The following is a 72,089-nucleotide window of genomic DNA, read 5'->3' as shown; positions in this document are numbered from 1 at the left end:
ATAAAGTGGTGAACCTAACTGACCTAAGATAGGGAATTTTTACTAGGATTAAATGTCAGGAATTGTGAAAAACTGAGATCAAATGTATTTGACTAAAGTGTGTGTAAACTTCCGACTTCAACTGTAGATGCTCTTTGTCCATATCCAAGGGTATTACATAAGACACAAGGTCCCACAAGGTCTCAGACTTCAGGATGGGAAAATGCTTACAAAAAAGAAGCAGATGAAGACAGAGACGTTGTCGATTTCCATCAGTACTTGTAATGTTAAAAGGGGAAGAAAAAGACAATACCGTTTTCTCTGAATTAGCTACCTATCTATGCTGCACACTATACTATAGGCTGCAGATTTGAGTCACCACTAAAATAGTTATTTTATGTTATTGATTAGGCCTATATCTTTGTATAATCTATTTCATCAAATTATTAATCCAACAATAAAAATCATTATTTTGAAATAGGTGTAAAGTATTTTTACATGTTGCAATAAAGTTGACTAAATTGGAAGCTCATCCTTTTTGGTATGTATTTTCACTTGGTAATGAGGAGTAAGTGCAGTGCATTCAGAAAACATTCAGACCTCTTGACTTTTTGCACATTTTGTTACGTTACGGTCTTATTCTAAAAATTGATTAAATTGTTTCCCCCCCTCCTCAATCAACACACAATACCCCACAATGAAAAGGCAAAAACAGGTTTTAATTTTTTTTGTCCATTTATTAAAAATCAAAAACAGAAATATCTTACTTACATAAGTTTCAGACCCTTTGCTATGAGACTCGAAATTGAGCTCAGGTGCATCCTGTTTCCATGCCTCATCCTTGAGATGTTTCTACAACTTGATTGGAGTCTACCTGTGGTAAATTCAATTGATTGGACATGATTTGGAAAGGCACACAGCTGTCTATATAAGGTCCCACAGTTGACAGTGCATGTCAGAGCAAAAACCAAGCCATAAGGTCAAAATAATTGTCCGTAGAGCTCCGAGACAGGATTGTGTCGAGGCACAGATCTCGGGAAGGGTACCAAACAATTTCTGCAGCATTGAATGTCCCCAAGAACACAGTGGCCTCTATCATTCTTAAATGGAAGAAGTTTGGAACCACCAAGACTCTTTCTAGAGCCAAACTGAGCAACCAGGGGAGAAGGGCCTTGGTTAGGGAGTTGACCAAGAACCCAATGGTCACTTTGACAGAGCTCCAGAGTTCCTCTGTGGAGATGGGACAACCTTCCAGAAGGACAACCATCGCTGCAGCACTCCACCAATCAGGCCTTTATGGTAGAGCGGCCAGACGGAAGACACTCCTCAGTAAAAGGTACATGACAGCCCGCTTGGAGTTTGCCAAAAGGCACCTAAAGGTCTCTCAGACCATGAGAAACAAGATTCTCTGGTCCGATGAAACCAATATTTTACTCTTTGGCCTGAATGCCAAGCTTCATGTCTGGAGGAAAACTGGCACCATCCCTACAGTGAAGCATGGTGGTGGCAGTATCATGCTGTGGGGATGTTTTTCAGCGGCAGGGACTGGGAGACAAGTCAGGATCGAGGGAAAGATGAACGGAGCAAAGTACAGAGAGATCCTTGATGAAACCCTGCTCCAGAGCGCTCAGGACCTCAGACTGGGTGAAGGTTCACCTTACAACAGGACAATGACCCTAAGCACACAGCCAAGACAATGCAGGAATGGCTTTGGGATAAGTCTCTGAATGTCCTTGAGTGGCCCAGCCAAAGCCCGGACATCAACCAGAACAAACATCTCTGAAGAGACCTGAAAATAGCTGTTAAACGACGCTCCCCATCCAACCTGACAGAACTTGAGAGAATCTGCAGAGAAGAAAGGGAGAAACTCCCCAAATACAGGTGTGTCAAGCTTGTAGCGTCATACCCAACAAGACTCAAGGCTGTAATCTCTGCCAAAGGTGCTTCAACAAAGTACTGAGTAAAGGGTCGGAATATTTGTGTAAATGTGATATTTCAGTTTTTTGTTATACATTTGCATATGTTTCTAAAAACCTGTTTTTGCTTTGTAATGATGGGGTATTGTGTGTAGGTTGATGAGGGGGAAAAATTATTTTATACATTTTAGAATAAGCCTGTAATGTAACAAAATGTGGAAAAAGTCAAGGGGTCTGAATACTTTTTGAATGCACTGTATATGGTAATTTCTCATAGGTAACTATATAACGCATTATGTAGGTACACATTAATTACAAGTAAGTACCCCTTAAGATACACTTCATTTGAACTAGTTAAATCCTGTGTAACACCAAGTAATTACATTGCACGGATATTACATGTACTCTGTGGTGTACTAAACTCAGCAAAAAAAGAAACGTCCCTTTTTCAGGACCCTGTCTTTCAAAGATAAATCGTAAAAATCCAAATAACTTCATTGATCTTCATTGTAAAGGGTTTAAACACTGTTTCCCATGCTTGTTCAATTAACCATAAACAATTAATGAACATGCACCTGTGGAGCGGTCGTTAAAACACTAACAGCTTACAGACAATAGGCAATTAAGGTCACAGTTATGAAAACTTAGGACACTAAAGAGGCCTTTCTACTGACTCTGAAAAACACCAAAAGAAACATGCCCAGGGTCCCTGCTCATCTGCGTGAATGTGCCTTAGGCATGCTTCAGGGAGACATGAGCACTGCAGATGTGGCCAGGGCAATACATTTCAATGTCCGTACAGTGAGACGCCTGAGACAGAGCTACAGGGAGACAGGACGGACAGCTGATCATCCTCGCAGTGGCAGATCATGTGTAACAACACCTGCACAGGATCAGTACATCCGAACATAACACCTGCGGGACAGGTACAGGATGGCAACAACAACTGCCCGAGTTACACCAGGAAAGCACAATCCCTCCATCAGTGCTCAGACTGTCCATAATAGGCTGAGAGAGGCTGGACTGAGTGCTTGTAGGCCTTTTGTAAGGCAGGTCCTCACCAGAAATCACCGGCAGCAATGTCGCCTATGGGCACAAACCTGTGACTTTTGTATGTTTAACCTCCCACTTGGATGGCAAGGAGGTTCAGGTTGTCATAATGGGTAATGTACACATTAATTCTAAATACATCTTTAAATGATCATCTGGGATGACACCCGTATGCCAGGCCCCAGTCAGTGAGGTTGACCTATATCTGATCTGTTTCTGTAAACTCAACCAAGTGAACCCAGATTATACACTTTTTGGGGTCAAGTGCTAGCAACAACAAGATTTTGAAGAGTGCATTCACCAGTAGGTAATTAGAGCCTCCAACATTTGTAATCTCGGACACCCAGCGCATCTGTCCAACACAACCTTGTGACAGTTGTTACTGAATCGGATGCAGCTGAGAAGAAACAAAATACTAAATTGGAGAATTTAGTAGAAACTTGCACATTTGTAACAAGCATGTGAACAAGTATTCGTTGTTACACTTCTGTAATTACAGACTACCACCTGTTACAAGCTTTTATTACAGTGTAATCTTTGAGTTATTACAATTAGCTACAATACTTGTTACAGGACCCCCTTAAAATAAAGTGTTAGCAATTTTTCATTAGCTCAGACAGCTATGGGAGTCTGGTCTGGATGACAAATGAGCTCAGCATGAAGAACGAGAGTGTCTAAAAAGCAGACATAAGGTAACAGAATCTAAATCCATTTTCACACAGAAGCACTGTATTTTACCTTTAAAAAAAATAAGTACATTTCTATATGGCCCCCGTTAGAAAAGCTCCTTATTTACAAAACAAATTCAGGTATACCCCCACCCAGATGTGAACTTTTCATGGCATCAAACCTTCCTATTAACCTGATCTTGTTCATAATATCTTGCAGCAAAACCTATATCTTGCTGCACACAATATGTCTAGCTTTATTTCATCGAGTTGACTGACAGCACACTCTCAATTACTGTACAATAACGGCCAGGAGAAGAGCTGCAGTCGAGAGGTGTGGGGTTGAAATGAGAGAATTGGAAGCAGTGGGTTTGGTGAGGTGGACATGGTAGTATACCTGTAAATGGGAAAACTATGGGAAGAGCAGAAGGATTTGTGATACATTTGCACAAGTAGGAAGTCTGAAGCTAAAAAGTTATCATCTGCCCAAATAAATAAATATCAGCCCCAAGAAACAAATATAATCTCTCAAGAGAAGACCTTAGGACTGAATATGAATCATCATGATTCATAATAGAGGATGGGAGACGAGAGAGAGAGAGAGAGAGAGAGAGAGAGAGAGAGAGAGAGAGCAGCTCTAAGGTTTTGAAATCCACAGCAAATAAAACGCTCTAATTTGACAGTAGCTCCAAATAGCATCTAAATACTGCAAATGAAAAGCCAGAATGACACCCAATCTTTTCTAATGTCCCTTTGTAATAGAATAAAAAAGCAAACATGATAGGCATCAGCCAAACGAGAAACACCAACACAATGTGATGTGCATCCCTGAATGCAATAAAACAACTGTGCTGGCTGAAATGGCCAATGGGAAAATGGGAATGTTTAACCCATATCAAATATTTGTATGAGTCTACTGTCCAGAAAAGTTGTTATTGATGACATACAAACACTCTGGATATATTTCTTGTTGCATCCTGAAAGTCATTATTGAACATCCCCCAAAATACTATTTTATTAGATGGATTATGTAATACGTTAGAGTGGTTAAAGTGGGACATAATCTTCTCTTTGTATGGGTTCTGAGAAATAAGTGGCCTTGTTTTCAGGATACGTTCCTTTGAGAACCTAGGGAGGTGGAATATAGCAGGGAGCACCAGAGGGATAAACAAGATTTTAGGTCAAATCCTATGAATCCCTGTTGTGTAAAAAAAAAAAAAAAAAGGATTCGTAGAGTGTGCTCCAACCAGTGTTCAATGTCAGTAACATGCAATGATAAAAACAACAACCTTTGAAACTAAAAGAGAAAAGGCACCATTAGTAGACATTTTAGTAGAAATAAACCTACAGTCAGTTATCATGATGATCTGGTGAGGCATCACCCCTGGCAGTAACAGCAGCATCGCATCACGGCAGAGGAAACGAGAGAAGAGTTTTTCTGCTGCTGGCGCTGTAGGGGAAGAGAAAAAAAGAAGGAAAAAGCTAGAGACAATCTTGCGGGGGAAAAAAAATGCCCAGAGTTTTGCAATGGGAAAAGGAATGCATGAACTGTTGTCAGTGAGTGCTTCTTTTACCCAGCTTGTTTATCAATGACACTGTATTTCTAGCAATGTGGCCTCGACCTAGTTGCTTACTATACAGTTCTAACTTACATCCTTTTATTTTCTTCGTAATAGGTGGATATGGCATTGTCATCTAAATGCACCCCCTTACAATCTAACCAACGTAAAATAAAGTCCACTAGCTACCGCAAGAGTGGAGAGCGGTAGTGAAGGGGAGTGGAGAGACGGGCTCCATTTTGGTTTCTAATTGAGGCAGTACATCTGCAGTTATTGTCATGGGCAATTATTTCCTGAGGGCCTGTCTTTATCTTCCTATTAATTCCCCCATAGAGCTCTAATTAGTCCATGTACCTCCAGAGCCTCTGTGAGCTGCAGGTGAGTTAGTATGGAGAACAAAGTAATGGGAAGGATGGCAGTGAAGCTAACAGTCTCTCTGACAGTTACCAGTGAACAATAGGCATTTTAACGATGGACTGTGGTGAGCGGGCAGTGATGTACAATGTCATTTCAAGCCGTTCCCGGAAACCATTTATCTCGAGACACACTTCAACTGACAGAAAATTTGTCAACTGACAGAAACTTTGAGAAATCAAGTTTTGGGTTTGCTTTTTAATGAGAACTAATCCACTCTTGAGAAACCAGGAGTTTTCAACCAAGTAACTTTAATTGACCAGTTGAGTGGTAAGGAAAAGAAACACCATCAGTATGACATCAAGGGCTGGACTTGGGCATGACTAATAATGTATTTCTTGAAATCCGGGCCTTAGACATTTCGGTGTTGAACATGTGGCTGTTGAATGAGGCGTGAATGCTGAGCGGTCCATTACCCTCTTCTCTGTGCTTCTATTATCTTCCCCTCAGAGAGGAGTGTTAGGGCCATAAGAAACAGGGTCCTTCTGTATAGTCCTACTATTCAACTTATAGAATAAATATTGTAGCCCAGATCAACCAATCAACATTGTAAGACGGGAGGTGGGAGGAAGAGGGAGAGCAAATCTACAGCACAGTCAATGCATGCTCGGGCTTCGAAAACTCACACACACATACACACGCAAGTACACACATACTGCAGATCCGGGAAGCATTATTCACTGTGCAGAGCACAAGGACTGCAAAGCACAAGGATGGAGGAGAGGATCATACATCTTTAATTCAACTCCAGAATAGAGATAAAAGTTGCATTCTTGCTGCAAATCCTAGAAGTGTAATTGTAAGCATATTAGTTTATCTTGCCTGCAAAATATCCCATTACAGACACAGTTAGACTCAGCATGTTTATCTATCGTTATTTAGAGATGGCAGATCACAGGGATCCAACTTTGGAGGGATTATGACTAGAATCTCAGAGCCTGCAGCTACCATCTGGAGGCAGGGCTCTAAAGTGTGACCATTTTGGTCGCATGTGCTCCTAAATACAGTATTTTTTTTGTACGACCTGGAATTCATTTTTTGGAGCACCATTGCGGAATTGAATAACCCTGGTGTAGGGTTTTAATCCTTATTTGCATATTTCCCAGGGTGCTTTTCAAATGAATTTTAGAGTTACCAGTACCACCCATGAGTGTGTTTGCTAGTGGCAGAGACATCATTGTTGCATTACTAAATGTTTTTCCTTGTTGCCTTCCCCAAGTAAGATCTTTGGTGAATATGATGTCATTAAAATAACATTGTTTAAAATAATACAATAATATTTTATAAGGCCTGATTTTGAGGGCCTTGTTTTACCCTACTACACTTGCCTGAATCTCATAGCTAACATGCCACATCAAGTCACATTATGCTGGCTTGCAAAGTGATGTGTAATTCTGAATTGTTATTCATCCGCATCCTGCATTCAGAACGAGTGCCAGGGTTATGAAGATGACGATATGAGACTACCTTAAAGGGATACTTCAGGATTTTGGCAATGAGGCCCTTTAGCTACTTCCCCAGAGTCAGATTGAACTTGTGGATACCATTTCTATTTCTCTGTATCCAGTATGAAGGAAGTTAGAAGTAGTTTTGCAAGCCAATGCTAACTAGCGTTAGCGCAATGACTGGAAGTATATATCCACTAGCATGCTAGTAAGCAATTGTGTTTGCGCTAGTTAGCCAAAATCCCAAAGTATCCCTTTAAACATCGAAACTGTAATAACTATTTCAGTAACAGGTGCAATAAGTTCAAGTAACAGATTTGAATAGTTTAGAAAAAAATGTATGTTATTTGTATTTCAGTAGCATAAAATTAATTAATCAATAAATGTACATGTAAAAACATAAATATTGAAATAAACTATTCAAAAAAATCTACCTGCAGTAGAGCGGGCTGGGAAATATGATAATGATGGGTGTGGTTTTGGTTCAACACCAACACTGGGGTTCATTTACACTACCAAGTGTTAATTTAACTCTTTACAGTGTTCATTTAACTACTGAATCAATACTAGAAATGTTACATTGAGAAATCAACGTTAGTTAACACAGGCTAATTTGTTGTGTGCTATGAAAAGAACACACCTGCAGGCTTCCATACATTTCAAGAACCTTTTAGAATTCTGAAAAACTGTACAGTAGAACCCCACATTTAACTAAAAGGTTCTTTATCATGCAATAGTTCTCCAGGGAAACTTAAGAGCTGAGGAAGAACCATTAAAGAAAGGCGTGTTTCTAGCACTACCAGCTCAACATTGATTTTACATACTACATGTGCAATGTTTGAATGTCAAATGCAGAATGACGAGACCGCAATTTAAAATAATGAACAATGTCGTGGGCTGTTTGTCACGAGAATTTTATCCCAATGTTCTAACCAAACTATTTTATAGCTTTGACCAATTCACCCGAGGTTGTAAATCCCGGGTTCAAAATAAGAATTAGGCAAAGTCTCAGATACTGCAAAAGGTTCGTAGTTTATTCAGAGAACGTTCTGAAGTCAAAAATACATACACAGTCCTTTTATAACTTTCACCCCCACCTACGCACACACACACACACACACACACACACACACACACACACACACACACACACACACACACACACACACACACACACACACACACACACACACACACACACCGTTTATCACTTTTCTACCTGCCTGGCAGTTCCTAACCGTGTCTCTCCTCTCTAGATTAGAGGGGTCTTGGAAGGGGCCTCTTTCCTGTTGTCCTTTGTTGTCTCAACTCTCACATTACTACATAGTAACACAATGGTCAAGTCACACACACATTATGGAATTATGACTCTAACACATTTCATACAATTTGATGATTTCAGGGTGGAATCCTTTAGTCATTACTTTAAACATATAAATTCCTTTATCACCGTTCTAAAACAAACTTTACCAGCATATCCAAACATATGGGGGCAAAGAAAGAAAGGAGGGGTAGCTTCTTCAGGATAGTTTCTTCAGGAGATCAATGATCATAGCAATGAATGAATCACAGATCTCTTGCATGTCTTCATCACAAACCTGATGTTTTTAAAGAGACAGTGTACAATTTTCACTGTAATGCATCGTAATAGGAAAATAGTGCTTTAACACAATGTAGAAACCTAATATTCCACAAATGACTTTGTAATTTCAATGACAGGTGTTTGTATCAACATTTTAGCATAATTTTAGGCGGAGTGAACAAATTTTAAAGCAAGTTTTCTGCAACTCTGCACATTTTGCCATGGGGCGTAAATAACATTTTGTTCAGTTTAACATCCAATTTTCTGCAATTCCAGAAGATTTTCCATGACTTATGCCATGTTAATATGATAGCTGAGTGAGAGTGACTAACAAAATCAATGGGGGCATGGGCCCTGAGCACAGGCCCTGCGTGCCCGGTCGGTATTCGGCCATGATTACTTAAATAGCTGGCTAGACTCATTTACCTATCTAAAAATTGTTAGCTGACATTGAGTGGGTGTCAGTGAACGACATAACAAGAGAAAACTGCTGAGGCACAACCAAATTTTGAAATGTTATTCTACTATTCTAACTCTTAACAGAAAGTTGAGGCCCAATATAAATCTCAATCAATTAAAAAAAATCTTACTTCATGGTGCTCCTAAATTTTATGTGGTGCTCCTAACTTTTTAAGTTGGGACCACCAGTGCTACCAATGAGTCTGGAGTATAGCTCTGCTACCCGACCCGAGCCTGATGGGCCTTGACATTTTACATTGGGTTAGGGCCGGGTAAGACCTGTTTTTTAATCAATAATTAGGGTGCGGGCAGGCTTAGGTATCACTAAATTGATGACTAACATTTTGAAGCTGAGCCATTTGCACATGCTCTGCTGCGCATTATAGTCATATCTGACTAAGATCATAACATGGTGTCAGAAGTGCTTTAATCTCGTCAAATACACTGAGTGTACAAAACATTAAGACCACTTTTCTAATATTGAGTTGCACCCCCCTTTGCCCTCAGAACAGCCTCAATTTGTCGGGGCATGGACTACAAGATGTCGAAAGTGTTCCACAGGGATGCTGTCCCATGTTGACTCCAATGCTTCCCACAGTTGTGTCAAGTTTCAAAGGCACTTCAATATTTTGTCTTGCCCATTCACCCACTAAATGGCACACATACACAATCCATGTCTCGATTATCTCAAGACTTAAAAATCATTCTTTGACCTGTCTCCTCCCCTTCATCTACAGTGATTTGAAGTGGATTTAACAGGCGACATCAATAAGAGATTGTAGCTTTCACCTGGATTCATGGAAATAGCAGGTGTTCCTAATGTTTTGTACACTCAGTGTATAAAACAGGTGAGATTATTTCATAGAAAATAATAATGTTCCTTGAGTTTTGTCGGAATTTAGAGTGATGAAAATTAGTTTGCAGCTAATTGCTGTCTCATGTCTCTTCATTGAGCAGAGAAGCCCAAGCAGAGCCTTTGCTATGGAAACTAACAGACTCAGAGCCACCATGAGCAGAGTATATGCAGAGCTAGCAGCACACGGGGAGCAAGTGACAGACAGAGAGGAGCAGCTAATTGATTTACTAACGGTGGATGTTATTTCTGATTTGGGGCTCTAGTCATCAGATGCTAACCAGCTAATTAGCATGGCTGTGCAGGGCTCTACTCATCAGATGCTAACCAGCTAATTAGCTACTAGCTATTTAGTCATTGTTAGCCACTGCGAGCGGCCTTTACCTTTAGCTCAGACACCAGACACTTTTAGCCTAGATAATACCCGCCAGTCTGCACAGCGCGATATCAACCCTGAGCATACCGGACTGCTATTCTCCACTACATCACCAGATTCCTGCCATAAGCTCTGGACCATTACTCCAGATCATTGCAGCTAGCTAGCTGCTACCGAGTGGCCCAGCCTCGAAGCTAGCCTTGAGCCAGGCCCATCTCCTGGCCTGCTCAGTGGACCCTATGATCACTCAGCTACACAGCTGATGCCTCCCGGACTGTTCACTAACACAACTAGAAGCCACTACATCACCGGATTCCTGCCGTAAGCTCTGGACCTTTGCATCAGAACATCGCAGCTAGCTAGCTGCTACCGAGTGGCAATAGTGGCTAACGCCCTTGTCCCGAGCTAGCACCAGTTAGCCTCGAGCCAGGCGCATCTCCCGACTAGCAAACGAAATTACTCCAGCTACAATACCTCTTTTGCCAATTGGCCTGGACCCTTTGTCGACATGGAGCCCCGTTTGCCGACATAAATCCAGCCAATGTACCCTCAACCGGCCTTTGCTGGACGTCGGTGAAGACGCTTCTGCTAGCCCCGGCCTAATAACTTTATGAACGCCGTGTCTCCCGCTTGTTAGCGTAGTAACGACTACCTAACGGCTTCCCTGTTTCATCTGTTGCTGTTCACTGGACCCTATGATCACTTGGCTACATAGCTGATGCCTGCTGGACTGTTCATTAATCACGGTACTCCATTTTGTTTATTTTGTTTATCTGTTGGCCCCAGTCTCGAACTCAGGCCCTGTGCGTAGTTATCTGACCCTCTCTGCCCATTCATTGCCATTTTACCTGTTGTTGTCTTAGCTGATTAGCTGTTGTTGTCTTACCCTTTGTTGTCTTAGCTAGCTCTCCCAATCAACACCTGTGGTTGCTTTATGCCTCACTTTATGTCTCTCTCTAATTTCAATATGCCTTGTATACTGTTGTTTAGGGTAGTTATCATTGTTTTATTTTACTGCGGAGCCCCTATCCCCCCTCAACTTGCCTCAGATACCTCTTTGTCCCACATCCCATACATGCGGTGACCTCACCTAGCATAACTAGTGCATCCAGAGATGAAACCTCTCTTATCGTCCCTCAATGTCTAGGTTTACCTCCACTTTACACCCTACCATACCCCTGTTTGTACATTATGCCCTGAATCTATTCTACCACGCCCAGAAATCTGCTCCTTTTATTCTCTGTCCCCAACGCACTAGACGACCAGTTTTGAGAGCCTTTAGCCATACCCTCATCCTACTCCTTGTTACGTCCTGACCAGTAAAGGGGTCTTTTGTCATAGTATGGTCAGGGCGTGGCAGGGGGTGATTGTTTTGTTTTTTGGGTTTTTTTGTCTAGGGGATTTTGGGTTCTAGTTTTCATTTTCTATGTTCCGTTTTCTAGGTTTGGCCGAGTGTGGTTTCCAATCAGAGGCAGGTGTCTTTCGTTGTCTCTGATTGGAAGCCATACTTAGGCAGCCTGTTTTCCTTTGGGTTTGTGTGTGGTTGTTTTTCGTATAGTGTTTGTGTCCTTACGGAACTGTTTGGTGTTCGTTTATATTTTGTTTAAGTGTTCTCTTATACTATAAATAAAGAAGATGAGCATGATACCCGCTGCGCCTTGGTCTAGCTTTTACGTCGCACCTGACAGAACCACCCACCTAAAGAAGACCAAGCAGCGGGGTAAGGAGCAGGAGAAGAGTGGAGAAAAATGGACTTGGGAGGCGAAACGGCGATTCTGGGAGGAGAAGTTAAGGGAGCTACAGGAGCCTGAGAGGCAGCCCCAAAAAATGTTTTGGGGGCGGCACACGGGGAGTTGGGCAGAGTCAGGGTGGAGTCCTGAGCCAACTCCCCGTGCTTACCGTGGGAAGCGGTTGACGAGGAGACCACGACTGTGCAGGCGTGCGGAGGTGCGAGCAATGCATTACGGTGTGATGCGCACTATCTCGCCCATCCGCACGCACAGTCCGGTGCGGTCGGTACGGGCTCCGCAGCATTGTTGTGCTAGAGTTGGCACTCAGCCAGGGAGAAGTGCGCCGGCGCAGCGCATCTGGCCACCAGTGCGGCTCCTCGCTCCAGCTTACCCTGTGCCTGTTCTACGCACGGAAGCCCTGAACTCTCCAGCACAGCCCAGTTCGCCCTGTGCCAGCACTTCGCCCGTGCCGGGCTACAGTGACAACTCAGCCAGGACGGGTTGTGCAGGCCGTGCGCTCCAGACCTCCAGTGCGTCTCCAAGACCCGGTCTATCCTGTGCCTGCTCCCAGAGCCAGGCCTCCAGCATGTCTCCCCAGCCTGGGGAGTCCTGTGCCTGCTCCCAGAGCCAGGCCTCCTGCAAGTCTCCCCAGCCTGGTGAGTCCTGTGCCTGCTCCCAGAGCCAGGCCTCCTGCATGTCTCCCCAGCCTGGTGAATCCTGTGCCTGCGCCCAGAGCCAGGCCTCCTGCAAGTCTCCCCAGCCTGGTGAGTCCTGTGCCAGAGTCGCCCGCCAGTCCGGAGCTGCCAGAGTCGCCCGCCAGTCCGGAGCTGCCAGAGTCGCCCGCCAGTCCGGAGATGCCAGTGTCGCCCTCCAGTCCAGAACTGCCACAGTCTGCTGAACGGGAGCTAGGGCCAGAGCCAGAGCCACCTCCGTAGTGGGAGGATTGGGAAGGGGGTGTAGCACAGCAACCGTCGTTGACGGTGGCCACCCTCCCTTCCCTCCCTTTAAGTTTGGGGTTGTTTTTGTGGGTTTTGTTTTGAGGTGCATTCGGGGTCTAAAGAAGATGAGCATGATACCCGCTGCGCCTTGGTCTAGCTTTTACGACGCACCTGACACTCCTCCTCTGTTCCTTGGGTGATGTAGAGGTTAACCCAGGCCCAGTGTGTCCCCAGGCGCTCTCATTTGTTGACTTCTGGAACCATAAAAGCCTTGGTTTCATGCATGTTAACATCAGAAGCCTCCTCCCTAAGTTTGTTTTGCTCACCAACCCTGATGTCCTTGCCGTATCTTAATCCTGGCTTAGGAAGGCCACCAAGAATTCTGAGATTTCCATCCCCAACTACAACATTATCCATCAAGATAGAACTGCCAAAGGGGGAGGAGTTGCAATCTACTGCAGAGATAACCTGCAATGTTCTGTCATACTTTCCAGGTCAAACTTCTAATTAAAAAAATTAATCTCTATAGAAATAAGTATCTCACTGTTGCCGCCTGCTGTGCCCTGGACACCATGTGTGAATTGATTGCCCCCATCTATCTTCAGATAGAAAACCACAGTCAGTTAGGAAAGCAAAGGCTAGCTTTTTCAAACAGAAATTTGCATCCTATAGTTCTAACTCCAAAAGGTTCTGGGATACTGTAAAGCCCATGGAGAATAAGAGCACCTCCTCCCAACTGTCCACTGCACTGAGGCTAGGAAATGCTGTCACCACCGATAAATCCACGATAATCGAGAATTTCAATAAGCATTTCTCTACGGCTGGCCATGCTTTTCTCGTGACTACCCCAACCCCGGCCAATAGCTCCACACCCCCGCAGCTACTTGCCCAAGCCTCCCCAGCTTCTCCTTCACCCAAATCCAGACAGCAGATGTTCTGAAAGAGCTGCAAAAACTGGACCCGTACAAATCAGCTGGGCTAGACTATCTGGACCCTCTCTTTTTAAAATTATCCGGCAAAATTGTTGCAACCCCTATTACTAGTCTGTTCCATGTCTCTTTCGTATCGTCCGAGATTCCTAAAGATTGGAAAGCTGCCGCGGTCATCCCCCTCTTCAAAGGGGGTGACACTCTAGACCCAAACTGTTACAGACCTATATCCATCCTGCCCTGCTTTTCTAAAGTCTTCGAAAGCCAAGTTAACAAACAGATCACCGACCATTTCGAATCCCACCGTAACTTCTCCACTAAGCAATCTGGTTTCCGAGCTGGTCATGGGTGCACCTCAGCCATGCTCAAGTACTAAACGATATCATAACCGCCATCGATTAAAGACAGTACTGTGCAGCCGTCTTCGTCGACCTGGCCAAGGCTTTCGACTCTGTCAATCATCGTATTCTTATCGGCAGACTCAACAGCCTTCGTTTCTCAAATGACTGCCTCGCCTGGTTCACCAACTACTTCTCAGATAGAGTTCAGTGTGTCAAATCGGAAGGCCTGTTGTCCGGACCTCTGGCAGTCTCTATGGGGGTACCACAGGGTTCAATTCTCGGGGCGACTCTTTTCTCTGTATATATCAATGATGTCGTTCTTGCTGCGGGTGATTCCTTGATCCACCTCTACGCAGACGACACCATTCTGTATACATCTGGCCTTTCTTTGGACACTTTTTTAATAAACCTCCAAACGAGCTTACAACACTCCTTCTGTGGCCTCCAACTGCTCTTAAACGCTAGTAAAACTAAATGCATGCTTTTCAACCGATCGCTGCCCTCACACGCCCGCCCGACTAGCATCACTACTCTGGACGGTTCTGACATAGAATATGTGGACAATTACAAATACCTAGTTGTCTGGCTAGACTGTAAACTCTCCTTCCAGACTCATATTATGCATCTCCAATCCAAAATTAAATCTAGAATCGGCTTCCTATTTCGCAACAAAGCCTACTTCACTCACGCTGCCAAACATAGCCTCGTAAAACTGACTGTCCTACCGATCCTCGACTTCAGCGATGTCATTTACAAAATAGCCTCCAACACTCTACTCAGCGAACTGGATGCAGTCTATCACAGTGCCATCCATTTGGTCACCAAAGCCCCATTTACCACCCACCACTGCGACCTGTATGCTCTCGTTGGCTGGCCCTCGCTCCAGGTCATCTATAAGTCTTTGCTAGGTAAAGCTCCGCCTTATCTCAAGCTCATTGGTCACCGTAACAACACCCACCCGTAGCATGCGCTCCAGCAGGCATATCTCACTGGTCATCCCCAAAGCCAACACCTCTTTGGCCACCTTTCCTTCCAGTTCTCTGCTGCCAATGACTGGAATGAATTGCAAAAGTCGCTGAAGTTGGAGACTTATATCTCCCTCACTAACTTTAAGCATCAGCTATCTGAGCAGCTTACTGATTGCTGCAACTGTACACAACCATCTGTAAATAACCCGTCCAACTACCTACCTCATCCCCATATTGTTTTTATTTACTTTTTTTGCTCTTTTGCACACCAGTATTTCTACTTGCACATCATCATCTGCACATCTATCACTCCAGTGTTACTTTGCTAAATTGTAACTCCTTCGCTATTATGGCCTTTTTATTGCCTTACCTCCTTACTCCATTTGCAAACACTGTATATAGATTTTTCTATTGTGTTATTGACTGTACTTTTATTTATCCCATGTATAACTCTGTGTTGTTGTTTTTTGTCGCACTGCTTTGCTTTATCTTGGCCAGGTCACAGTTGTAAATGAGAACTTGTTCTCAACTGGCCTACCTGGTTAAATAAAGGTGAAATTTAAAAATATAAAAATTGTCTGGAGTAGCCAGCAGATTCTGACCCTTCCGTTACATTTGTTTACACTGAGCTGCACTGGGGTTGGAACGCAATCCTGGTTACATTAATAAAATTTTACTGCAGTGGGCTAAATTTAGGTCACACAGAGTGTTTCTTGGTAGTCTTAAAGAAATCTGCTTTGAAACAAAAGTATACACCTCACACACATAGTTATGGGCTTAACAAAATACACCTGTACCATGTCAGATATAGAGTTGAAATGTATTCAATTTTGAGTATGCACACCAATATTACACTTTATATACATGACAGAAGACTGAACTATAACAAAATCGTTTGACCTAGAAACACTATTTTCTGCAGTTTTTTTTAAGAAAGTTTATTAATTATTAAATTATTAAAAATATTAAAAACATTCCATCCATGAGGCCACTAGGTCATTTGACTGGAGGAAAGGGCTATGACACCGTGGAGATGGCGAGAGATATGGGTCAGAAAACGTACCTCAATGCAGGGATGGGATATGCCACTGTACTCCAAATGGTACCTTTATTCACACTGATACATCAAGATGCACTGCCCTTTTTGTCCTCATGCTGCCTAGCAGTAGCCGCAGCAGCCATCCCTGCATTGAGGTATGTTTTTTGACCCATAGTCTTAATGGAACCATGATTGCGTTCTGACCCCAGTGCATAATAGTAGGATTGGAATCTGATGGCTATATCTGAAGGTGAGGGAAGTAAGGGGTACAATTCTCTACTAAACACATAAATATGTTATAACTCGTGTGTAACTAATGGCCCTCCAAAGTATGAGAACTGGAGAAAAAAGCGATGAAACGAATGAAAACCATTTTGAACTGTTTTGTAGATCTTGCAAAGCCTATAAAGGTTACTGTCCCAAGGGCACAAGGGCAGCGACTTCAATTCTAAACTACCATTTGGCTATGGTTACTGCCACAAGATAAAAAACATCAATAGTAACTGCACTTTAAGGCCCCAGAGGCAGCAAGTATCTGAACTTCTGAACAATACTATAGTATGATGTCGTCAACATTTTGGGAAGCCAGATTCCGCTAAGATAGACGGTGTCTGTGCTAGATTAAAATACATCAATAAACAGTCCAGATAGAGGTTACATATCTCTTGACATTTAGAAGATATTTTTTTAATCTGCATTCAATTCCAAGTGTCACTCTTCAGTAAAAGCATCAACAGTTGGTTGGACCAGTGTCAGGCCCACTGTCTGCTTCTCCCTGACAGATAAATGGCTGATGCTGACTGTTCTTGTGGCCAGACTGGCACTATGGCCAGATGGACTATGATCTGAAACTCAAGTGCTGGCCGTTTTCTAAGAGAAAGCAATATCAAATGATGAAAATGTTCCAATATGGACGCTCAATAAAAGTCTCTCCATGTCAAGGTCAAAGGCAATTCCATCTAATCATGGTCTTGTGAAACACAGCATTCACTCCTCTCTCCTAAAAATCCACCTGACTCTCAAGAAGCAATAAAAAGGTTATTAGAATTAATATTGTAATAACAAGGTGCACTATATGGGAATTGGGAACGTGGCATGCGGTCGAACAAGGGGACTCTTTGATCAACAGTTTATTATTCACATAGTGGTAAAAGGTTTTCTATAGTTTTTCGGAGATGATTCAATTTCTTCATACGGCAACAACAGACAAACAGAATACTCATCTAAATGCTAATAACTGTGTCTATTTTCCTGGCCAATCAACCTGTCCCATTCTTTCGCAAGATCCTTGAGACAACGGCAACCGATGGCATGCATACACTAGATATTTGATTTCAAGTAACTGTCCAGTGTTTCCAAATTTTTATGAAATATGTGTGGGCGTACCCCAACAACAGAATTGTGTGGGTGTATATCGGTCATGAAAAATATAAATGCGAGTAAACCACTGATTGGCCAGCTCATCCTCCTCAGGAGAATGTCATCATCTATAAGGAAATAGAAAGCATGTATTTTAAAAATGTTGAGATACAAGTTTGAGGTGAGGTTTTTTAAGAGCTTTTTCTCCAATTTATGCTTTGGCCACAAATTCGAGCACAAGATGAAAAAACAACATTATTTGGGTATGAGTTAACAGAATATTAACTTTTAAAAGTACGATTTTCATTTGACAGTTACTTTAGAAGGTATGAAGCACGGCTTTTCCTGGTCTTACATTCACTGACCACCATGTAACTCTATGGCCTGGACATTGTGGCAAATATTTTACCAAATGACTCAAGGGGCAATGGCCGCAGGTTCTGCCAAAGGGGCTTACTCAGAGGCTGTCCAAGGAGCTGCCTGAGGGACTGTATTTTAGGGGCTGCTTGAGGGGCTACCTCCCATCCTCAGACTCCCCTCAGAATTGCTACAGTTTAGGCAGGCCACCCTGCTCTGTAATTGACGTGTGTAAAAATGGCAGGAGGAAAATGTAGATCCATTAGAGAGAGAACTTCTGCTACTGGCACACGTCCCTGAGCCGACTAGGTGAAAAATCTGTCCATGTGCCCTTGAGCAAGGCACTTAACCCTAATTGCTTCTGTAAGTTGCTCTGGATAAGAGCGTCTGCTAAATGATAAAAAAATCTCAAAAATAAAAAATGTAAAACTGAACCATGGGGTCCGACACGCAACTATAACGACATTACTACAGTGGTGCTAGGGGGAAAATCAGCTTTCCAAATGAAGTGACAGCACACGCACATAAAGCAAGACTTTAAACCAAGCCTGTGAAAATATGTTGAAGACTGCAAAGTTTCAACCAAGCCTGTGGAATATTTCAAAGGCCTGCAAAGTTTCATAGATACCTGCAAAGTTCCATAGAAGGCTGCAAAATATATCAAAAGCCTGCAAATGGAATAAACTTTGATCCAACCCAAGGCTCCTGTACACAGAAATATGCTACATTGGGCACTACAAGGCCCCTGAACCCAACATGTTGCTTTTGGCCTTGAATACATTCTTAAGATCCGAGCTGGGAAATTGGATTCATGATGGCCCCATTATATCCAAGCTTCAGATAATTCTGAGAATACATCCAGTATACAGACCAATTATCTACTAATAGTTTAATGTCCTTCTCTCTCAGATATGTGACCCATTTGGGTTTTCCCTTTCATCTGTAATTAAAAATAGAAATAAATCCCTTGGTCATAGGACTCATGTTTTGGGTCATTAAAGAAGACTATCCATTAAGAGATATGAGAGCCTTCCGAACAGCACACTTTTGAACAATATAATATTTGAAGTGATCATGCCTGCTCTTTCCCTGAGAGAGGCTAAGGATGTTGGATGATTAGTAGATGATTGGTCTGTAAACTGGATGTATTCTAAGAACTGACGAAGGTTGGATATAATGGAGTTATAATCCAATTTTCCGGAATGTATTTAAGGCCAAATGCAATACAGATGTAGGATCTTAATTTGACCCAGTTTGCAAGAGCAGGAAATTAACTCTGCAGCAACAGGAAATGTGAATTATGATGTGGATTATAATGAATGATCATTTTTGTAGGGGTATATTTTGTATATGTACAGTACCAGTCAAAGGTTTGGACCCACCTACTCATTCAAGGATTTTTCTTTTCTTTACTATTTTCTACATTGTAGCATAATAGCGAAGACATTAAAACTATGAAATAACATATGGAATTAAGTAGTAACCAAAAAAGTGTTAAACAAATCAAAATATACTTTATACAAGAGATTCTTCAAAGTAGACACCTTTGCCTTGATGACAGCTTTGCACACTCTTGGCATCCTCTCACCCAGCTTCAATGGGTAGTCACCTGGAATGTATTTAAATTAACAGGTGTGCCCAGTTCATTTCTGGAATTTCCTTCCTTCTTAATGCGTTTGAGCCAATCAGTTGTGTTGTGACAAGGTAGGGATGGTATACAGAAGAAGGCCCTATTTGGTAAAAGACTAAGTCCATATTATGGCAGAACAGCTCAAATAAGCAACGAATAACGACAGTCCACCATTACTTTAAGACATGAAGTTCAGTCAATTCGGAAAATGTCAAGAACTTCTTCAAGTGCAGTCGCAAAAACCATCAGGCGCTATAATGAAACTGGCTCTCATGAGGACCGCCACAGGAAAGGAAGACCCAGAGTTACTTCTGCAGCAGAGGATAAGTTCATTAGAGTTACCAGCCTCAGAAATTGCAGCCCAAGTAAATGCTTCACAGTGTTCAAGTAACAGACACATTTCAACATTAACTGTTCAGAGGAGACTGCGTGAATCAGGCCTTCATGGTCAAATTGCTGCAAAGAAACCACTACTAAAGGACATCAATAATAAGAAGAGACTTGTGTGGGCCAAGAAACACAAGCAATGGACATTAGACCGGTGGAAATCTGTCCTTTCGTCTGATGAGTCCAAATTTGAGATTTTGGGTTCCAACCGCCGTGTCTTTGTGAGGCGCAGAGTAGGTGAATGGATGATCTCTGCATGTGTGTTTCTCACCGTGAAGCATGGAGGAGGAGGTATGGTGGAGCTTTGCTGGTGACACTGTCTGTAATTTATTTAGAATTCAAGGCAATCTTAACCAGCATGGCTACCACAGCATTCTGCAGCGATACACCATCCTATCTGGTTTGCGCTTAGTGGGACTATCATTTGTTTTTCAACAGGACAATGACCCAACATACCTCCAGGCTGTGTAAGGGCTATTTGACCAAGAAGGAGAGTGATGGAGTGCTGCATCAGATAACCTGGCCTCCACAATCATCTGACCTCAACACAATTGAGATGGTTTTGGATGTCTTGGACCGCAGAGTGAAGGAAAAGCAGTCAACAAGTGCTCAGCATATTTCTACAATGTAGAAAATAGTAAAAATAAAGATGAGTAGGTGTATCCAAACTTTTGACTGGTACTATATATATGTATATGATACATTTTTCATAAAGGGAAATCAAGTATGATTCTTTTTTTTCTTTTTTTACTTTGCTGGCCTTTGAAGTTTTTTGCAGCCTTTCTTGAAACTTCAAAGGTTTTGAGATATTTTACAGCCTTTCAAGAAACTTCACAGGTTTTAAAATATTTTGCTTCTTGACACAATGCACGCTTAACCCGGAAGCCAGCAGCACCAATGTGTCGGAGGAAACACCGTACACCTGGCGACCGTGTCAGCGTGCATGTACCCGGCCCACTGCAAGACACTGTCACTTGCTAATTTGCCCCTTAGGGCTACTGTAAAACAGACAGAATACTACAGTTTATATTGCAAGATGGTGGTAGACATTACAAACATTTAACAATTAGATATTATAGACAATAGACTACTTTCAGGGTGAGGAGCCACCTAACTCCCCCTTTAAAGGGGGACTGAACTTATCCTCATTAAGAGATTTGTCACGTCCTGACCCTTGTAAGATGTCATTTTCTACAGTAGAGTGGTCAGGGCGTGACAGGGGGTGTTTTGGGTGGTTTTCTTATGTTGTCTATTTCTATGTTTTAGTTCTAGTTTTTCTATTTCTATGTTGGGGTTGTTTGGGTTGATCTACAATTGATCCTCGTTACCTCTGATTGGAGATCATATTTAAGGTGGGGTTTGTTCTTTCTGTTGTTGTGGGTGATTAATTTTGAGTAGTGTGTTTTCCTCACTGCGTCACGGTTTGTTGTTTTTGTTAGTTCAAGTATTTAATGTATTGCATTACGTTTCACAAATAAATAAAAATGTGGAACTACAAACACGCTGCATTTTGGTCCGATCCTTCAGACAGCCGTGACAAGATTAGTTTTCTGAAACGTGATTTGCGTCTTGGGAGTGTGATTTGATGTGGGTGTGTTATTTAAGCAATAATACATGAAAGGCCATGTGTTATGACAGTTTTATCATGGTTGTGACATGATCATAGTCAGGGGTTACCAGCATTAAAAAGCAAGATTCATTCCCAAACCATCCATTTTTTTCTCCACAGAACACGTTGGTATCTGGTTGCTGAGCAACCGCTTCTTGTTTGTCCATGCAAAACTAGTCTGTCAAAAGTTGCTAGCTCACTTCCAAATTCTCAAACTAAACACATACTGCAATTCCAAACACAAAACGTTTTAGCTAAGATTTCTTTGCTATGACTTTGCCTAACGGAATGTCAGTTGTGTTATTAAAAATGTTTCTAAATGTTATTTAACCTTTATTTAAGTCAGTTAAGAATAAATTCTTATTTACAATGACGGCCTACCCCGGGCCAAACCTGGACGATGCTGGGCTAATTGTGCGCCGCCCTATGGGACGCTCAATCACGGCCAGATGTGATGCAGCCTGGATTTGTGTTTGTGGTGCTAGCGTTAGCTCACGAATGTGAGGATGTTTGAGTTGGAAACAAAACAAGACATTTTTTTTTTTTTTAAACAAGTCTAGTTCATTCAACATAACATTAGCGACGATGTATTGTTTGTCTCGTTCGTTGTCTCATGTCTATCAAACAAATCTCAAGGAGGCTGCAATAAACGGGGAATGGGGAGAACAGCTGCCCATTATCCAATCATAGCAGCAGAATCAACCAACAGACCTTCCTTTTCTCTACAGACAGCAGACCTACTTAATTGAGTCATTGGGTAGTTATAATCTCGTTGTGTTGTTGAGAGGAGCGCCAACATTTTCCAGGAATAGTGGATTTATTTTGATTGCCCAATGTCTAGTCCTGGCTGATGGAGCTCGAATACCCACCTCCCCCTCAACAAAAGCACACTGGTCCCCCGAGGAGACCCTTAAGGTACTTAATTGTTACCCAGAAATAAGTTGATATTGAGATTTAAAAAAAACGGCTGTATTGGGCCTTTAAATGTTATAAACTGGCATCTCAACTGAGATGTCACGGAATTCTAGCCGAAAGGCACAGGGCGCTCAAGAAAGTCCGCCAGGGAAAACACATTCCCAAAATAGACACGAGAAAAAAACGCACGGGGCGCAGCCCGGAAATAAATCTGACACAGGCCAGCGAAACAGGCCACACACACAACTGTCCTGAGTGGACAATAAACAATCCTACACGAGAACCCAAACTGAAAATACACACTAAATAACCCTCCACTAATGACAGACACGAAACAGGTGCGGGATAGACAGACAAAACCAAAAGACACAGAAACATAGATCGGTGGCAGCTAATAGGCCGGCGACGACGACCGCCGAGCGCCGCCCGACCGAGGAGGGGCGCCACCTTCGTTGGATACTGTGACATGAGATTTACCCTTGAGCGGTGTATTGAAAACCCAAGTTCCTCTTGACTTAATGGTGTATCAGCTCCTGTTGGGACAATACCACTCAGTAACCTTTCATGCATATTCCAGACAACGATAACCAAACTGACGAAAGACAATTACAGTATATGCTGAAGAACATGCTCTCTATCTGGAGAGAGCATTCAAAAACTGTATCTGTCTCCTGTACAACTTCCAACCCAAATGTTTTTATGTAAGGACAAGCCCAGAAGTAATGAGTAAGAGAACCTTCTGCACACTGACACTTATTACAAAGACAAAAAGGGTTCATTCTATGTCTAGACACAGGAGTGACATACAGTTGATGTACGATCTTAAATTGAATTTCCCAGGCTGAGTTACAAGCTAGGAAATGGAATGGTTGTACACACATTTCTTTCCAGTTTGCAAGCTTTATTGGGGAGCCTATATCAGCCTCCGATAACACCATAGTTTTGTCTGCGTTATCTTTCCTCAGATTGCACAGTGAGTTATAAAAGAGTTGAGTGATAGATTTGAGCTGGGTATTCTTCAAGAGGAGATTGAGACGCCATCTGGATGCAATTTCAGCTTTGCAGATCTAAAATTACGAATCGGAAAGAATCTCTCTTAGAGATGACAAATTTACTAACAATCTGGTCAAATGTAAGGATTTTATCATCATGCACAATATTTTAAACATCATTGATACCCTCACTTTTCCATGTAGAGAAGCCACCCTTCATCCCAGGTGGGAAATGAGGGTTCGCATGCAAAGGGCAGTTACAATTATAATGACCCAACTCCAGCTAGGTGCAAAGTCTTCTATACTGGGAACTAGAGATGAGCTGCCTCTTAGATTTCGTTACACATCTTTTACATCATTTTACTATATTGTGCACGAAAATCTATTCTTCATTAAGAATTCAATTGGAACAAAGGGTCAAATCAAATGTATTTATATAGCCCTTCTTACATCAGCTGATATCTCAAAGTGCTGTACAGAAACCCAGCCTAAAATCCCAAACAGCAAGCAATGCAGGTGTAGAAGCACGGTGGCTAGGAAAAACTCCCTAGAAAGGCAAAAACCTAGGAAGAAACCTAGAGAGGAACCAGGCTATGAGGGGTGGCCAGTCCTTTTTTGGCTGTGCCGGGTGTAGATTATAATAGAACATGGCCAAGATGTTCAAATGTTCATAAATGACCAGCATGGTCAAATAATAATAATCACAGTAGTTGTCGAGGGTGCAACAAGTCAGCACCTCAAGAGTAAATGTCAGTTGGCTTTTCATAGCCGATCATTCAGAGTATCTCTACCGCTCCTGCTGTCTCTAGAGAGTTGAAAGCAGCAGGTGTGGGACAGGTAGCACGTCCGGTGAACAGGTTCCATAGCCGCAGGCAGAACAGTTGAAACTGGAGCAGCAGCATGGCCAGGTGGACTGGGGACAGCAAGGAGTCATCATGTCAGGTAGTCCTGAGGCATGGTCCTATGGCTCAGGTCCTCCGAGAGAGAGAAAGAAAGAGAGAGAGAGAGAATTAGAGAGAGCATACTTAAATTCACACAGGACACCGGATAAGACAGGAGAAATACTCCAGATATAACAGACTGACCCTAGCCCCCCGTGTCACGTTCGTCGTACTGATTAGACCAAGGCGCAGAGGGAATCTGTATACTCATCTTCTTTATTGTGAAGAAAACCAAAATAAACACTTTAACAAAAACAACGACGAGAAAACAGTCCTGTGAGGCACATAGCTACACTTGGAACAACTACCCACAAAAACCCATAGAAAAACACCCCTACTAAATAGGACCTTCAATTAGAGGCAACGAGAAACAGCTACCTCCAATTGAAGGTCAAACCAATAAACTAAGCATAGAAATAGATAAACTAGACACAGACATAGAAATACACTAACATAGAACATTGCCCAACAAACGCCGAAACACATTAACAAACACCCCCTGCCACGTCCTGACCAAACTACAATAACAAATAACCTCTTTACTGGCCTTAGTCCCCAACCTAACCTGTCCACCCCCGCTAAAGGCTCAGGGCTAAGGCGCATCGCTGGAGTCCTCGGGCTGATGTGCGTCGATGGAGACCTCGGGCTGATGCACGTCGCTGGAGACCTCGGGCTGATGCGCGTCGCTGGAGACCTCGGGCTGATGCGCGTCGCTGGAGACCTCGGGCTGATGCACGTCGCTGGAGACCTCGGGCTGATGCACGTCGCTGGAGACCTTGGGCTGGAGGGCGACTCTGGGAGCTCCGGTTCCGGACTGTAGGCCGTCTCTGCAGGCTCCAGACTGTGGGCCATCTCTGCAGGTTCCAGACTGTGGGCCGTCTCTGCAGGTTCCAGACTGTGGGCCGTCTCTGCAGGTTCCAGACTGTGGGCCGTCTCTGCAGGTTCCAGACTGTGGGCCGTCTCTGCAGGTTCCAGACTGTGGGCTGTCTCTGCAGGTTCCAGACTGTGGGCCATCTTTGCAGGCCAAAGCCAGTGCAAACTATTGGACGTCGCCGGAAGCACTGGACGGGGAACTGTCGCCGGAAGCTCTAGACGGGGAACTGTCGCCGGAAGCTCTGGACAGGGAACTGTCGCCGGAACCTCTGGACGGGGAACTGTCGCCGGAACCTCTGGACGGGGAACTGTCGCCGGAACCTCTGGACGGGGAACTGTCGCCCGAAGCTCTGGACGGGGAACTGTCGCCGAAGCTCTGGACGGGGAACTGTCTCTGGAAGCTCTGGACTGGACAGGCGCACTACAGGCCTAGTGCGTGGGGCTGACTTTGGAGCCACCAGACTGGTAACACGCACCTCAAGACCAGTGCGAGGAGCAGGAGCAGAACGAACTGGACTGGGCTGACGCACTGAAGGCCTAGTGCGTGGGGCTGATACTGGAGGTACCAGACTGGAGACACGCACCTCAAAGCTAGTGCAAGGAGCAGGAACAGGACGTACTGGACTGGGCTGACGCACTGGAGGCCTGGTGCGTGGTGCTGGCTTTGGAGGCGCCAGACTAGAGACACGCACCTCAGGGCTAGTGCGAGGAGCAGGAACTGGATACACCGGGCCATGAACAAGCACTGGAGATCTGGAGCGCACAGCCTGCACAACGCGTCCTGGCTGGGTGGTAACAGTAGCCCTGCACGGGTGGAGTGCTGGCACAGGGCGAACTGGGCTGTGCAGAGGCCTGAAGGCTGCCGTGCGTAGAGCAGGCGTAGGGTAGCCTGGGCCTAGGAGACATACTGGTGGCCAGATGTACTGCGCAGGCATACTCCTACCTGGCTGGATGCCCACTCTAGCACGGCACTTGTGAGGGGCTGGAATCACTCGCACCGGACTGTGTGTGCGCATGGGCGAGATCGTGCGCACTTCCGCATAGACCAGCGCTCTTCTCATCTGCTGCTCCCCATAATAAGCACGGGGAGTTGGCTCAGGTCTATTGCCTGACCAAGCCACACTCCCCGTGTGCCCCCCCCCAAAAAATTATTGGGGCTGCCTCTCGCACTTGCCAATCGGCGCATATAATGCCTCGTAACGACGTCGCTCCGCCTTGGCTGCCTCCAGCTCCTCCTTAGGGCGTCGGTATTCCCCAGCCTGGTGCCATAGTCCTGCCCCATCCAGAATCTCCTCCCAGGTCCATAAATCCAAATCCCTCTGCTGCTCCTTCGTCCTCTGCGTGGTCCGTTGGTGGTGGGTAGATCTGTCACGTTCGTCGTACTGATTAGACCAAGGCGCAGCGGGAATGTGTATACTCATCTTCTTTATTGTGAAGAAAACCAAAATAAACACTTTAACAAAAACAACGACGAGAAAACAGTCCTGTGAGGCACACAGCTACAATTGGAACAACTACCCACAAAAACCCATAGAAAAACACCCCTACTAAATAGGACCTTCAATTAGAGGCAACGAGAAACAGCTGCCTTCAATTGAAGGTCAAACCAATAAACTAAGCATAGAAATAGATAAACTAGACACAGACATAGAAATACACTAACATAGAACATTGCCCAACAAACGCCGAAACACATTAAACAAACACCCCCTTCCACGTCCTGACCAAACTACAATAACAATTAACCTCTTTACTGGTCAGGACGTGACACCCCGACACATAAACTACTGCAGCATAAATAATGGAGGCTGAGACAGGAGGGGTCAGGAGACACTGTGGCCCCATCCGATGATACCCCCGGACAGGGCCAAACAGGAAGGATATAACCCCACCCACTTTGCCAAAGCACAGCCCCCACACCACTAGAGGGATATCTTCAACCACCAACTTACCATCCTGAGAAAAGGCTGAGTATAGCCCACAAAGATCTCCGCCACGGCACAACCCAGGGGGGGGTGCCAACCCAGACAGGAAGACCACGTCAGTGACTCAACCCACTCAAGTGACGCACCCCTCCTAGGGACGGCATGGAAGAACACCAATAAGCCAGTGACTCAGCACCTGTAATAGGGTTAGAGGCAGAGAATCCCAGTGGAGAGAGGGGAACCGGCCAGGCAGAGACAGCAAGGGCAGTTCGTTGCTCCAGAGCCTTTCCGTTCACCTTCACACTCCTGGGCCAGACTACACTCAATCATAGGACCCACTGAAGAGATGAGTCTTCAGTAAAGACTTAAAGGTTGAGACTGAGTCTGCATCTCTCACATGGGTAGGCAGACCATTCCATAAAAATGTAGCTCTATAGGAGAAAGCCCTGCCTCCAGCTGTTTGCTTAGAAATTCTAGGGACAATTAGGAGGCCTGCGTCTTGTGACCGTAGCGTATGTGTAGGTATGTACGGCAGGACCAAATCAGAAAGATAGGTAGGAGCAAGCCCATGTAATGCTTTTTAGGTTAGCAGTAAAACCTTGAAATCAGCCCTTGCCTTAACAGGAAGCCAGTGTAGGGAGGCTAGCACTGGAGTAATATGATCAAATTGTTTGGTTCTAGTCAGGATTCTAGCAGCCGTATTTAGCACTAACTGAAGTTTATTTAGTGCTTTATCCAGGTAGCCGGAAAGTAGAGCATTACAGTAGTCTAACCTAGAAGTAACAAAAGCATGGATTAATCTTTCTGCATCAATTTTGGACAGAAAATGTCTGATTTTTGCAATGTTACGCAGATGGAAAAAAGCTGTCCTTGAAACAATCTTGATATGTTCGTCAAAAGAGAGATCAGGGTCCAGGGTAACGCCGAGGTCATTCACAGTTTTATTTGAGATTTCTGTACAACCATCAAGATTAATTGTCAGATTTAACAGAAGATCTTTTTGTTTCTTGGGAACTAGAACAAGCATTTCTGTTTTGTCCGAGTTTAAAAGTAGAAAGTTTGCAGCCATCCACTTCCTTATGTCTGAAACACAGGCTTCTAGCGAGGGCAATTTTGGGGCTTCACAATGTTTCATTGAAATGTACAGCTGTGTGTCATCCACATAGCCCCAAGACGTAAAATATATAGTGAAAACAATAGTTGTCCTAAAACGGAACCTTGAGGAACACCGAAATTTACAGTTGATTTGTCAAAGGACAAACCATTCACAGAGACAAACTGATATCTTTCCAACAGATAAGATCTAAACCAGGCCAGAACTTGTCCGTGTAGACCAATTTGGGTTTCCAATCTCTCCAAAAGAATGTGGTGATCGATGGTATCAAAAGCAGCACTTAGATCTAGGAGCACGAGGACAGATGCAGAGCCTCGGTCTGACATCATTAAAAGGTCATTTACCACCTTCACAAGTGCAGTCAGTGCCATGATGGGGTCTAAAACCACACTGAAGCGTTTCGTATACATTGTTTGTCTTCAGGAAGGCAGTGAGCAACAGCTTTTTCAAAATATTTTGAGAGGAATGGAAGATTCGATATAGGCCGATAGTTTTTTATATTTTCTGGGTCAAGGTTTGGCTTTTTCAAGAGAGGCTTTATTACTGCCACTTTTAGTGAGTTTGGTACACATCCGGTGGATAGAGAGCCGTTTATTATGTTCAACATAGGAGGGCCAAGCACAGGAAGCAGCTCTTTCAGTAGTTTAGTTGGAACAGGGTCCAGTATGCAGCTTGACGGTTTAGAGGTCATGATTATTTTCATCATTGTGTTAAGAGATATAGTACTAAAACACTTTAGTGTCTCCTTTGATTCTAGGTCCTGGCAGAGTTGTGCAGACTCAGGACAACGGAGCTTTGGAGGAATACGCAGATTTAAAGAGGAGTCCGTAATTTGCGTTCTAATGATCATGATCTTTTCCTCAAAGAAGTTCATGAATTTATTACTGCTGAAGTGAAAGCCATCCTCTCTTGGGGAGTGCTGCGTTTTAGTTAGCTTTGCGACAGTATCAAAAAGAAATTTCGGATTGTTCTTATTTTCCTCAATTAAGTTGGAAAAATAGGATGATCGAGCAGCAGTGAGGGCTCTTCGATACTGCACGGTACTGTCTTTCCAAGCTAGTCGGAAGACTTCCAGTTTGGTGTGGCGCCATTTCCGTTCCAATTTTCTGAAAGCTTGCTTCAGAGCTCGTGTATTTTCTGTATACCAGGGAGCTAGTTTCTTATGACAAATGTTTTTAGGGGTGCAACTGCATCTACGGTATTGCGCAAAGTTAAATTGATTTCCTCAGTTAGGTGGTTAACTGATTTTTGTCCTCTGATGTCCTTGGGTAGGCAGAGGGAGTCTGGAAGGGCATCTAGGGTCATTGATTTACCTCCCAGTGAAGCTTTCTCTACAGCAATGAAAAATAAGCCTTATCATTTCTTTAAAGGTAAACTCAGCGAAATGATGTTGCCACGAGCAGCGTCGCAGATATTGAGATGAGTGAGATGCAAGACTGCTCTCATACAGTCACATACAGCATCTCCACATGTACACAGATTCGCTTCATGCTGTAGCCAGGGCACCGAAACAGCAGAGTACTTGAGCCTCGCACTTCAACGCTCTTAATGTAGTTGTTGCGTAACACACTCACTGTGTTGTTTGAGTTCTGCATCTATGTCATATCGCTGAGTCTACCCTTTAATATGATGGACACCTTCTTGAACCACCTTGACCAAATCAAAGCCCAATTGTTAATTTCAGGACTTCTGAGCCTGGCTCGACTCGGCTACTTGAGAATGATCCTACTCTATGTAGGTTATTTGTACTCTTTTCACATACTTGACATTTGTGATGGTGCAGTTTGATGCTTGTTGTGTGTCTATGATCTGTATAGTGATTAATGGTATTTCTGTAGGCTTGATATCTGTATATTTGGTCTTTGTAACAACTGCTGATGTAAAAAAAGAAGGGCTTTTTATAATACATTTTAATCATTGGTATTTTGCTGAACCAGCAGAAAATGATTTGATTTATCTAATGTGTATTTCAAGGCCTTAGTGTTATGGAATGTGTGGTTTATTGTCAAATTAAATGATCAAATATTTATTTAAATCTAGTATATTACAGGCAGTTCACACATGCATAATAAAAACAACCCTTAAGGCAGGGTTAAATCTTTACTGAGAGAGACTCAGATGTGCTGTCTCATGTTTTGCTATTACATTTTATACACTCTCACATGCACTACTGTAGTACATCATCTGGGCTCCAATAGCTTGGCCTATTAACCAGGATATCAGTCTGGAAATATGACTACTTGGCTATGATTTATTACACATACAGACACACATGCACACACACAGAGGGAAAGACGTGGGAGTGAGAGAGAGAGAGAGAGAGAGAGAGAGCGAGAGAGAGAGAGAGAGAGAGAGAGAGAGAGAGAAAAGAGAGAGAGAGAGAGACCCCTGAGTGGAGGAGGATAGAAATTCCCCTTCTGCGGCTCTCCCAATCACCAGGGTTGGATAAGTTACTTTCTAAATGTAATCTGTTACAGTTTATTTTTTATTTAACCTTTATTTGAACAGGGAGTCACGTTGAGATTAAATATCTATTTTACAAGAGAGCCCTGTATACATCACAATAAAAACAGAATACAACATACACGTGTATAAAAAATATATTATTCAGCACACAATAACAAAATAAACATATTTAATAAAAGCAATCACATTCAACTACATAGAGGTCCTCAATCAATCATTTAAACAGCCTGAGTGGCACCAGCACATGTAACTGCAGTAAACTCTGCAGACTGTTCCACAAATTAGGGGCAAAAAAAACGAAATGCAGATTTTCCCAAATCTGTGGAGACTGAAGGGATCTCTAATGTTATCCATTCCTGAGAACCGGTTTGGGGACTTATTTTTCTTAACTTAATTAATGAAGTTTCATATGCAGGCAGTTTCTGTAAGATAGCTTTGTAAATAAATAAAAGAGAATGTAGCTCTCTTCTTACAGACAGACTAGTTACCTGTCCAAAATTGTAATCAGTAACATTACTTTTGGATTTCATTCCCCTTAAGAGGCATTACACAAAGCCAAAAAATATTTTGAATTTAAAGGTGCAATAATCAGAAATCGCTCTGCCATTTCCTGGTTGCTAATATTCTAATAGTTTGTCTAACTTCAGTTTATGTGACAAAACAACCATTCATTGTACCATCTAAATCGATGTGACATATATTTTCTGTAACCCAAAATATTGTATTTTCAGGTGTTTGAAACTAGTGTACAAAACTGAAAGTAAAATATGCAAAAACTAAACTTAAGAATGGGAATAATAGAATAGCTGTCACGCTTGTGTGTAGAAACAGACCAAGGCGCAGCGTGAGTATCGTTCCACATCTTTATTATATGTGAAACTTAGCCAGACAAACAATAAACTATGAACAAAATAACAAACCGTGACGACAGAGGTGCAACATGCACTAACTCAAAATAATCTCCCACAAACACAGGTGGGAAAAACAACTACTTAAATATGATCCCCAATTAGAGACAACGATGACCAGCTGCCTCTAATTGGGAATCATACAAAAACCCCAACATATAAAAAAGAAACTAGAAAACAACATAGAAAAGATAAACTAGATAAACCCCCCAGTCACGCCCTGACCTACTCAGGGCGTGAAAATAAGAGCACTATGGTCAGGACGTGACAGTACCCCCCCAAAGGTGCGGACTCCAGCCGCAAAACCTGAAATCAAAAAGGAGGGTTAGGGGGGGTGTCTAGTGTTGGTGGCGGCTCTGGTGCAGGACGAAGAACCTTCTCATCCTGCGGATCCGCCAGTATTGGAGGCGATTCTGGTGCAGGGCGAAGAACCCTCTCATCCTGCGGATCCGCCAACATTGGAGGCGGCTCTGGTGCAGGACGAAGAACCCTCTCATCCTGCGAATACTCCAGCATCACTGGAGGCTCCAGACCGCCGATCGTCGCTGGAGGCTCCTGGCCGCGGACCGTCTCAGGAGGCTCCTGGCCGCGGACTGTCTCAGGAGGCTCCAGGCCGCGGACCGTCGCCGGAGGTTACGGACCGGGGACCGTTTAAATGGCGAATCTACAATTGAAAAAAATAACAAAGTGGAAAACCCTGCCTTTGTTTTGGTAAAACCCAGAGGGATAGGCCTGGAGAAATGTAACCCCTCTCAGATTAATAGACATGTTATGACTATACAGTGCTTGTTTACATTTGCAATGTTTGCAAACATTGGAGAAAAACAAGCTTATATTTGGGATTTTCATGGGGTGTGAAAGTTGAATTATGCTCGTGAGGCATTTATAAGTTATATTATTCAAGAACGAATGGGTATATATCATGAATTTATAAGTCCAAAAATGGATGTGGGCAAGTATTGCATTTTATCAATGATCATTTGAATGCACAGAGATACCGTGATGAGATCCGGAGGCCCATTGTCGTGATATTCATCTGCCGCCATCACTTCATGTATTAGCGTGATAATACATGGCCCCATGTCGCAAGGATCTCTACACAATTCCTGGAAGCTGAAAATGTCCCAGTTCTTCCATGTCACCCACTGAGCTTGTTTGGGATGCTCTGGATCGAAGTGTACGACAGCTTGTTCCAATATACAGCAACTTCGCACAGCCATTAAAGAGGAGTGAGACAACAATGGAAGGAGGTGTGTCATGCTGCATGAGGCAAATGGTGGTCACACCAGATACTGACTGGTTTTCTGATCCACACCCCTACCTTTTTAAGGTATCTGTGACCAACAGATGTATATCTGTAATCACAGTTATGTGAAATCCATAGATTAGGGCCAAATTAATTTATTTCAGTTTCCTTATATGAACTGTAACTCAGAAAAATCTTTGAAATTGTTGCATGTTGCATTTATGTTTTTGTTCAGTATAGATTGTGCATTAAAAGCCGCACTTGTGGTCTTCTTAAAATAAAATTATTTTGACCGTATGGAGCGCAATACCAAAGGAGATTACAAGGTAGGGAACTCCCTCAAATTTTTATTCCAAAGGCTGGGATCCACACTATGCAGCTGTTGCATGAGCACATTTTTAACTCACTGTGGGCAAAAACAACGTTAGGGAGTAACGAAATTACATGTAGACTAATCCTTTACATGACTTTGTGGCTGTACCAGCTACTAACCTCTGCCTCTTAAAGGTAAAGTAATCAGATTACGTTACTGAGTTTAGGTAATCCAAAAGTTCACCTTACTGATTACAATTTTGGACAGGTAACTAGTAACAAGTTACATTTAGAAAGTAATCTACCCAACCCTGCGCAAAAACAATGATTGATAGGCACCTTAAACTTGTTCAATTCGACCATTATTGGGTTAAAATACACATATACATAACAGCCATCCACAACAACCACAATCGTACGGTGCAAATAGCTAAATGAGAGCAGCAGTGTGACTCACATCAATGCGCTATATGTAGATATTGATAATAAGTGATATCCTTACTGCCCGTAGGCTACACCACTGCTGTCGTCCTTACCTCCAAGCGTTTATTCAAGTTGGATCATTTTTAGATGCTGACAGAAGTTATACTATTGGATGGCATAGCTTGGACTGGAGCCTACAAATGCCCACAGTAAAAATGCTTTATAAAAATGTATGAATGAGCAGTACTATGGACGTGGTCTTCAATAATCCAATGAGTTTGTAAGATAACAGTTAGACATTTCTATTTCATTCAAATGAAATTATTTACAATCAATGGTAAACACATAAATATGTCAATGACATTATGCTCCATGTATAGACATGTAGCGAATATGTTAGCCATAGTAAAGGCTGTCCACCTACACATTTGCACATTTCAGCTTTTCACATTTTATGTTTAGCAAACAACTCAAATGAATGTGTTCATTAGTCCACAATGGGCCCTAACATCATCATTTTGCTAAATGTATCAAAGTCAAGATTAGAAAGAGGAGTGGGAGGCCCCGGTGCACAACGGAGCAAGAGGACAAGTACATTAGAGTATCTAATTTGAGAAAAACAGTCGCCTCACAAGTCCTCAACTGGCTGCTTCATTAAATAGTACCCGCAAAACACCAGTCTCAACGTCAACTCAACTCTCCTTCCATGGCCTCCAACTGCTCTTAAATGCAAGTAAAACTAAATGCATGCTCTTCAACCGATCGCTCCTTCCAGTTCTCTGCTGCCAATGACTGGAACAAACTGCAAAAATCTCTGAAGCTGGAGACTCTTACCTCCCTCACTAGCTTTAAGCACTAGCTGTCAGAGCAGCTCACAGATCACTGCACCTGTACATAGCTCATCTGTAAATAGCCCATCCAATCTACCTCATCCCCATACTGTATTTATTTATTTATTTATCTCGCTCCTTTGCACCCCAGTATCTCAACTTGCACATTCATCCTCTGCACATCCTACCATTCCAGTGTTTAATTGCTATATTGTAATTACTTTGCCACCATGGCTTATTTATTGCCTTACCTCTGTTATCCTACCTCATTTGCACATGCTGTATATAGATTTTCCTACTATATTATTGATTGTATGTTTGTTTATTCCATGTGTAACTCTGTGTTGTTGTATGTGTCGAACTGCTTTGCTTTATCTTGGCCAGGTCGCAGTTGCAAATGAGAACTTGTTCTCAACTAGCTTACCTGGTTAAATAAAGGTGAAATAAAATAAAAAAATAAAAAACGTCAACAGTGAAGAGGCGACTCCGGGATGCTGGCCCTATAGTGGAATTGTGTTATTTGACGTGTCAAATTAAAAGCTTATTTAACGCGTCAAATAGTGTTATATGACCTGTATCTTTTTGGATACGTAAAGACCCAAACGGTGTTCAATGGGCCTCACCCAAATAATTTGGTCTATTTTCACCTCTTAATTTCGCCTACTGTTATAACTTGGTGGTGCACATGTAGCCTATAACCTGTTTTAGAGAAATGTAATCATTGATTATTGTAAGAGCTTTCATTGTCTGTTTATAAGCCCCTTTTATTTATCCTATGGTTCTGACTTGTTGTACAGGGAGTACACTGTAAGAACGGCCCATGTTCTGAATTCTGTCGCTGTACATTTCAAAAGTGCTGAACAAATAGTTATATTGACTACGTCCATCATTGCTCGCTCATTAATGTCTTACGGATTACAGATTGCCTCTTATACGCTTGTCGCCCCCTTATGCCATAGTTTGTACATCTCAATTGTCAGTAGAAACCGCATTTGTTTAAGAAAGTCAGCCATATCAGCTATATTTTTTTTTTAAACAGTAAATGAGGCTGAATGAACTGTTTCGCTGCCAGACAAGGCTCCGCTGAAAGCCAGGTGGTATAGCAGTGGTAAGGTGTTGGGACTGCTGTTAGGACTCTGCTGTTGGGACAGCTTTATGTAGACCCTAACAGTTTGTGGGCACCGTTTGTCACCATTATAGTGCAATTCATGTATTGTTTAGTGTTGTGTAGTGGCTTTTTTTTGTAATCCGTTACTCCCCAACCCTGCCAATCACCATATACCATATTTACAGTGTCATATTTGTAACTTCAGCTTCATTGGAGAGACAGACTTCACAGAGAGGTGTACCGTGAAATGAGTGAGCAGGAATACGATTTTTAATTTTTCTGATAGATTGCCCACAAAATGAGGTGGAAACTGAGCTGCACTTCCTAACCTCCTGCCAAATGTATGACCATGTTAGAGACACATATTTCCCGCAGATTACACAGACCCACAAAGGGTCTGAATACTTTCTGAATGCACAGTATACTATACATATTTCTGACCACCTCCAAGACGTATGATACCTAATAATGCTGTAGTTACTGTGGTATTTCACCTAATAGATATGAGAGTTTATCAAAATTTGATTTGTTTTACTTTTTCCACATTTTGTTACATTACAGCCTTGTTCTAAAATTGACTAAATATTTTTTTTCCTCATCAATCTACACACAATACCTGATAATGACAAAGTGAAAACAGTTTTTTTTTTTACCAAAATATAAATACATTATTTATATATGTTTCAGACCTTTTGTCTTGAGACTCAAAATTGAGTTCAGGTGCATCCTGCTTCCATTGATCATCCTTGAGATGTTTCTACAACTTGATTGGGGTTCACCTATGGTAAATTCAATTGATTGGAAAGGCACACACCTGTCTATATAATGTCCCACTGTTGACAGTGCATGTCAGAGCAAAAACCAAGCCATGAGGTCGAAGGAATTGTCCATAGAGCTCCGTGACAGAATTGTCTCGAGGCACATATCTAGGGAAGGGTAGCAAAACATTTCTGCAGCACTGAATGTCCCAAGAACACATTGGCCTCCATCATTCTTAAATGGACAAAGACTGGAACCACCAAGACTCTTCGTAGAGCTGGCCGCCCGGCCAAACTGAGCAATTGGGGAGATAGAGCCTTGGTCAGGGAGGTGACCAAGAACCCGATAGTCACTGTGACAGAGCTCCAGAGTTCCTCTGTGGAGATGGGAGAACCATCCAGAACCTTCCAGTACAGAGAGATCCTTGATGGAAACCTGCTCCAGAGCTCTCAGGACCTCAGACTGGGGAGAAGGTTCACCTTCCAACAGGACAATGACCCTAGGCACACAGCCAAGACAATGCAGGAGTGGCTTCGGAACAAGTCTCGGAATGTCCTTGACTGGCCCAGCCGGATCCCAGACTTGAACCCAATCGAACATCTCTGGAGAGACCTGAAAATAGCTGTGCAGCAACAATCCCCATCTAACCTGACAGAGCTTGAGATGCTCTGCAGAGAAAGAGAAGAATGGGAGAAACTCCCCAAATACAGGTATGCCAAGCTTGTAGCATCGTACCCAAGAAGACTGGAGGTTGTAATCGCTGCCAAAGGTGCTTCAACAAAGTACTAAGTAAAGGGTCTGAATACTTATGTAAATGTGATTTTGCAAAAAATTCTAAAAAATGTTTTTTGCTTTGTCATTATGGGGCATTGTGTGTGGATTGATGAGGGGGAAAACAATTTAATCAATTTAAAAATAAGGCTGTAACGTAACAAAATGTGAAAAAATGTCAAAGGTCTGAACACTCTCCGAATGCACAGTTTTTCCCATGGCTCCGCGCACACACACACACACACATTAGCATACACTCAAACTTGCAATATGCTACTCCTAAGAAACTGGCAGAGATGATTAGCCTAACAAGTAGAGGTGATAGATAATTTCACAATAGAGTAGCCATTGTCTATTTGCTTATGTAGGTATAAATGCACAAGTCCTTTCTCTCTGCTGAATTTCAAGCTCAATGAACAGAGAAACTAATAATCAATTAATTGGACAGAGATGCAACTGATCATGTCCATTCTTGGTGATAGTCCCAGATGTCATTAGGCTTTTGATGTTTTCATTTCTCTGATAAAGTCAGTTAAGGCTGAACTCAAATGAACCCACACAGTTCAGTTGGCTTAGGTGCTGTATGGCGTCAACAACTAGACACTAGGGTTGAATGGTGGGAACCCGGTTACCGAGATTTACCGGGATTTACATACTAAAATCATTGCTCCTAAAATCATAACTGCTAGAAATCGGAAAATTAGAATAAATTATTAATATGAACAGCATGGCGTGAAATTGAACTTTTTTCTTGTGACAGGTAGGCCTGCATTTGCTGCAGCATAGCCTATGCTACAGTAATATAAAGACCGAATGTGAGTGTAATTTACTCATCTCCATCTGGCTTTCGGCAGTCACCTTGTTTTTTAATTGTAAAGATTATTATTTTTTAATTGCAACTGCAGAGTTTTAAAACAGCCTCTCACTCGAATATCATTTATTTTAATCAGTGCCATCTCGAGCACTCTTGTAGTATTTCTCTCCATCAACTCCTTCAAATTTCACCCAAAATAGATAATCCTGTTCTAGATTGATACATAATCCCTATAAATAGATGTCCCAGACTACCTCTTTCAAGTAATAAATTCAATACAGTATTAGCCATATATTTAGCTAATTTGTGATGGGTTATGCATAAAAAGTTTCTAACTTATAGCCTCTGTCTCTTACACAATACGCATGCACTTGTGCTCCGCTGGCCTCTCCTTAAAAATGGTGTCCCATGCAGGAAAAGCTAGACTAGAATAGCTTGCTGGACATTATTATTTTTTTGCCATTTCTTATACAAATAGACACTTCGAAGAAGGATGCAAGCAATTTTTTTGTGAATGTTAAAAATGCAGTAGCCAATAGAACTCATAGGTAGTTTGAAACAGTGGAGGCTCCCCAGAGGTGGAAAGGGAGGACCTTATTTGGGTGTATTTTTTGTTCTTTTACTTTCAGTTACCTAGATGAATGCACCTAGCTAGTTTAGCCTACTCAAACACCAGGCTCAAACAACTACTATACACTGTACTGCATGATTGCAGAGCGTTTACTAACAAGTTAGTTCGAGTGGCTAAGAGAAAAGGTCAGAGGAGGAGAGCGTGTAGATAGTTGAAAGAAGGAATTATACAGTACGAGTCAAATGTTTGGACACACCTACTCAATCAAGGGTTTTTGTTCATTTTTTACTATTTTCTACATTGTAGAATAATAGTGAAGACATCAAAACTATGAAATAACACATATGGAATTATGTACTAAACAAAAAAAGTGTTAAACAAATCAAAATATATTTTATATTTGAGATTCTTCAAAGTAGCCACCCTTTGCCTTGATGACAGATTTGCACACTCTTGGCATTCTCTCAACTAGCTTCACTTGGAATGCTTTTCCAACAGTCTTGAAGGAGTTCCCACATATGCTGAGCACTTGTTGGCTGCTTTTCCTTCACTCTGCGGTCCAACTCATCCCAAATCATATCAATTGGGTTGAGTTTGGGTGATTGTGGAGGCCAGGTCATCTGATGCAGCACTCCATCACTCTCAATGGTCAAATAGCCCTTACACAGCCTGGAGGTGTGTTTTGGGTCATTGTCCTGTTGAAAAAGAAATGATAGTCCCACTAAGCGCAAACTAGATGGGATGGCGTATCACTGCAGAATGCTATGGTAGCCATGCTGGTTAAGTGTGCTTTGAATTCTAAATAAATCACAGACAGTGTCACCAGCAAAGCACCCCCACTCCATCACACCTCCTCCTCTATGCTTCACGGTGGGAACCACACATGCGGAGATCATCCGTTCACCTTCTCTGCGTCTCACAAAGACATGGAGGTTGGAACTAAAAATCTGAAATTTGGACTAGTCAGACCAAAGGACAGGTTTTCACCGGTCTAATATCCATTGCTTGTGTACTCTTGATCCAAGCAAGTCTCTTCTTATTATTGGTGTCCTTTAGTAGTGATTCTTTGCAGCAATTGAAGAAACTTTCAAAGGTCTTGAAATTTTCCGCATTGACTGACCTTCATGTCTAAAAGAAATGATGGACTGTCGTTTCTCTTTACTTATTTGAGCTGTTCTTGCCATAATATGGACTTGGTCTTTTACTAAATAGAGATATCTTCTGTATGCCACCCCTAGCTTGTCACAACACAACTGATTGGCTCAAACGCATTAAGAAGGAAAGAAATCCCAGAAATGTACTTTTAAGAAGGGCACACATGTTAATTGAAATGCATTCCAGGTGACTACCTCATGAAGCTGGTTGGGAGAATGCCAAGTGTGCAACACTGTCATCAAGGCAATGCATGGCTACTTTGAAGAATCTCAAATATAAATATATTTTGATTTGTTTAACACTTCTTTTGTTACTACATGATTCCATATGTGTTATTTCATAGTGTTGATGTCTTCACTATTATTCTACAATGTAGAAAATAGTCAAATAAAGAAAAACCCTGGAACGAGTACCTGTGTCCAAACTTTCGACTGGTACTGTATATACAAAGTGCAAAGTGATCATGCTGTTTTTATATAGAAAGTGAACTGTGTTTGTGTGTGATCAGGGGTGTGTTCATTCTGCTGATTCTGTTGAAAAATGTTTCTTAAATGGAACAAAACAGGGATACACTTACCTGAATTTGTCCAATGGAAAATTTCATTTGCAACTGTTGGACTAATGATACCACCCTAGATCAGCTAGACGCAGGCAAGAGTATGCAAGGCGGTATTAAATGACTCACTGTCTGTCACCTTGATTACTCAATTCTCTCAAACTGTGTACCTATGTTGTATGATGGGTACATGGAAAATGTGAGTATCATGTAGTAGCCTAAACCTATCGATGTCACATTGAGCTGGGTGAATGGAATATGAATGACAGTCATACAATATGCTGTGATAGAAACAAGGCCTCATAAAGAAAAAAAAAAATCCTCCCTCATCTTTAACGGCACCAACCTCTACCGGTTTGAAAGAAGAGCAAACGGGCTATGGCAGTTATTTATTCAGACACATTCAATCTTTGTGAAGAGAAATGAAAGCCTTCTGCATTTATTTATAGTCCTATATTACTCAAGGATGTCATTAGAATGACGACGATAAGGACAACGAATCGTATTTCATTTAACTGTTGAAAGCAAGGAAGGAATGAAGCAACGATAGAGAACGAGGAGGTAGGCTGATAACATTAGGGGATATATTATGAAACTATATATGAGTCAGCCTATTAATTATACAAATAGGCCCTATTTTATTTCAATATTTAAATCCAATTTGCTAGCCTATATTTGTAACTTTGTAGTCTGCATGTGCTGCACCAGAATCGGTTTGTTCTCTCCCTGCTTTATCATGGTTTGAACGATGTGCGTAATTCCAGTCCATACAATACAATACAGTACATTAATACAGTTCACGCTCAAAAAATATTAGCCTACTGTAGCTAGTTTCATTTATTTACCCATGAGAGCATATAGCTAGCAACATCTATGGGCTTGTATGTTTTTCTGTAGTATAATGTGCAGTATAGCCTATATCATATATGTATTGGAGAATGGCACAATAATTTGGGATTTTTGGGGCTTGGGCTCATTAAATGTCTTTAATGTCATACAATAGATTGAATGTGTTACTCTTCAGGTTTAGGTTGCTTCAGGCTTGAATTTTTTTAATCAAATTTCTAATCAAATCCAGACATAGGCCTATTTATATGCTTTATATTGCTTTTGAATGGCATTTCCTGTTCTGGCGGGAAATACCTGATAACCCGGGAGAAAAGTAATTTATTCTCGGGGTGGGATATTTGTCAAATACACAGAAAATATTAAACTATACTAGACACCACATATATAGGCCTAAGCATGCTATAACGTAGGCGTAGGCCTAAATGTACATTGTCTTCTATATATCAATTTCTCATGTGATCCTATTGGATGTTAATGGGATAACATGTGACAACATGTAAAAGAAACATGTAATAGCATGAAACTACACATGTGACAACATTTGAAAGTTTTTCAAATGTAAAACTGCTAATTCATTTTCACCTGTGAATGTTTTTCACATGTGATAATACATTTCCACATGTGAGAGTTTCTAATGTTGGTGTGACATACTATTCTGTTTTTATGTTACTCCTAAATCACTATGATGAATATAATACTTTTTCTTTAGTGTATTTTTAACAAAGCTGAGATTTACTTTGAAGTCCAAAGCCAGGTGAAATGTGTTATTGACACAGATATGGTAGCAGGAAGATCAGCATGCCGTGAACCAATAGGTTCTGAGTTCATATCCCAGGTGAGGACATGTTGAATAATAATTACTGTATAAATAAACATAATGTAATCATGTATGTCAAAGTGTGTAAAATATGTAAGTTGAAAGCACTATGACTGCAAGACTGTCACGATTTTCTAAGACAGAACCCAGAAGCAGACCAGGACAAGGTGAGTAAAATGAAGGTGAATATTTATTGGTAGTCTTGATGTGTAAATTGAATAATCCAGGAGACGGAACGGCAGTGGAGGCGAGTTGATGAGAGTGAATGGGTTGATCCAATGAAATCACTGAATCCACCGACGGCCAGGTAAGGGAGTTGAATGTTCCGGGAGAATGACTGTAGACAGAGTAAACGGGAGTGAGTAACCGGCAACAAGTACAGAATAACAAAACAAACTCAGGAAACATGAGGCTGATACGCTGGCACAACATACTGTTCGTTGCTAACGATCCGGCAGGGAATGGATGTCAGGTCAGGGCTTATGAAGAGGTGATGATCAGGACCAGGTGTGCAGATGGTTGATGAGATGCAGGTGCGGGTAATCAAAAGTTCTCCCGCCTAGCTTCGTCGCCTGGCAACCAGACAGGGTGCGTTCAGGAACCTCAGACAAAAGACTCCAAAACCAAAAAAAAGTCAGCTCAGGCAGAAAACAGACTCAGGAAGCGGGATTCCTGACAAAGACGTTCCAGGAACATCCTAACAACTCATTTTTCTTTGCAGGGCATCACCTGGGAAACTTCATGTGAAATGTATATATATACACATGTGAAGTGTTCCAAAACCACATGGTTTCATATGATTTCACATGTGAAAGGTTATGTGATCATGTGAAAATCCACATGTGAAACTTTTTGTGAAATATCATCTTATGTGATGTTTTCCAACACCACATGGTTTCACATGATTTCACATGTGAAAATGCAATTACATGTGCAAAACATGGAAATTACACATATGAAGTGTTATAAATCCAAATGGCTTCCCAGGATTTCGCATGTGAAAGGTTATGTGATCATGTGAAAATGTATGTGAAACTTCATGTGAAATATCATCACATGTGAAGTGTACCAAAAACCACATGGTTTCACATGATTTCACATGTGAAAGGTTATGTGATCACATGTGAACATCCACATGTAAAACTTCATGTGAAATATCATCACATGTCATGTGTTCCAAAACCACATGGTTTAACATGATTTCACATGTGCAAAACGTAGACATTTCACATGTGAAATGATGTGATTTTTCACATGTGAAATCATGTGGACTAAGGCCAACCTTAGTCTTCAAGTAGACTATTCTCTGCTTGGAAACTAATCACAGGTCTATATACAGTTGAAGTCGGAAGTTTACATACACTTAGGTTGGAGTCATTAAAACTAGTTTTTCAACCACTCCACAAATTTCTTGGTAACAAACTATAGTTTTGGCAAGTCGGTTAGGACATCTACTTTGTGAATGACACAAGTAATTTTTCAACAATTGTTTACAGACAGACTATTTCACTTATCATTCACTGTATCACAATTCCAGTGGGTCAGAAGTTTACATACACTAAGTTGACTGTGCCTTTAAACAGCTTGGAAAATTCCAGAAAACTATGTCATGGCTTTAGAAGCTTCTGATAGGCTCATTTACATAATTTGAGTCAATTGGAGGTGTACCTGTGGATGTATTTCAAGGCCTACCTTCAAACTCAGTGCCTCTTTGCTTGACATCATGGGAAATCAAAAGAAATCAGCCAAGACTTCAGAAAAAAATTGTAGATGCACATGAGGACAAAGATCGTACTTTTTGGAGAAAAGTCTAATGTCTGATCTGATGTCTGGTCTGATGAAACAAAAATAGAACTGTTTGGCCATAATGACCATCGTTATGTCTGGAGGAAGAAAGGGGAGGCTTGCAAGCCGAAGAACACCATCCCAACCGTGAAGGACGGGGGTGGCAGCATCATGTTGTGGGGGTGCTTTGCTGCAGGAGGGACTTGTGCACTTCACAAAATAGATGGCATCATGAGGTTGGAAAATTATGTTGATATATGGAAGCAACATCTCAAGACATCAGTCAGGAAGTTAAATCTTGGTTGCAAACGGGTCTTCCAAATGGACAATGACCCCAAGCATACTTCCAAAGTTGTGGCAAAATGGCTTAAGGACAACAAATTCAAGGTATTGGAGTGGCCATCACAAAGCCCTGACCTCAATCCTATAGAAAATGTGTGGGCAGAACTGAAAAAGCGTGTGCGAGCAAGGAGGCCTACAAACCTGACTCAGTTACACCAGCTCTGTCAGGAGGAATGGGCCAAAATTCACCCAACTTATTGTGGGAAGCTTGTGGAAGGCTCCCCAAAACGTTTGACCCAAGTTAAACCATTTTTAAGGCAATGCTACCAAATACTAATTGAGTGTATGTAAACTGCTGACCCACTGGGAATGTGATGAAAGAAATAAAAGCTGAAATAAATCATTCTCTCTACCATTATTCTGACATTTCACATTCTGAAAATAAAGTGGTGATCTAACTGGCCTAAGACAGGGAATTTTTACTAGGATTAAATGTCAGGAATTGTGGAAAAACTGAGTTTAAATGTATTTGGCTAAGGTGTATACAAACTTCCGACTTCAACTGTATAATTTAATCAATTTTGAATTCAGCCTGTAACACAACAAAATGTGGAATAAGTTAAGGCGTATGGATACTTTTTGAAGGCACTGTTTGTGTTTTCGCGCCCATATTAGCAGCAAAGATATCTGATATTTAACTTGGCGCTGCTTCGAAAACATATTCAATATAGCATCCATTAGTCCTATCAAAACTGGAGCGTGCCCTTCTTTCAACATAGCTAGACCGCTACTGCTATCTGGTGGCTGTAGGCACCTACTGCTCTCATATTCAAAGATAGGCCATGTCCATGCGCCCCAAGGAGGTAAGGTGGCTTTCCAGCTATGAGTTGGCTGAAATATTTGGTCTTGTATCATGGGAAGACGTTGGTCACAAATTCTAACACCATATCAATGACCCAAGCGATTACATAGGCTTATTATGATTGGTTTGAAGTCTGGACCCTGTATCATGATGATGAACTTAGAATACAATCTCCATCACTCATGGTCGGTGGGTGATATATCGGCTTCTTCAGTTGCTGTGAAGTAGGCTATGCTACAGATGATCATATGAGAGCATTATCACCCATTGCGCGAAGCCTCCAGTAAAAGCTGGTCCGCCCTTCTTCGGAGCTTCAGCCACAGAACATATTTTTGCACTCGAACAGAACGCATGCGCATCGAGCAAAGCAATTTGTCCGTTGCAGACCAGCGCAGACGGATGTGATCGAGGCAAGAATCACCTGTATTCTGGCATTCATGGTGACAGTGAGTACAGTTACATTGGAATTTCCTCTTTGAAATATAACTGAATGCTAAACTGTGAATTAGATTCAACACCAACAATCCACATGGCAAATGAGAATTCAGTCAGCATAATCTACAATAATTATCATTTTTACACAGGATTGGGGACAAGACAATTATTGCCAGCATAGTTTCTTGACAATCTCGTTCTATCTTTGGGATGTAGCTATCCAATTGAATGGTCATGTATTTATTGCTGTAGTCATAACTTGCACCAGATGCCATGTTGTCCATTTTTAAAGAAAAATACTAAAGAAATATTGTATTAGGCCTATAGTCTGTCAGCATACAGTATTTCGTTAAATGTATTCTTAATCTTTATTATAACCTAGTACATGCTTAAAATGCGGTCTAACCTCCAAGGATCCATCTGTGTTACATCTGAGGATGCTAGGATGGAGGCAGTAACGCCTTGTCTGTATAACTAACACCACGCCTCCGTCTTTCTCATCCAGTGCATTTCTCATCACAGAGCGCGTTACAATAGTTTGATCCTGCAAATGATAGGCTATAATGCTTGGTAATAGGCGTTTTAATAGCTTATATATATCCATGCATTACTGTCAGTGACAGTATTTTGCATAGCCAAATGGTACTACATTTGTCTCTATAATAACTTAAAGCTTTGACAGTGTAAAAGTTCGCGCAGGGATCATTCTGTTCTGTTGAAGTGGTCAGAGTATTCCGCAAGACATGCGCACTCGAAATGATGTGACGACATGCCATGGTGATTCCCTCAGTAATATTTTTCCTCTGAGATGATTATACAGTACCATGGTTTCATGACGTTTTACCAGTCTTTAAAATGTCGTATTTCCCCCCCCCTCATCAACCTTTTCCCTCTGTCATCCACATGAAGATATGGATGAGGGGTGGATGACTGATACCTTCTATGTCATCATGTCCTGGACCGAATTGATTGTCCAGGTGGTATAGCCTAAAACGAATGCAGTGTGCTGTATTGTTTTGTCAGGGTGTGTGGTCTCCTGTATTGTGGGTGTGTCTGTCCTGCATCTTCAGCATGATGTTGTGTCTTGGTCTGCAGCCCATGGGGTCCGAGCGGGTGGAGATGCGCAAGAGACAGATGCAGGTGCACCAGGAAGCTGCTGCCAGTGTTCTCCAAACGCAGCACGGGATGGGGAACACGCCCACCAACGCCTCCAATGCCTGTTGCTTCTGCTGGTGTTGTTGCTGCAGCTGCTCCTGGTAGGTACCACTATACCAAATAGTTTTATAACTAAACCAACATAGACCATAGCCTGTCGTTTCCAATAGGAACAGATGAGTCATAGTGGGAAGCAGGGAGGTGGGGAGAGCCAAGCGCGAGGTTTCCTATTGGCCCGTTCTAGCATATATCTGCATATTTCCGTTAGGGAACGCCTACTTTGTACTCCTTGTAAACAACCAGTTTTTTTTTACTTTGGCAAAGGCTAAAGTCAACAAAACTTTATAGTTTCTAGTTTTGGGAACATAAAACTGTATTGAGATCAAAAGTTTCATCGATGAGAAAATGTGCAGAATGTAGGCCAAAATCCATATCCTTCTCTCTTCTCCCACTGCGTGGCAAAGCCAAGCTGATGCTTTATATTTATACATCCAGTGAAATATCTGTCTCATTGTTCTGTCTGTGACTATACTGTAAGGGGTTGCTTACCTAACAGCACCCTATTGCATATATAGTGCACTTCTTTTGACCAGGGTGCATAGGGCTCTTGACAAAAGTAGTGTACTACATAGGGAATAGGGCGCCATTTGGGACATAGTGAGGCCTTACTGTAATGAGATTCCATACCATGCTCCTACCAACACTCCAAACTCTTACGCTGCATATACTCTGCACAGGACACAAACAGCAGAGCATGAAAACTGAGCGTCAGCCAGTTACACACACAGTCTCATTGGGGGGGAAAAACACAGGAACATTTATGTTATGGAGTTATTGGCATCTACGTAAGGAAGTTATGCCTTTTCCTGTTGTGTGCAGAATAAGAGCATGCTAATTCAGTCCCCATTGAGTGGGAATAGTCTCTGTCTCCACATCAACCTCAATTTCAGTTATGCTAATTGTCACAGCGCTACAGAGTGTGGCCGAGGAGCACAGATGTGGTGGATTCTCACAGGGCTTTAATTAGACTACAGGTGACTGCCACACCAGGTGTTGCAACCCATCTCCAAGGACTGGATGACAGTAGTGTTTACGGAAGCCCCCCCCCCCCCCCCCCGCAGAGCTCACGAAGCAGGATGTGCACCTCCCACCACTTTTTTTCACCGCTTGGAACTAACAACATACCTCTCTATCCGCTACCCACCATCCCAATTGACAACAGCTGAAACACACATTGTACATTGATACATTTTCTATTTCTATTGTTTTTCACTGCTTTTCAGTCTGACTGTTAGGGCGGAGGATGAGAGGATTAAAAAAAACACCTATGAGAGGAGAGCAGAGGAAATCGAAAACTGTGATGACAGGTAACTTCTGGAATACTCTGGTCGCCAGTAGCGATCAACATCAAAATCATATAACACTTCACTAGTTCAAGATTTCAGTCAATCAGATGACTATGGTTGTGTGAGCGTATAGGTTGTAAGATTATGCATATCATTGATTAGAATATTGTGATAACTATTGTATAATAATGAGAATCAGCTCTTCAGAAGTATATCCCCTATACAGCTAGCCACATACTATAAGAAAAACAAGAAGAGGGGATATAGTTTGGCCTGTTTAATGTCGACTTTAAATGGGGTCTCTAGACATAGACATGGAGATCCTATTAAATGACTTATATGTCATTTAATGTTCTGAGTAATTATATGTTCGGAGTTCCATATATAATTGTATGGAGCTAGAGCTGAAACATTGACATTTGAACAGTCTCGACGATATCTACTGTATGAAATAAAGAGCATGGTCCCTCTTTTGTAGCCCCAAGCCTATTCTGGAGGATGCGATGACATGGACCATGTCATTTGAGAGGCTGATGAAGAGCTCTGCAGGGCGGGGCTGCTTCCGCCAGTTCCTGAGGACAGAGTTCAGTGAAGAGAACATGATGTTCTGGTTGGCCTGCGAGGAGCTCAAGAAGGAGACCAACAAAACCGTGGTGGAGGAGAAAGTACGACAGATCTACAAGGACTTCATCTCCATCCTCTCCCCTAAAGAGGTGAGCCTACACCCGCCCGAGCCATTTATAAGACTGAGGCGGTTGACTCTAATCACGCTATACGTTCAAGCAATAAGCCTCTAATTTCTTCTCTATAGAGTCATTCTTATTCCCTTTAAATGGTTCTTTCCTTCTCCAGGTGAGTTTGGACTCGCGTGTTCGAGACGTGATTAACAAGAACATGTTGGAGCCCACGTCGCGCACGTTCGAAGACGCCCAGCAGCAGATCTACACGCTGATGCAGAGAGACTCATACCCACGCTACATGAACTCTACAGCGTACGCAGAGCTACTGCAGGACCTGGCCGAACAACCACCTGCCACAGAGCCGTAAACTCTCACTCACCATCAATCACTCTGCACTGCTTTTAGAGGACACTTGTCTTATCCAAAGGGGGTTTTAGGTTTAGCTTTCAGTTACAGTTCAAATGTTGATTGATCAACAGGTCAATAAGCTGTATTTACCAAACAGTATTTATTAAGGTGTAAACTACTGTTTATATTACCTTGAATATTGACTTTCCAAAATACTCAGAGCAAGCAAGAACATACGCTAGATTCAGTACCCGATTTCATATATATATATATTTATATTTTTATATATTCCCTAGCGCTTGGCATTGCACTTTTCTGAGGGAGAAGCATGTTGTATCAGTGAGCACTGCATTCGTGTGTAGGTCTATTGTCAGCCTTAAAGCATAAAATTAGGTTTGACTTGTTGTTAAGAGGACACGGGGAAGTGCCTTGGCATTCGATCATTCACCTTCAAGATCGTTTGAATAAAATATCACAGAAATGGTACAACAGTTGATCACAATAATAGTAACTTTTGACATACAGTGTGAGCTGATACCTGGAAATAGATCTTGCCTGTGGATTTAAATATTGTGATGCTGATTCAGTCCAAAAAGAAAATCAATAAATACAATGTGACCATTCATATATGGTATTTGTGTATTGAATTGACAGAACATTGCTTTCAATTCTTACAAATCTATTAAAGCAGAATACTTTTATGCCATATTCTTATTTTACTGTTGCATTATATCAGGGTTTTATACATTCATTAAGTTATTTATTACAAATCAACATACTAGGATTCATATTTTCAAACCATACAATCTAAGATACTCCCAACATATGTATTCCCTGGAAAAGATGGCATCCCAATAGCAAACAGCTACTCTACTGGCAACTGACAACATTAACGATTCAAATACTGAGGATTCCACCTGGCTCCAGCAGAAAATACAATTGTTTTAGTTATGATGTCCCTCGCCCCAGCTTGTCTCTAGCCCTAGGGCCTGTCTCTGACTGTCTCTGACAGCCAGAGTTAGCAGGTTCTATTGAGTGAGGTCTGTGGTTCAGACAGTCTATGGAGCGTCGCAGGTGTCACCTTCGATGAGCTCTGATGGCGGTGGGCGTGTGGGTCTAACTGTTAGATTGGGGGAAGCTGCTTTTCAATAAACTGCTTGATATCCATCATTTCCTGTAGGACGCAAGAAAGACAAGTATTACTGCACTAAATATAAAATCATTTCATATAATTTCAATAGTGCATGTCCAAGGTCTTCAAAAAGTGCTAATCTTCATTCTAGTCTCTTCTCACGGCCACATTGCAAACCATACTAACCTCAGGGCAGGCACTGTGTGGCATTCTGGGATAGGTCTTGAAGATAATGTTGGATGGATTGCAGAGGGTCTTTAGCTTCTCTACAGTGAGACATCCAAACATTACAGGCACCAGAGGGTCCGCCTCACCATGGCACTGCAGGACATGCATCTCATTGTTGGCAGAGTTTCTCGATGCCTGAAAAAAAGACGTCATTATGGTTATATTTAAAATCAGCTACGATTTGCAATGCCTCTTAAATGATTTGGTCTGTCTTGGACTTTGAACATTGTTGATTTGTGTGATTTGGTAAAGTAACAAGCTGATAAGACTTGTTTGCGTTCCAAAACAATTGAATGGATCATATGCTAAACCTAAGTGCACCACGGAACACTTCTAATGCAGGATACAGTGTATTACCTGGGGGAAGGAGTTCCGTAGAGGGAGCCAGCAGCTGAGAGCAACCACTCCCCCCAGCTTCTGTTGGGTTGTGAGAGCTGTGTACAGAGACAACGCTCCACCCTATTTATGCCAAAGCACACAAAAACCTGAATACTCACTGTATTACCACGGAATGATGTACATTTTTGTATTGTTTTACAGATTTTTTGTTGTCATACACTAGTCTACCTGAGAAAATCCACCAAGAACAATTCTGTGTGATGGTATTCCATTCTTCACTTCTTGATCTATCAGTGCTTTAACTGAGAGATATTGGAAGCAGTCAATCAAATCAAGCTCAAATAGAATCATGTCAAGCTCAAGTTCATAAAGTGTTTAAACTTCATCATACTGTAATGTCCTAGCACTGCTACACTGAAACCTACTATTCTAACTTACTATTCTCTGAAGCCTGTTTAATACCAGCTTCGTCTTCCTCTGCATCTGTTTGCAATCCGATGATGTCAAACCTAAAACATAGAGGGGGCTGATTAACCCAAATAGTACGGTTCTTCGATATTGCCTACTTTACATAAAATGAAAGAGACTTCACTTCTTACCAGGAGGGCATGGACATGCCCATGTTTAATGTAACAGGCTTGATTGGACTGAAAAATCAAAATAACAAAAATATTTCAATGTCAGTAATAAATGTGTACACTAAACCCAATGTCATCAACATTATCCAAACACAGGAGCTGTACTTGTCCACAGAGGTACTCACGCGTGAGGACAGATGTATTTTACATGCGGTGTCCGGATCCCAGCAAAGGCCTCTGCCCAGCCATGGCTATGAACAAAAGCAAATGACATTTTATGAGCTATAGACTATAGTGAATGGGAATAATAACGACAGATAACCCTTAAATCAATGCTGAGTGGAAGGAGTAAGATGAGGGATGAAATTAATGAGCTGCACATACCCAGTGTCACCTAGGCCGTGAAGAAATATCACCTGCAATGCAAAACAGATACATAAATGTACAATGTGGTTAGCTTTATTGACAACACTTCAATGTCTATGGTTTGTAGATCTAGGTCAGGGGTGGCCGACCCTCCACCTGGAGAGCTACTGTGCAGGATTTTGTTACAGCCCTACACTAAAACACTTGATTCTAGCTTCCCACTAGTGGGCCTTTACTGGGAATACAGACGTAAGTGAGACTGTAGTTTTAATGTGAGGGCAAGTTATTGTCCGCAACAATAAACTATGCATTCAAAACACGCTGTCAAAAATAATCTAACTCACCGCTGCAGTGGCTTTCCGAGCGGCAGGTACAATAGCAGGCAAGGGCACTGACATACTATTACCGCACATACAACGTACAGGCAGCTGGTATTCGCCAAGAGAATTGACAATGTATCCTTGGATGGAACGAAAACGTTAAATTTGTATCGCCCTTGTTATTACATACGATAGTTGCGGGAACAGTATGTTTACGTACTCGCGGGCATCAGTTTCGCAGAGAGAGAGCGCAGTAAGAATTCATTAACTGGTAAACCCAGTGGATAGGACAATGTACTAATCCATTCAATTCTTCAATTCGTAGAAAATACAGATGGTCTAAAAGTCTGTGAAACAATGGCACTTCCGCTTCCGGCAAATGCCAGATTGTGTGTCACGTGAGCCATATCCATGGTAGCCGATTTTGTCCTTGGGTAACGTTGACATGTGGAGAGGACGATGTCCTTTACGAGAAAACCTGGTGGGAAGGCATTAGATATTTTGCAGAATTTGCCTCGTATTTCATTAGCAAACTTACGACCTGAACCGGGGACCAAGAAGGCTGTAAGTATGCGTTTACCAGACCATCAGTTGCTGAATAGCTAGCAAGCTAACTAGCATGGCTAGTAGTAGCCATCAGCTAACGTTAGCTAGCTAGTGTAACTTAGCCAGCCAAAGATGGCTTGCTTGTACAAATAGTAGCTAGCTATAGCTAAATCTCTTGTTTATTCCTAGAATGTAAGCACAACATCTGATTTTAACACAGTTGGTCAGTGATCATCACTGTCTGCTATATCAAACACAAGAAAATAGCATAGTAGTTATAATTTCTAGTCACACAGTTTTGGTCTCGTCTAGCCGTCTCAACCAGACACTCGTTGCATGAATTCACTGTGCCAATGACAAACAATTAGCTATTAATTACTATGGATATATTATTGAACATTAATAGTGAAGAATATGTACAGCTGTTCTAACGCTGGTATTTTTTTATCTTGTCTATTATTTTGCAGGAGAAGAAGCGAGGCAGAGGCCAACATGGAGGAAACAGAAGTGGCCGGGGTCACAAAGGGGAGAGGCAGCGAGGCAACCGACCTCGCCTGGGGTTCGAGGGGGGTCAGACTCCCTTCTATCTAGCCATCCCCAAATACGGCTACAATGAGGGACACAGGTAAATACATTGATGTCCATTGTTGAACACTCCATGTTCTATCATCAAATGATCATACTGTACAGAGTTGGTGGCCTAGAAGCAAAAAAGGCCTCAACTTTTCATACTGCATCTCTGTACATACATAGCTAGAGACAGGAGATTATACTCACAAATGTGTGCTCTTCTTCCCAGTCGGCGGGCTCAGTACCAGCCCCTGACCCTGAACAGGCTGCAGTATCTGATTGACCTGGGCCGGGTTGACCCCACTCAGCCCATTGACCTGACTCAGCTGGTTAATGGCAGGGGAGTGACCATCCAGCCACAGAAGAGAGACTATGGTGTTCAGCTTGTTGGCGAGGTAAGATGGTTGTCTTGGCTACGTTCACGCGTAAACTGCCATAGCTAGCCGATGTCTCCGCTTGATTTGGGGGAGTTAATTGTTACAGAAGCTTCAATTAAACATTGGAGATGAAGCACAATCTCACAAAGGCAGTTGAGTGCTTATGTGTATGTGTAACAGATGTTAATCGTACTCTCCTTGCGTTGTATTTTGTCCAAATAAGTCACCCCAGCCACTGGTCCCAGTTGAGCATTATTTATTATCAGTTGTTAAATAGGAAACGTCATGTTAGTTGTGCAGGGCTTAACGATGTTGATGGCTGTCGATGGTAAAAATCCCTTGCATCACATTTTCAAACTGGGGAGACCTGACATTCGCGATCTCACCCTATCTGCAAGCGGGGCCAATAACAACACACCATGTCATCAGAATTGAACCAACCAATAAGAATGCTTGAACATTAAATACACCTTTCTTTAGAGGCAAGTGGAAACATAACCAACCCTGTTACATTCTCCCCTGCTGAATTACACTTGCATACTATAAAGAAACAAAACGAGGTATGCAATACCTTGCGATATATATGTCACTAAATATTCCAGTGCAAAGACGATTCTCTAAAGAGAATTAGGGGAATTTAAAGACCCCGTAGGAAAACGTACATGTTCAGTACACTCAGTGACAATAAGAACCTTCATCGTGGACACCCTTCAATACTGTCGCCCTCGTGGAGGTGGGTACTACATACTGGTACGTCTTCTTCGATGACAGCAAACTTTTGGTAACGCGATATAGTACACCCATTTTCAGAGTGAGCTTCTCCCAGGTCTTCAGAATCTGCAGAGCCTCGAGTGGTTCATGGCCACGTTCCCTCCTAGAAGGTCTCCGGCCCCTGTCCACGTAGAAGACAACTCTGGCGAGAGCGTCATCCTGGCGCTGCTTTGATATCAGGTCGATAGCACTCTCACATCTGACGTCTCAGACGGCACCAGTGACTGAGTGAGCTGAGGCAGTAGCAGCGCACAGTTCTGTAGACCAGCCTCCCCTTGCGACCTCAGGACTGCTGACAGCGCTTCCTTTGACAGAGGACTAGGAGAAGGATAGGAGGTAGTTTGGCCGGCGGTGACAATTTCACAGGCATCTGCCTCAATTGACGGTGAGCAGCTGTCGAGGTCGAACGGGTGGTTCGACCAGCGGAACACATCTTGCACCTTCTCAGCACGTGCTCCCGCAGCTTCTTCCAGCAGGGCCTTGTATGGAACCCTTGTGATGCGGTGGAGAGCGCTCGGCTGCACAAATGGCTGTCTACTGAGTGCATCAGCAATGACATTCTTGGGACCGGGGATGTACTTGATGTCAAACTCGAATGGAGCGAGTTTAGCAACCCATCTCTGTTCACAGGCATCCAATTTGGGCTTGGACAGGATGTACGTTAATGGGTTGTTGTCTGCCCATACAGTAAAAGGCTTGCCCCTTAGCCAATGACTAAACTTCTCACAGACGGCCCAGCGTAAAGCAAAAAACTCTAACCTATGGGCAGGATACTTTGACTGTGCATAAGTAAGTGATTTGCTAGCGAATGCTACGGGTCTGGCCGCAGACCCATCCTCTGGCACCTGGGAGTGGACAGCACCTAAGCCATTACTAGATGCGTCTACAGACAGCAAGAAAGGTCTACTAAAATCAGGGTGGGCTAGCATGACCTGATCGAGGAGAGCTTGTTTCAACTGACTAAAGGCCTGTTTGCACTCACCAGTCCAGTCTGCTGCTGTGAGTTTCCTATGTATTCCTCGTTTCCTCTTGCCTTTCCCATGGCGTGGTGCCTTCGTCCCAGTTGCCAGCCCACGCAGCGGCTTAGCGATGGTGGAGCACCCCTCAATGAACTGCTGGTAATAGACTATCATTCCGAGAGAGAACCGAATCTTCCCCTGGGAGGGCACGTCCATGTTATCGTCCATGAGATCCTTCTCTGTCATCCCTGCAATAGCCTTCACTTTTTCTGGGTTTGTGGTCACACCTCCTTCACTGATGACATGCCCCAAGAACCGCACTGACCTCTTCGTGAAATGGCATTTCTTTGGTGCTAATTTCAGATCATGGGCTTTGAGACGCTCAAAAACTGACTCCAAGCGTTGCAATCCAAGTTCTTCAGTCGGGGCAAAAACCAGCACGCCTTGTCATCTGAATTGAACCAACCAATAAGAATGCTTGAACATTAAATACACCTTTTAGAGGCGAGTGGAAACATAACCAACCCTGTTACATATGTAATGTTAGGAGTATGGCTATTTCTTGAACTGCATTGTTGGTTAAGGGCTTGTAATTAAGCATTTCACGGTAAGGTCTACACCTGTTGTATTTGGCGCATGTGACAAATAACATTTGATTTGGATCTGTAGTTATTTAGTGCACCTATCTTTTGCCAGTAGGTGGCAGTATTTAGCTAATTAAGATTGTAGCTGTCATTATGATACCCAAAGACTGTTTTCCCCGTCCCGCTAGTTTGTTCTGTATTGGAAGTCTATTTTATTTAATGTTGCATCCAATTGTGTGTGTTACTAGGGTGCTGGTATCTTTGCAGCGAAAGTCAACATAGAAGTTCAGATGGCGTCTGAAGAGGCCATTGCTGCCATTGAGAGAAACGGAGGGATGGTCACTACAGGTTTCTATGACCCCAGAAGTCTTGGTGAGTAGTAGTGACACATTAGGCCAAAACTTAATGATCTTGCTATGACGCCACTTAAATTGTATGCATTTTGGAGTGTTTGTAACCTTTTGCTTTCCTCTGTCTGTTAGCGGTCCTCTGTAAGCCTGTCCCATTCTTCATAAGTGGACAGCCCATTCCAAAGAGAATGTTGCCTGGGGAAGACACGGTCCCCTACTACACAGATGCCGCCAACCGGGGTTACCTGGCAGATCCAGAGAAGATTCAAAAAGCACGGATAGCCTTGGCCCAGAAGTATGGCTACGTTTTACCGGACATTTCCAAAGACGAGTTGTTCCACATGCTCTCTATGATAAAGGACCCCAGACAGATCTTCTTTGGCCTCTCGCCAGGCTGGGTGGTCAACATGGCCGAGAAGAAGATACTGAAACCGACTGATGATAAACTGCTCCAATATTACAGTTCATAAAGGATTCAAATAAACATGCTCTGTTGATGTACAATAAATGTCATGATGGGTGATTTTTTTTATTTTTTTTTTTAAGGGAATGTCTCTGAGCACAACTTGACAATAGATTCAGCTTTTCTTAACACCACTGATCTACCGCGTGTGCTGTATTATGTTCATCGTTTAGTGCCATTGTTCTGTCGTTCATCTTAGGGGTGTTTCACCCAAATTCTGACAATGTATTTCTACGGTGCAGCTCTGTATGTAATGCACCATGTTTTATGATCAATGCTTACAGTGGACGGAGGAGTTCAATTTGATTAGGTTACATACATGGTACGGCCGTGCACTCATCAGGGATATTCTTGGGATAGCGGACACTTGGACTAATGTGTTGACTTTGATTGGTAACCCCACTGCAGTCTCGGATGAAAGTGCTGTAATGATCACTTCCGCTGATGGTGCTTTGGTTCCCCTGGCTGGAAACACCAATGTCCAACATGATGGAAGGAACATAGACCACCAACAGGTGAGGGGGAAATAAGAAAAATAAGATAAACTCAAAGAATAAAAACAGGAAGCAGATGCCTGCTGATGTGTGTTAAATGTAAAATGGGCTGCCTTGGCTGGAGAAGGGGGAGTTTGAAATGAGTCATAGGCAGCTGTATCCTGGCCTGGATGTTCAAACGATTGTAACCCCCCCTTGTTTGGAACACAATCTGAGGCACACACACTTGTAGTTCTACCCCTGTTATGATCTAAAGCTGACTGAAATGTAAAGAGTATTTAGAAAATGCCACGATTGTGTATTGATGTAATGCTCCAAAATCACTTCCTGATTGTTATCTAAATGATAACCCTTTCCGGCAATACTAGGATGAGGTATTCCACATCGATAAAATAATAAATCAAATCAGAAAAGGCCCTTATATTCATACTGTATTTCCCATCCCACTCCTATTTTCTTTGAAGACAAAACGTGCTCTCCATAAATAACTTGGTATTCTATGCTGACATTGTCTTTCTGCTGCATGAAAGTCTTTATCTAGGGAAGCATATGTTTGTGTGTGTGAGCGTGTAGGGGACCAGCAGCCCAGTAGTGCCACTGCCATGCTTTTTCTATACTCGTACTGATGATGCAGGGATTTTCAATAGAAATAAACTTTACTTGGGTTCATATGAACTAAACAATGTTGGTTTGAATTTACTTGTATTATTTTATCTGGATTATCTACAGGGTGTATTGTAAATAGCTTTGGTGTGTTGTAATAGGACCCTTATCTGTTGGACCCTTAAAGGTGGCATAGATGTGAACATGTTTGGCTTAGACTTTCACAATTGCAATGTTAGGGGAATTTTACAGTGCACAACTGTTCATTTCTTAAATGAAAAATGTTCTAATCCCATTGTTACTACTTAGGTAGTTAAATGTGTCATTATGCTATTTCTGTATACTGTGCAAAGGTCACATTCGAAGGTCATCATGAGTGTTTTCTAGGTGGGGTCATGTGTGAATGGGGGGGGGGGGGGGGGGGGGGGGTGCGGGTGATGGAGGTGGGAATCTCAGGATTGGCATCTTGTTGGCGATAATAAACCTACATATACACCTAGTAGACACTGTACACACATGTCAGGCCCTGCCAGGAAAACAAGCCTGAAATCTTACAGCACAGTACTTTAAATAAATCACACCACAGGAAAGCAACTAAACAATTACTGTTTATTGCAGAGCTACAGTCCTTATCTTCAAAGCAACAGAAATCCTTTTGAATCTGGTTCTGGTTTAAATCTTCAGGATGGTTCTCAAATCCCTAGGCTGGAGTACATGTTGAATTTTAAGTATCTACACAGAAAGCATCACTTTTGTATAACAGTGGACTAAAGTGTTATTAGACTCAACTAAATTAGACAGACTAAACAACGTTTTGTAGAAACGCCATCAATCGAGTTCCCTAAGCCATTCTCCAACATTGACGATTTCAAATATTTGCTGGGAGTTTACAAAGCATTTACCATGGCTTGTGCTCCAAATAATCTAATGTCTTGAGTGTGATAGTCTGCCCAGTTCACACTATCTAATTAAACATTCAACATTGTCGTTGTCCAAGTAGACCAGATCATTGTGATTGCCTATTGGCTATCGCTGAGTAGGTCGTTTGGGACAGACGCAGATATCATGGTGTCTCGCAGGTCTGGTGAGGGTTCTACACTCCTGCTTATCCAGACCAGTTAATAGTTAGAGGCAATTACAATCAGATGGAGCTCTGTCTGTCTGTCTGCCAGAGGGATCACACAGGCAAGACAGACACACAGACAAGACTAGTGACAGGACAGGGAGGAGCAGTGGGACAGTACCGTGGGACAGGTCAAAGGGCTATGCTGTACATCACTTGGGGACAAGTCTTTACCTTTGGTTAAAATATGACAATCTGGTATAGTGCACAGCACCATGATGGGATGCCGTGTCCATGACAGCGCTGTAGAACAGCAGAGAGGCTCAGTGACTGAGACTGTCTAGATTGGATGTATAGTGCAATAGCCTGCTGTGGCAATACAACACCACTTCATCAAATGCCCAAGCTCAATAGCCCGGATAATAAAAGAAGCACTCAATTTAACAGATAAGGGTCTTATCAGAGGGCCAGGTCCAGAATACAATTGCTCATTTACAAAGAATAGAATTGTTTTTAGGCATGACTGAAAATGATCTTCCCTTCAGTAGCGTATTTCAGAGCCGCGGAGCAATGCATTTTGCAACGGAAGGCATTTATGTGTAACCCATAAGGGATTTACACCAGTAAATCCTCATAGGCAAGAATAAAGTTTTAATCCGATGATAGGATAAGAACAACGAAGTGCTTTTTCCTCATCGTGTCACAGAAGCCTGACACAATAGACAGCCATCATTGGTTCCCGTTGGATCTCTAGACGCCTCTTTTATATTTGTCTTTTCTAAACCAACAATGTTGTGTTCTTGCTGTCATGCTGTTTATTGTGCTATATATTTGACTCCTTCATAACCACTGAATGTGTTACAACATTGTAATATCAGTACCTAGATCGTGTTTGTCTTGTTTTATTTAATATTCCAAGCATTGGACTTAAACATATGAAAAGAAAACAGAAATAAAATGATGTATTAGAATATATATTTCAAGTGTATCTTTAAAAAAAAAAAACGCAAATCACCCTTAAATGAATACATAATCATGATGAAATTACCGCAAACAATGATGTAGCCTTATACACCCATTCTGTGTCTGGCCCCTGCTACTGCATATGCAACCTGAGTTTGATGGTCTGAGGATGGGTTTTAAGCTCTGTTTGGGGCTAAAAGCATGGTGTGTTATCTGCTCTGAGAGGTGGGGACATCATTGTGTTCAACTAATGAGACCCCATTAAGCCACATTAGGGGGGGGGGGGTTAATCCTCTTAAGTTATCCCCACGTAGGACAGACCAGGGCAGGGCACTGTTTACAAGTGCTGGGGCTGGCACCCAGGGCTGAGGCCTTAGTCTATGGTGTGTGCTCAAAAACCTGATTAGCACTGGCTGGATGCAGGCAGAAGGAGAGAAGAGGGGGGAAGGCTGCTGCATAGAATGGTGTCTGAGGCTAACAGTGCAACCGATGCCAGCCTCCTGGGTCCATACAATACAGTAGGAGTCTGAACCAACAGTCACCATGCAGAAACCCACTCCACATAATGCCATCTCACACGGTTTTGTGAAACAATGCAATTCACACCTCAAACCTCAGATCACAGTTTGCTATGAAAAGCCACTGTATGGAAACTCACCAGTATCTCCGTATGGGCATGTTTTATACGAGTCCACTGGAATACAGAGGTTCGTCAACAAAGCCCCCAAGACACATGACCTTGCTTTACATCCTCTTGTTAGAAATACTCTTTTTTTCGGTCTCCATTGTGTTGTTGCACATTTGTCCTTGTAGTTACTTCAAACACACAGAGTTTCAAAGTATGGTTGGTGAAGATCATTCTAGGATGGGAGATGATAGGATCTGCACATTTTAACTTCAGTTGCACCGCCTACAAATGTAATCCCCTGCGGGCACACCACACTGACACAGTGCAATATGGTTCCACTGGTGATTAAGATGAGTATATCCAGCTAATCAGCCTCACGTCACTGCATCCGGTGAGCTTCCTCTTTCTACTGCATGTCCTAGTTCCATCGAGGGACAGAATTTGCTCCAGCATGTCCTAGGCAGGTACATACACGATCCACATCCAAGCCACTGTCCTAGCAGGGATCTTTATTCTGACCTGCCTATGGCTGCATCTTCCCACAGCCCCAGTAATCCAGTGAGAGTGTTGCAGAGAAGGTGCTCCTCGGGCAGGTAGACTGGAGAGGAGACCCCTGGAGACTTCCAGTGCTGATCTCTCCACTTGTGCCATCCTGGCTCACTCCAAATCAGACTGAAGACAGAGAGGAGTGTCTCATATATGACTTCTGTCCAATACAATGGAACATTGTGATGGGGAATCTTCAGAGAACAATCCCCATACAAACATTATAGTGACCATTCAGCAACAGCACTGTCCCTAGTTGCTTAGATTTCAACAGTCACAATGGCATGCATCAAACAATGCAATGATATGCCTACTCTGGGCATACTGACATCCATTCAGAGATTAAGAAACCAGTTAGATTAAACATTACTCACCTACCTGCAGTTCATGACAAAACAGAATGGTTAAGAAGATAATGAAAATCTAGGACAACTCAAAAAAAAAAAAAATCAATATGTCTTATTTTATGACCAGTAAATGCCAAAGGTACAGTTGAAGTCGGAAGTTTACATACGCCTTAGCCAAATACATTTAAACTCAGTTTTTCACAATTCCTGACATTTAATCCTAGTACAAATTCCCAGTCTTAGATCAGTTAGGATCACCACTTATTTTAAGAATGTGAAATGTCAGAATAATAGTAGAGAGAATGATTTATTTCAGATTTGATTTCTTTCATCACATTCCCAGTGGGTCAGAAGTTTACATACACTCAATTAGTTTTTGGTAGCATTGCCTTTAAATGGCTTAACTTGGGTCAAACATTTCAGTTAGCCTTCCACAAGCTTCCCACAATAAGTTGGGTGAATTTTGGCCCATTCCTCCTGACAGAGCTGGTGTAACTGAGTCAGGTTTGTAGGCCTCCTTGCTTGTACACACTTTTTCAGTTCTGCCCACAAATTTTCTATAGGATTAAGGTCAGGGCTTTGTGATGGCCACTCCAATACCTTGACTTTGTTGTCCTTAAGCCATTTTGCCACAACTTTGGAAGTATGCTTGGGCTCATTGTCCATTTGGTAGACCCATTTGCGACCAAGCTTTAACTTCCTGACTGACGTCTTGAGATGTTGCTTCAATATATCCACATAACTTTTCATCCTCATGATGCCATTTATTTTGTGAAGTGCACCAGTCCCTCCTGCAGCAAAGCACCCCCACAACATGATGGTGCCACCCCTGTGCTTAACGTTTGGGATGGTGTTCTTCGACTTGCAAGCCTCCCCCTTTTTTCTCCAGACATAACGATGGTCATTATGGCTATACAGTTCTATTTTTGTTTCATCAGACCCGAGGACATTAATCCAAAAAGTACGATCTTTGTCCCCATGTGCAGTTGCAAACTGTAGTCTGTCTTTTTTATGGCGGTTTTGGAGCAGTGGCTCCTTCCTTGCTGAGCGGCCTATCAGGCTATGTCTATATAGGACTCGTTTTACTGTGGATAAAGATACATTTGTACCTGTATCCTCCAGCATCTTCACAAGGTCCTTTGCTGTTGTTCTGGGATTGATTGGCACTTTTCGCACTAAAGTACATTCATCTCTAGGAGACAGAACGCGTCTCCTTCCTGAGCGGTGTGACGGCTGCATGGTCCCATGATGTGTATACTTGCGTACTATTGTTTGTACAGATGAACGTGTTACCTTCAGGCATTTGGAAATTGATCCCAAGGATGAACCAGACTTGTGGTGGTCTACAATGTTTTGGCAGATTTCTTTTGATTTTCCCATGATGTCAAGAAAAGAGGCACTGAGTTTGAAGGTAGGCCTTGAAATATATCCACAGGTACACCTCCAATTGACTCATATGATGTCAATTAGCCTATCAGAAGCTTCTAAAGCCATGACATCATTTTTAGGAGTTTTCCAAGCTGTTTAAAGGCACAGTCAACTTAGTGTATGTAAACTTCTGACCCACTGGAATTGTGATACAGTGAATTATAAGTGAAATAATCTGTCTGTAAACAATTGTTGGAAAAATTACTTGTGTCATGGACAAAGTAGATGTCCTAACCGACTTGCCAAAACTACAGTTTGTTAACAAGAAATTTGTGGAGAGTTTGAAAAACGAGTTTTTATGACTCCAGCGTAAGTGTATGTAAACTTCCGACTTCAACTGTAAATAGATAACAGAATTAAGGGGGAAATAAGATGAGCTACTTTCAATGTTAAATATGACTAAATTCTCCAATATTTGCCCAATTTACAGAAACGTCAAGCGAAACTAACATTATTGTATTCATGCTGAGTCGTTCAAGCGAATTAATTACATCCATTAGCGCTTTTCTCGCGGCAGCTGCCTGTGTGCTTTCTAACACTCGGATGTGGATTCTAATCCTAATTCTTACAGTCCCTGAAAAACATTGAAATACATTTTGTGGGTATAAAAAAATATATGTTTTTATTGGCTTTATTAAGCTAATAATGCTTTCTAACACATAAGTACTCCTTGTGTCGTGTAACTCGATCGTGTGGACTTGTAATAAAGTATGTGATATGAAGCTATATCCCTACAAAATGTATGTCTGTAACTCATTCGTTTGTAAACTAATAAATAATAACGAAAATGAATTTGAAAAAAATCCTTTGAAATTTCCATTGGGCTATATAACTTAATGTGATTAGTTTCGTATGCAACGTCAAGCGCGCAATCATACTAAACGGATCCCGTGCGAGATCATGAAAATATAAACCCTCATTAACACATTTTACTAGGCCTAGAGCAATTTAAACAAATAGGGCTATAGCCTACTCAGCCACATTTAGTGTGGCTAGCCTATGCTTAAATTGGAGTACTTCACTTCAATTCGATTACTTCGTTATGTTAGCATTAGACTGTGTAATAAAGCAAGCATAGCATTGTATCGATTCACAAACATACACCTCGGGGCCCAAAGTTTCGCTGTGCCGACTCTCAGACTGATCCCTCTACTTCGAAGAGTCTACTTTAAACGGTCTCAAAGAGGAGTATCTAAAAGAAAACGAAACCTCGACCCCCCTGTTATTGAATTAGCCGGAGGCAACAACATCAGAACTGACTCGTCTGTTTGATCAAGGTGTCAACATCCATTACCTTTTTTTTACGGGGCCTAAAGACAGACTACATGACAGCAATTCGTCTGTCGCTATACTAAACAGTGCAGGTGGAGGCCGAAATTAATGAAGCACACTGTCGTGTGTATTCTCACAATAAGACCCATTATATTCCTTTTTGACATCTTAACAGCAGAGGCTGAAGACATGACAGCAAGTCGTCTAGCCACAAAGAAAACGTTGCAGGTACAGGCCAGAATGGATGACGGGCGTTCCCCAATGTATTCTTGATTCCACATCGGCATAAACTGCTGTAATGACCCTAGCCTTTGTTGTTGAAGTTGATGGGATGTATAATCAGATGTGTAATCAAAGAAAATAGAGTGGGATTATCAGATGAAACCGAGAGGAATTATATAATGTTAAAACTTTTTTAGACTAGTCATGCAAATTGAAAATCAACAGGAACACACTGACTGAAGTCAAAGGCTACGCTTCACGGCCAGGGTTCGTTGACTCGCTGAGGTTATTTTGACATCGAAGTTTGCGAGTTCATGAACAATCTCAGGAGTTGTAAAAATGAAACATGTTTATATGAAAACATAGCTCGCCCTAGCTCTCTAGGGGGTTACAGTGTCCCTTGTACCACACAACTCCAATAGATTTTCCTTCCTGACCTTTTAGGACTTCCTGTGCAAATCTTATCACTCCGAAAAACCTGACAAGGCAAAGGCAACACGACCACGCACGCGAAGCTGTCAAAAAAAGGCCTGTTTAAAATAGGCTGCATATTTTTCTTACTGATGTATTTTTACATACTGGATATGTCTTTGTGTTAACCCATGAACACCCACAGCATGTCCAAGATGGCATTAGCTCAATAGACTATTTATTTTATTATAGACCTACTGATGAATCGACTTGAAATAGACCACTGTCACACACAAAGGTGAGCTTGTAATGCGGCCTTTTCAAAAGTTGATGTGTCTCTTTTGTTGGTGGTAAATATTTGTGCGCCGTAATCTTATAATAAAGCCGCCTTGATCATGTTTGTTACGGTCCTGTAAAATGTGCTTTGATAGAGACAGTGGACCTGATAAGAGGACAGGGCCATTTGCACGTGACCCGTGGCCTTTTAATGAATTACTAAAGTACTGCCACGTAACTTTAATGTTCGAGTGATGGCCAATTTATCTCATTTTGTTCATCACACACAGGAAAAAGTAATGCCTCAAAAAAAAAAACCGGAAAGATATTTCAAAGGGAGAATGAAGTAGTCATCCGATTTATTTAAGGCATAGGAATTTGCCAGCTTCCTAAAAAGTAAATCCGTGATGAATACCTTATTATTAGCCTGTGAAGACATCTAGAGCTATGTCAACTTTGCCAAGATTGTCGTGATGCAACCGAGCAGTCATTGCAGCGAATCATGACAGCATTTATCACGAAACATTTTAAAAGGGTTATTATAAATTCTTTTTTTTTTTTCGAAAAGGAAATAATAGGCTTACGTGTATTCTTTTGAGTTAACATTAAATGTCAATTTCGGTTTCATGACTGATGATAGATTGAGGCATCAAGGACTATCAATGACTTGAGAAAACACCTGGATTTCACACCTTAAATCCACTCCTCCTGGGCACCCATTGGTGGAAGGAGCGCATATAGCCCGTCTCCATCAATACTGGAGTAGGAGAGCAACCTCAAAGGTTAAAAAGATAGTAACCATGTACTTTGATCCGATCTCCACACATTTCGAACCGTGCCCAACGAAAGCCATGTTTGAAAGCGACAAGTTCTGCGGTGAGTCTTCCCGGAGTGAGCTGATGTCCGAGGCGATGTCCCCGGGCTCTAGGTCAACCAGTCCTATCTCGGTCAACTCTGACTCCAGCTGCGCCAGTCCTGAGCCGAAACCATCCGCAGAGACGCGGGTCAGAAGGCCGCTGAACGCCTTTATTATCTGGACCAAGGAGGAGCGCAGACGCTTGGCCCAACTCAACCCTGACCTGGAGAATACCGACCTCAGCAAAATTCTCGGTAAGTTTCATTCAAATAATTCCCATTTGAATTAAAACTATGACGGGACTATTCATATTTCAACAATTATATATGGATAACTAACATGATTGTTTTGCTGCAGGTAAGACCTGGAAGGCCATGTCTCTGTCAGAGAAGCGACCCTACATGCAGGAGGCTGAGCGCCTGAGAGTACAGCACACCATTGACCATCCCAACTACAAGTACCGGCCTCGCAGGAAGAAGCAGCTGAAAAAGGGCCCCAAAGGGCCCCTGCCTGTGGAGGCCACTGTCCCTCTCTCCACCCTCTGCAGTAAAGACTTCGCCATGCCTTATGACCTCAACTACCTCATCCAGAACCAGTCCCATCAGCAGCAAGCCTACCCAAATCCAACCACCTACCCATCCTCCCAGGCATGCTTTTCCCATCTTCCCAGGGAGACCTTCCCAGACAGGTTAATTTACACAAATCCAGCAGCCACATTCTCTAACAAGCCTCTAATGTACTCTAACACTGCGGCATACCCAGCAGAGCCTCATCCGTACTACTCTACCCAGCATGGGCTGCAGCAGTGTGGGCCCCCCAACCCAGCCTGTGCTATGTCTCACAGGGAGCAGGGGGACTTTAGGGCCTCAGGCCCCCAGCTGTGCCCCCCCACTGGCCCCTCTCTGGAGTTCTATCTGGAGCAGGTTCAGCTGGACATGCTCTATGATCTGGACCCCAGTGAGTTCGAACAGTACTTTGGCCCGTCCACATGCCAGCCTGAGCCACTGGAGTAAAATTATCACCAGTGGGGTAGCCTATGGGGGTCCTGAACATTTGAGAGTCGTTAGCGTGCACAGCATGTCAACTCCCAAATGTATTTATTGAAATTATATATTTTTCCCCCAACCTATTGTTACTATTTAGATGTATGGAAATTACGTTACACGTTTTAAACATGACGTGTTTAGCATTATTATTTATATTGTTTGTTTTGTTTTTGTCAAAATGTACTCTTATTGATAAAAGAGTGTTTCCCAACCAAATATGTCTTATGAATAAATTGAAAAGAACCTTTACGTTTTCGTTGTTGTCGTAGTTATTAACAGAAAATACTCTAATGTGTACGCTACGCTTAACAGTGTGTGGTGCGCCAAATGATACAGCATTTCAACAGATTCATTTATAAAGAACGACGTTTCTTTTGAATTTCTATTACGATGGATGACTGGCTACAAATGATCTGGAATATTTATTAGTTATATCAACAAACTGGAGTGGACTGAGATGCCGTCAGGGTTATTGCTTGTCCCGCCGTTGGCAGAAGCCAGGCTGTTGACATACTGTTTTATCTCTAGCCCTGTGTATTTCTCGTCCCCGGGCGTTGGGAGGGAAATGGCGCCAGGGGCATAAACTTCCAAACTTCCTGTTTCATTTTAAAACATCTCACAAAGGCTCTAAAAATATGCCAAAAATATTACACATCTCCCAAATTCTATGCCTCTGGCTGCCAAATGTTTATCCATTTATGAAAATGTTTATCCCACTCTGCCCCAACCTGACTGGGCTAACCCAGTGCAAACTATTGACTCGTCAAGCATTGTGGCAGGGCATAGGGCCAGACAGGCAGAGCTCCATGCTCAAATAAAACACATCACAAGTCCCCACTCCCCACCAACGCCGCTCAGATTCACCAACACATATTTTCAAAAGCATCCTTTAAGAAGGGTTCACATGAGGAAACGTTGAATAATGACAGGGACGGTTATTATTGTGGGGAAGGGGGAAGTGCAGGATGGAGACCAAGGGAGAGACCTGCCCAGGGAGAGAGGGCTGATTAGGGGCCCGAAGAGCTGCTCTCCTCAGCACTTCCAGGCACCAACCGACAGCCACCTGAATGAACGGAAGACATTTGACGTCAGATCCATTCCCATGATACCCATGTAAAACCGCTCAGACACTGTGTTTATGTGTGGCTGAGAGACTCTCTCTCACACATAAATACGCTAATATACAAATATATACAAATGAGTGGATTCGGCTATTTCAGCCACACCCGTTGCTGACAGGTGTATAAAATCTAGCACACAGTCATCCAATCTCCATAGACAAACATTGGCAGTAGAATGGCCTTACTGAAGAGCTCAGTGACTTCAAACGTGGCACCGTCACACTGTAGGATGCCACCTTTCCAACAAGTCAGTTCGTCACATTTCTATCCTGCTAGAGCTGCCTTGGTCAACTGCAAGTGCTGTTATTGTGAAGTGGAAACGTCTAGGAGCAACAACGGCTCAGCCGCAACGTTGTATGACAGACAAGCTCACATGGACCGCCGAGTGCTGAAAGAAAAAAATCTGTCCTCAATTTCAAAACTCACTACCGAGTTCCAACGACAGCTCAAGAACTGTTCATCGGGAGCTTCATGAAATGGGTTTCCATGGCTGAGCAGCAGCACACAAGCCTAAGATCACCATGCACAATGCCAATTGTCAGCTGGAGTGGTGTAAAGCTTGCCACCATTGGACTCTGGAGCAGTGGAAATACGTTCTCTGAAGTGATGAATCACGCTTTACCATCTATCAGTCCGACGGACAAATCTGGGTTTGGTGGATGCCAGGAGAACGCTACTTGCCCGAATGCATAGCGCCAACTGTAAAGTTTGGTGGAGGAGGAATAACGGTTTGGGGCTGTTTTTCATTGTTCGGCCTAGGCCCCTCAGTTCCAGTGAAGGTTAATCTTCCAATGAAGGGAAGTCCCTGCAGCAATGTTCCAACATCTACTGGAAAGCCTTCCCAGAAGAGCTAGGCTGTTATAGCAGTAAAGGGGGGACCAACTCCATATTAATGCCCATCATTTTGGAAATAAATGTTCAATGAGCAGGTGTCCACATACTTTTGGTCATGTAGTTTACAACAACTACTCTCATATCTCTCTCTCTCTCTCTCTCTCTCTCTCTCTCTCTCTCTCGCTCTCTCTCTCTCTCTCTCGCTCTCTCTCTCTCTCTCTCTAAACTCATAATAATTTCCTCAAGTGTGTTTTCTGTTGTAATTCGGTCTCTTAGCAACAATTAATATTCAGTTTCAGGGATTTCCTGAAGGACAAACAAAGACAGTGTCAACAATAGCAGTGAAAGGATTCCTATGATCAACAGTAAACAGCAGAGGACACCAGTAGGGCAAGTGGAAACAATTAATTTAATTCCTTAGATTTATAATGAGTGAATCTACTTGTGAAGTAGAAATTGTACGTGAATTATCCATCTTTTTGCACTATTGTGCCGAGACAGGGGATAAATATAAATTGAAGTGATCTAAATTTAGTTTAGCATAATATTGCATATTTACATTATACTCAGGAAATGTGTATACTTTCAAGGTGGAATGTCTTAGAAATCCATTCAGTTATCTGTTGGGAAGAATTTATGGAATCTGGAGACTGATATGTCAACTATGTTACAGGCCCTAAGGAGACATTCCTAGGACTAAAACAGTTTCGTAGTTAGAGATTACATCTATAAATATTAGAATTTGGTATGTAGAATATTGATCTTATAAATAGCTTGAGTTTACATTCAACCTTAAAATAGGTCGGTATTTGCTTACAGAGGGCATTCTTCAGATTTTAAAAGCTATAATTGGAGATTTTCTTCTTTCAACTCAAACATGAAGGTCATCAATGATTTCCTGTTCTAGGCACAGGGTGCATTTGGGGTAAATCCAGGGCTGCTCTCTACTGATAGTGCTCATCCGTGAATTCTCCTTCAGGAATGTCTCCTCTGTCTGTGGACGAGAAGGAAACTCAAACAGGAAACAGTATGAAGTAAGACACTCAATGGCTTCTTAACTAGAAACTGACTGTGTTTCTGTATATAATGTAATAGAAAGTCTGTTTGATAGACGTGCCACTGGAATGGACCACATAAAGAGCCTGGAAAATTATGAAATGCATTCATTAATTAATCAAAATAAATAGGCAGGGAAATGTGTGTCTGACTCCAGCTTAAAATGGCCACCATCCGCTGTAGGTGTACAGCGTGCTTGAGATGAAAACCTAGAAAACCACCACCTTTTAAAACCAATTCATTAATCAAAGATCTGTCTCTGATAAAAATCTGATGGCAGAACAGTTAATTATGAGTCTATCTGGGGCGACCCCAATCAAGCTCTAATTGGGCCAATCAGATTACAATAACCTCATCAGGGCACAGTTTCAAAGGGATTTCACCTGTTAATCTCGCAGGTCTTTACACAGACACAGGCTATAATTGACTGGTTTGGGTAGGAACCTGGCATTGGCCCCTGTCTCTGGGGACAATGGAGAGGGATGAGGAGAAGGTAGAGATGAGAGGGGAAGAATGGAGAGAGGAGAAGGCAGGTGGGAGAAGAGAAGGGAGAGAGGAGAAGAGAGGTGGGAGAAGAGAGAGAGGAAAAGGGAGAGGTGATGGGGACCTTTGGTGTCCACGGGGGAACACAGTGGGGGTCCTTCTGTGGAGTGGAGTAAGTGCCTCTGGACTCAGGGACCCAGACAGAGACCTGGGAACTGGGAGACACCACCAGAGAACCAGACAGCTGATTACAGTAATAGGGTTTTAGTCTGACAGATAGACTGAATAGAATGGGGCATCTGGGTGTGGCCCCTGTGACCTGCTGGGAAGATACAATACTCTATTAGAGGCCCCTGAGCCCAGAGACTGTCAACAAACACACATAGGAACTGATTACACACACAACCCTCAATGTATGCGTAGTCGTATGTACTGTGTGTGCGAGCGTACGTGTGTGTGTGCTTGTGCTTGACCCCAAAATAATCTGTTGAGTTCTACTTTTGTAAATGATCACTTGGGCCCAGTTTTTCAAAAATTATCTGTTTGGATTTTGCCTAAGGATTAAATGCATAACAATAGATTGAATAGAACGGACAAATCCTTGACTTGAATGGGGACTCCCATTCTATTCATTCTGTTTAATCCAATCGGACCGCTTAAAAATCAGGATAGATCATCTTTGAAAACTGGGGCCCTGGACACTTGGATCAGTGTAAGGTCGATGAGTAACTAATGATGAGTAACTCACAGGAGCTACCCTCACAGTGATCTTCTGGAGTTTGTTCATTTAGCACCAAGCCCACTACCCCACACTAGTGCACTACATCCTCTGGAAATGACGTCAGAGCGTTTCCTGAATGTCTCACAGTGCACTATGACTCAGAGTAGGAGTATGCATGTGAGGGTCTGACTGTTTGTGCAGTTGTGTTTTGATGATTTGATGAGACTGATTCCGTGTGCCTTCCTGATGGCATGTTGCCGTGTCCACACATCACAGGAAAAGATTCCCTGTGCTTTCTCCATACCTCAATGCACCTGGGACATCCCTTCGTAAGCAAAATAATTCTACGTCACTATCAGGTTATAACTTCAATATATTACAACTGTAATGCATTATAATGATTCATGAATGTTATTCATATGTATTTAACAACTGGTAATGATTTGATATTTACTGAAATGTGCTTAGTGCTACCTATTTTTTTTCTCCTTTATTTAACTAGGCAAGTCAGTTAAGAACAAATTCTTATTTTCAATGACGGCCTAGGAACAGTGGGTTAACTGCCTTGTTCAGGGGCAGAACAACAGATTTTTTACCTTGTCAGCTCAGGGATTCGATCTTGCAACCTTCCGGTTATTAGTCCAACGCTTAACCACTAGGCTACCTGCCGCCCTAGGTGGCATAGAATCCCAAAGGAGGTATTGATTAGGTAATAATAATGACGCTGTTATCATGTTGTTTGTGAATAAATATCAGGTCAATAGTGGACCCTAAAACAAAGCACAGCCTCCCTCTACAGTTTAAACTCTAAATCCCAATAACAAGCTCCTATACACTTTAAGATGTGTCGTTCACAGTTCTTCTTCAACGCTTTTTGATGTGTCTGTGGAATGTGCCTTCTCTGGACGACCTATTCTCGAAGGTAAAGGAATCTGTTAGCAATGTGTGTAGGTCAGGGACGTGAACAATACCTGTGTGCGTGCGTGAGTGCGTGCGTGCGTGCGACCTGCGTCCGTGTGTGTCACTGCCTGACATCTCCGTACGATGAGAATTCCAGTAGCAATTCCAACAGCATGTCTCATGGGGGGGCACAATCTGGCCGTCCCCTCACACCTTCGTCCTCACACGCTCTCCATCCTGCTGTTTCCCCTCAATGGTGGGCACCTGTTAGCTTGTATTGACATGAGGACTTTAACACCTGTAGTAATTGGCTTAGCAGGGTAAGCCCGAGTGATACAGCCCCAGCCTCTCAGCAGGGTAGCTAGTTCTCAGCTGCAGTCACAATGCTGACCGGAGCACCACTGTATGAC

The 72,089-nt window shown here is 42.5% G+C and overlaps 4 protein-coding genes and 1 long non-coding RNA gene across 5 annotated transcripts; 3 read left to right on the top strand and 2 right to left on the bottom strand.

Annotated features, from left to right (window-relative positions):
- Positions 1-42,107: 42,107 nt before the first annotated feature.
- Positions 42,108-42,413, bottom strand: LOC115195211 (uncharacterized). Its single transcript, XR_003878613.1, has 2 exons — positions 42,368-42,413; positions 42,108-42,270 (listed from the first exon to the last, which is right to left on the bottom strand). It is a non-coding gene; the product is annotated as an uncharacterized LOC115195211 (long non-coding RNA).
- Positions 42,414-45,170: 2,757 nt separating this feature from the next.
- LOC115195776 (regulator of G-protein signaling 20) lies at positions 45,171-49,449 on the top strand. The gene is made up of 5 exons (XM_029756011.1): positions 45,171-45,308; positions 46,393-46,553; positions 47,736-47,819; positions 48,277-48,511; positions 48,651-49,449. Exons 1-5 carry the CDS (start codon positions 45,300-45,302, stop codon positions 48,843-48,845), a joined length of 684 nt encoding a protein of 227 aa, XP_029611871.1. The 5' UTR covers positions 45,171-45,299; the 3' UTR covers positions 48,846-49,449.
- Positions 49,450-49,453: 4 nt separating this feature from the next.
- Positions 49,454-52,099, bottom strand: LOC115195775 (acyl-protein thioesterase 1). Its single transcript, XM_029756010.1, has 9 exons — positions 51,814-52,099; positions 51,488-51,519; positions 51,289-51,354; positions 51,125-51,172; positions 50,964-51,034; positions 50,754-50,827; positions 50,544-50,645; positions 50,145-50,321; positions 49,454-50,000 (listed from the first exon to the last, which is right to left on the bottom strand). Exons 1-9 carry the CDS (start codon positions 51,880-51,882, stop codon positions 49,950-49,952), a joined length of 690 nt encoding a protein of 229 aa, XP_029611870.1. The 5' UTR covers positions 51,883-52,099; the 3' UTR covers positions 49,454-49,949.
- Positions 52,100-52,169: 70 nt separating this feature from the next.
- LOC115195774 (39S ribosomal protein L15, mitochondrial) lies at positions 52,170-56,948 on the top strand. The gene is made up of 5 exons (XM_029756008.1): positions 52,170-52,353; positions 52,803-52,960; positions 53,135-53,300; positions 55,845-55,968; positions 56,079-56,948. The coding sequence occupies exons 1-5, from the start codon at positions 52,249-52,251 to the stop codon at positions 56,414-56,416; spliced, it is 891 nt and encodes a 296-aa protein (XP_029611868.1). The 5' UTR covers positions 52,170-52,248; the 3' UTR covers positions 56,417-56,948.
- Positions 56,949-65,272: 8,324 nt separating this feature from the next.
- On the top strand, positions 65,273-66,618 carry LOC115195210 (transcription factor Sox-17-alpha-A-like). The gene is made up of 2 exons (XM_029754995.1): positions 65,273-65,772; positions 65,876-66,618. Exons 1-2 carry the CDS (start codon positions 65,463-65,465, stop codon positions 66,529-66,531), a joined length of 966 nt encoding a protein of 321 aa, XP_029610855.1. The 5' UTR covers positions 65,273-65,462; the 3' UTR covers positions 66,532-66,618.
- The last annotated feature ends 5,471 nt before the right edge of the window (positions 66,619-72,089 follow it).

The sequence above is a fragment of the Salmo trutta genome, chromosome 6, assembly GCF_901001165.1.
Source record: "Salmo trutta chromosome 6, fSalTru1.1, whole genome shotgun sequence".
Lineage (NCBI taxonomy): Eukaryota > Metazoa > Chordata > Actinopteri > Salmoniformes > Salmonidae > Salmo > Salmo trutta.
This window is presented reverse-complemented; position numbering and strand designations above follow the sequence as displayed.

Excerpts from the sequence above, each read along its gene's own strand:
- LOC115195774 (XM_029756008.1), top strand. The coding sequence starts at position 52,249 with ATGTCCTTTACGAGAAAACCTGGTGGGAAGGCATTAGATATTTTGCAG. Across the intron at positions 52,354-52,802 it reads AACCGGGGACCAAGAAGGCT|GAGAAGAAGCGAGGCAGAGG; the intron begins GTAAGTATGCGT and ends ATTATTTTGCAG. Across the intron at positions 55,969-56,078 it reads CTATGACCCCAGAAGTCTTG|CGGTCCTCTGTAAGCCTGTC; the intron begins GTGAGTAGTAGT and ends TCTGTCTGTTAG.
- LOC115195210 (XM_029754995.1), top strand. The coding sequence starts at position 65,463 with ATGTACTTTGATCCGATCTCCACACATTTCGAACCGTGCCCAACGAAA. Across the intron at positions 65,773-65,875 it reads CGACCTCAGCAAAATTCTCG|GTAAGACCTGGAAGGCCATG; the intron begins GTAAGTTTCATT and ends GTTTTGCTGCAG.
- LOC115195776 (XM_029756011.1), top strand. Across the intron at positions 46,554-47,735 it reads TGTTGCTGCAGCTGCTCCTG|TCTGACTGTTAGGGCGGAGG; the intron begins GTAGGTACCACT and ends ACTGCTTTTCAG. Across the intron at positions 47,820-48,276 it reads ATCGAAAACTGTGATGACAG|CCCCAAGCCTATTCTGGAGG; the intron begins GTAACTTCTGGA and ends CCTCTTTTGTAG.
- LOC115195775 (XM_029756010.1), bottom strand. The coding sequence starts at position 51,882 with ATGTGCGGTAATAGTATGTCAGTGCCCTTGCCTGCTATTGTACCTGCC. Across the intron at positions 51,173-51,288 it reads AAATACATCTGTCCTCACGC|TCCAATCAAGCCTGTTACAT; the intron begins GTGAGTACCTCT and ends TTGATTTTTCAG. Across the intron at positions 50,001-50,144 it reads CACACAGTGCCTGCCCTGAG|GAAATGATGGATATCAAGCA; the intron begins GTTAGTATGGTT and ends TGCGTCCTACAG.